Source organism: Diadema antillarum, unplaced genomic scaffold, assembly GCF_040938485.1.
Source record: "Diadema antillarum isolate AM-2024a unplaced genomic scaffold, OU_Dant_1.0 seq00001094_RagTag, whole genome shotgun sequence".
NCBI lineage: Eukaryota > Metazoa > Echinodermata > Echinoidea > Diadematoida > Diadematidae > Diadema > Diadema antillarum.
Genome location: NW_027271912.1, coordinates 56,875 through 119,149, shown reverse-complemented (window position 1 = coordinate 119,149; position 62,275 = coordinate 56,875). Strand labels below are relative to the sequence as shown.

The 62,275-nt window shown below is 41.8% G+C and overlaps 2 protein-coding genes across 2 annotated transcripts; one reads left to right on the top strand and one right to left on the bottom strand.

Moving 5' to 3' along the window:
- The first annotated feature begins 3,031 nt into the window (after positions 1-3,031).
- On the top strand, positions 3,032-29,065 carry LOC139743528 (tRNA wybutosine-synthesizing protein 2 homolog). Its single transcript, XM_071654008.1, has 6 exons — positions 3,032-3,120; positions 5,782-6,561; positions 23,073-23,222; positions 24,056-24,165; positions 25,517-25,674; positions 28,532-29,065. The coding sequence occupies exons 1-6, from the start codon at positions 3,032-3,034 to the stop codon at positions 29,063-29,065; spliced, it is 1,821 nt and encodes a 606-aa protein (XP_071510109.1).
- Positions 29,066-31,795: 2,730 nt separating this feature from the next.
- LOC139743527 (jerky protein homolog-like) lies at positions 31,796-37,555 on the bottom strand. The gene is made up of 2 exons (XM_071654007.1): positions 36,185-37,555; positions 31,796-31,894 (listed from the first exon to the last, which is right to left on the bottom strand). The coding sequence occupies exons 1-2, from the start codon at positions 37,553-37,555 to the stop codon at positions 31,796-31,798; spliced, it is 1,470 nt and encodes a 489-aa protein (XP_071510108.1).
- Positions 37,556-62,275: the final 24,720 nt, after the last annotated feature.

Here is a 62,275-nt window from a genome sequence, read left to right as displayed (position 1 = left end):
GTCTAAAATTTGAGTTTCTTCTCAGAATAATAGCTAAAGGGAATCCGGAAAACTACACTGTGGGATAAAAAACATCGGTGTTAGATTTAACACCATGGGTGTTAAATCTAACACCGATCAAACTTCAATAGAGGACCACACCCACAGGTGTAGAAAATGCACTGTGATGGTGTTGAAAAGTGTTCACCTGACACTTCGTGGTGTTAATTGACACTGTACCTTGTGTTATTTTGACACTGTCTGGTGTTAATTAAAAAATGACACCACATGGTGTTGATTTGATATTTGTTGGTGTTAATATCAATAGTTTAACACCCGTCCAGCTTCAATAAGAGACCACACCAGCTCGTGTTACTGTGGTGTAAACTTATTTTCACAATTTTTCAAAAATCTAGTATTTTAATGTAAAATTCTTGATCGTCTTGTTTAAATTAAAAATCAACAAGAAGTGCAGTTACTAAGAAACTCTTCAAAAAAAAAAGTTTTATATTGGAAATGACACCCGGAGGTGCTAATTTAACACCATAAATGAGCACCGAAAATTTAACACCAGCTCGGTGTTCACTATTTAACACCGGACTTTTTGCAGTGTACTTTTTACACAAGACCTAAAGTTAGCAGATCAAGACGCTCGCATAATGAAAGCAGTTCCAGATAAAGCATTACACATCCAAGCCACACCAACAGTCATTCCCGGAAGTAATCTCCGCCTGGAACAGGCTACCCCAGACTGCCGTTGATTCCACATCAAACCAAAACTTCAAAACTCACATTAGAGGACAAGTCCACCTTCATATACATAAGGATTGAGAGAATGCAGCAATATTAGTAGAACACATCAGTGAAAGTTTGAGGAAAATTTGACAATCCGTTCAAAAGTTACGAATATTCTAACTATCTGCGCAGTCACTCCTTGAAGAGAAGACTACTACAGTGTATGATGTCACATGCGTACAACTATATAAGGAAAATAAAAAGAGATTTTCACAAAACTTTACTTTTTGAATAAAGTGCACAGTTCTTCGACTTGCTACTGACGTAGTATATGTTAAAGGGTAATATTATTCCCCCTGCCTTCTTATGAAAGAGAGAAGTCGAGTGCTCTTTTGTTATGCAAGAAAAATGGAAATATGTTGAATTTTCTTTAGTCTTTCTTTACATCGTTGTACTCATGTGACATCACAAGCTATAGTAGTCTTTTCATCCAGCCGTGACTGAGCAGAAACTTCAAAAATTCATAACTTTTTAACGGATTGTCCGATTTTGCTCAAACTCTCACTGATGTGTTCTACTATAAATTGCTGCATTCACTCAACCCACATGTCTATGAAGGTGAACTTGTCCTTTAAAACCGCCGATTATTTTAACTCAATAAATAGATCCAATTAACCACCGTCCAGCTCTCGTCAACCTCCAGTTATATTCCCTAGAGGAATGGTGTTCCGGAGGTCTTTTTCTACAAGGTACAATGTACAAGGTTAGGGCCTTGGTTGTTCATAACTACAGTATATCAAAAGTGAACAGCCCAATCCTCATCTCCAGCAATACAATAATATTGTATTGCTGGAGATGAGGATTGGGTAAAGGGATGATTATAATCATCCCTTTTTAGCTTAAGACAAGTTTATGTTCAGTTCCGTTATTTCATAACACATACTACAGTTACTTAGGCCCTAGCTGCGCTGTTGTAATAAGGAGGTTCTAGAGAATGGAGTCACAACCGTCCTATTTCCTTTGCTAGATGTTCGAAGCCGCCGCTCAAACATATTTGAAGCATGTGGCAAACTGGATCTGCCGCTCAGATAGGAAGACAATTGACTCGTGTCTCATTGCATAATCACCAGCCACTTTCAAAGGAAGATAATATGTCTTTGTGATGGTAATTACTTTTCTCTATCCCTTCTTATAAAAGGTAGGTGGTACAGACACGGGGATGCGCGAAAAGAAATTGAGAAAAAAAAATGCTGATATAAAGATGAAAATTACTCGACTGGTTCGATGGGCATACACGGGCACTAATCTGATAGCCTATATCTATCAATAGAATTATACTTGAAGAATATTCCATATTAGTTTCGTTTGTGGAAGTTAAGCGGAAAAGTGATAAAAGCAGCTTTTCAGGACGGGTACAGTTTTAAACATTTTCACATGATACAGCTCTGATTTACACTTTTGCGCAAATTTCTGGACGGAATTGACTGTTGCTTTACATGCTTTATCATTACGTAAAATTTCATTTCATGTAATAAATAAATAAGCAAAATATGGCAAACATTATGATAACGTTCAACATGAATCCAGATTGCTCAGCAAGACGGCGGCTTGGAACATCGATCATCAAAGGCACAAGTGCACCTGTGGGATTCTTTTGTACATCAATCGAAATCTGACAACTGTTTGAATAATTGCAGCCAGTTGGAAATCCAATGTATTAAACCTCCTTGGTTGTACCGATCCGAGCAAAGCCAAGGGCAGGGTTGGGACAAACAGGGGAGGGGGAGGGGGGTCCGCAGAATCTGCAAAATGCATTTTCAGCAAATATTTTCGCGGGAAAGTAATAACACAGCTACTGTATCAGCTCCTTCCTTGTCCAACAAATCTGGAAGTACTGTAGTAGCCAATTTGTTGTGTCACGTGCCCGTTGTGACAGCCATGTGGGTTTGCCACGGCCAGCGCCAGCTGCTGCAGCAGCTGAGAGTGTAGCCGTACACTAATATTCACCTCCCTGCAGCTATCGACGCACGCACGCTCGTATTTTGGCTCAGCGTGTACGGCGGAGGAGGTGAGCTGAGGTCACGGCCTGGCGCTGGGGCGGCGCGGTTCGCTCGCTAGCATACGGCACTAGCTAGCATCCGTTCAGCTCACACGGCCGAGCGGTCCAGCCGGTACAGCACCACCCGGTACGCGGTGCATAGTGCAGCTGAGTAGGCGCCTTTCAGTGTTTGGGTTTGAATCTGCAAGGAAGGAAGCCCGTAATGTTTGGCTTCAATTCAATTTTTTTTTTTTCAATTCAATTTATTTCTTCGAAAAGATGGCTTCACCACTGACTGCAAACACAGACGGGAACGCAACCGAGATGCTAGCTCTTGTTGTCGATGTAAAGCAAGCTCAGAAAATTAGGTAAGATTGAGCTTCAGTTCATGGCATGTTTTCGTTGAATGTTTTTCTCAGCAATGCCCGAATCGGTATTCGATGCCTGGTGCGTGCACAGTACATAATGACAATGACATCAAATGTACAATCCCATTTTTGCATTGCATTGGTATTGCTTGCCTCTTGCCTTGGCATCCAGGTACTGGCGTAGCTCGTAGTCGTAGCTCGTAGCTCGTGTCTTTGTTTTCAATCCAATACATGTCATGAATGACATACAAAGTAGAGCAGCACACCTGGGCCCTGTTTCATAAAGCTGTTTGTAAAGTTACGAACAACTTACGAGCGACTGGTGATCAGTTCTGATATGTTAACGTTAGGCCTATCAGAATTTCAGTAATTCCAATTCAGCACAAGTACAATTAAATTTACCAGTCGCTCGTAAGTCGTTCGTAACTTTACGAACAGCTTTATGAAACACCCCCCTGGACCACGTAGGAGAGTCTATTATTATGTTGCCGGACACTTTTTATTTCTGTTTTTCTTTTGGTTGCGTCGGTGTGCTCATGTCAGAATTAAATTGTAAAGGACTATGTTTAATAGAATAGATCATGAGATGTAACGCTAGAAATCTAGGCCTACGCACATCATCATCAGGGATGCCAAATTTAAAAAAAAAATTATGAGTGAGATTTTCATGACTCGGCATCTCGGCATGCAAATGTGCGCGCGAGCGAGGGTCTGGGAGGGGTTTTTTCCCCCCTGTGGCCTCCCACGGTAGGGAGCTTTTTCAATTTTTAGCTCTTAATGGTGCGATCAGGTGCATACTGAGTATTTAAATGACTATTTTTTACTTATTTTGAAAGACAAAAGGGAAATATACCTTCAATTGCAGCTATCACTTTAATCTTTTGAGCTATACTCATTATTATACTAGGCCCAAGTTGCAGACTTCGCCCGATGTGTGAGAAAAATGGGTGTCATGCGTGAGATCGTGAGATGGCCCCTAAATGCTCGAGTCTCAAGCAGAATGCATGAGACGTGGTAGCTGTGTATCATTCATGGCACCACCAACGTTGACACGTTAAACAGGGCTGCCAACACTGGACACTATAGTTGAGAGTGAGACTCCCATAGGCCAATGCTATAATTTCTGAGTCAAAATGAGCGAGATCAATAGAAATGCTTGCAAATGAAATAAAGTTTTAGAGTGAGAAAGGACCAAAATGCGTGAGTCTCACGCTCAATGCGTGAGAGTTGGCAGCCCTGCATTAATTGTGATAATAGACTAAGTTTCCATTATTTCTTTGTTTTTTTTTTTTTTTCATTGCTGTCCTATTCTATTTCTATAGGCTATGGAAGATGGAGTAGGTCTAGAGTCGGTAGAGAGTGTGACTTACAATACTATAACTTATAAGTGCTACTTGTGTACACATCTTTCGTAGTGTCCTAGTTCAAACATTCAATTCAATTCAATCATAATTCTCATAATGGAACAGTTGATGTCGTTCACATCTTATTCATTTATCATGCACAAGAATAAGAATCACTCTTCATAGGCGTAGGCCTACCCCAGAGCTACCAAGTCTCACGCATTCTGCGTGAGACTCAAGCATTTAGGGGCCGTCTCACGATCTCACGCATGGCATCCATTTTTCTCACGCACCCCGCAAAATCGGTAACTTGGCCTATAATGAGCATAGCTCTTAAGATTAAAGTGATAGTTGCCATTGAAAGTATATTTTCCTTTTGTCTTTCAAAATAAGTAAAAAATAATCACTTAAGTATGCACCTGATCGCACCATTGAAAGCTAAAAATTGAAAAGGTTCCCTACCGTGGGAGGCTACAGGGGGAAAAACCCCTCCCACACCCTCGCTCGCGTGTACATGCGCTCGCCGAGATGCCGAGTCATGAAAATCTCACTCATAAAAAATTTGTGAACTTGGCATGCCTGGTACCCGCAATTCCTCTTACCCATTCTAACCGAGAGGAAAACGACAACAGCAACCAAAAAAAGGAAAGAAAAGGAAATGAGGCTCAAATTGTCACATTGACTCTGTACAGTATAAAAGGTGTAACAATACATGAACATTTCAAGCAATTTACGTGGTAAATTCTTGTGATAAATCAACATTTTCTCCCAAATCTGAGGTGAAATATGAATTTCTTTGCATAAAATGTATTGCACTCTGGCGTTTTCAGGCCCATGCAGTGCTCAGTTAAAGTAAAGACAGGTCTGCAAAGTCCCATGCTTAGAATGTCAGCGCAGATATTTAGGTGTCCAGAATTGGTGTCCGGTAATACAGATACAGTGTACCATCTCTGTGTATTGAAATCTAGAATTTGTGTACCGGTATGTCAAGACTGTCTGTAATCTGTATTTTGAATTACAATTGACGATGTCCCTTAAATGCTGGACTGTATACATGTAGTATATCTGCATAAAACATCTTTCTGGCAGGCGGGATGGGGTTGTTGGCCAAAAAATTAATGAAATGAAATGATTTTAATGCGGTAGGCCTATTTGATCAAACTTGGCTGCAAAACCAAAGTGGACCCTCGGGGCTGATTAAATAAAGGTTGAGAAGTGAGGATGTAGAATATTTTGTGGTCGAGGTGCGAGATACAGTCAGAATTGGGACATGCAGCTTTTTCAAAAAATTTCCTTGAGATATTGTGCTTCATTGCAGGATGCTGTTGGAGAAAGCAGCTCTTTGGGATGATGGCAGGAGGTTGGTGAAGCTGAAGAATTCGGAAGTGGCCATCCCTGTGAAGCCGACTTTGACTCAATTCTTGTGGAATGAATTCAGACAAGAGGACATTCAAGGTGCTCCAGAAACAGAAAGTCCTTCTTTCCAATCGAGAAAAGCAGATAGTAAAAAGGATCACATGGATAGGAAGGTTGTAGACAGAGGTAGCAAGTGTTTGAAACAGGAAAGTGATGTCTTACTTAAACAATCGTTTCATTACTCACTGACTGGTGCACGTCCATTATCATCTGAAAATACTGGTAAAGATCCCGTAGGGGCAGACCCGAAGAATGGTTCACTCACCATTCGGACAGATCAAGCAGTGAGTGGTTATAATCATGATTCAGAAAGCTCTGGCCAAAGCGAGAGTGGTAGCCAATCAATTTGCAGCAATTCATCACAAACAGCTTCATGTAGCAGTAGTATGAGAAAGGAGTATCACCACTCTGGAGTGAAGAGAGACTACATGGAACTGTGGAAAGGAGAGTTATTTGAATGTGAGTGCAAACTGGTGAGCATCAGTCTTCCGCCATCGAAGAAGACGCTGATACGAACGCCATTCTCCAAGCTGAGGGAGGAGATAGAGAAATCGCTGAAGGAAGCGGGGATCGAGTGGAGCGACTCTCTACTAGACAAGGATCTGCCTCGTAGCTGGGAGAGGCACGGCGATCTGGTGCTGCTACCACAAGCATGCTTTCAGGATAGCATCTGGAGTTCCGTGTGAGTATTGCGCAATGTGATGAAGGTACATTGTTGAATATTAAATGGGTTAGTCAAATACCGGTTAGTGATTGGCTAAACACAGTCACGTGATGGAGGCACATTGGTTATGTTCGCCCATGGGCAGAACATTTTTGTAATGTTCTCCCATGGGAAAACATTTTCACATAACAAATGAAAAACGATACCAAACGATTGATCAATCATATTTTTCATGCAATCGATAGGATAACCCATAACAGATGATGGTACTTGTATTTGACTAACCCATACAGTGCCGACCGCGGGAAACGTCACGCTTTTCCGAGATCTGGACGAGGCCACTGACGCGTATCCCCGCGGGTACCCGCGGGTATACGCGTTCACTGGACGAGTCCATCCGCCCGCACGGATAATCCATCCTCGGGAATATGCGTCTCGATTGACGCGGGTTGGACGAGGGTGGACGAGGGTGGACGAGGGTATTCAAGGGCACATTCCCGTTAAGCTTTATTTTGACCGCTCAATCAAAATACATTTCATGGAGTTCCGACTTTGCCCATTTTCATCAAATTCCGATTTCAGGGGCTTCTTTTCGATTTAATCACACTCTGATGTCCACTGCCTTGATTGTTCGCTACTTTCTAAAGAAGTACACCTGCGGAAGTTGTGCACATGCGTTCATCACTCAAGTATCAATAATTATTAGAACATATCGACATCGGTTACGATCATCTCGCTATTCACGACTTTTAACGACCTGCGCCACCAAAATTTCATTGCTGAAAATTCGGTGGCCCAATCGGGCTACAAAAAAAGTCGGATGTTTGCCTTTACTTTTGAAAATGAACAGCGGTAACAGTCGGCTCCGTAAGACGCAAAAATGAATGTCGCATGTTTACTTTTGATTTTAAAAATGAATCACGGTGACATTTGACTCCGTATGATACTGGAATAAATACCGAATGTTTGCTTTGGCGTTCGGAAGTGAATGATAATATTCAACTCCGTAAGACGATAAGATAAATGCCGGATGTTTGCTCTTACGTTCGAAAGTAAATAGCAATAACATTCAGCTCCGGAAGATGCTTGAGTAGGCTATATTATGTCGAATGATCCCTTTGACGTTCGGAAATGAATAACAAAAATATTCAACTCCGTACGATGATAAAATAAAAGACGGATATTTGCTTTTACTTTCGAAAATAAATAGCAATAACATTCGGCTTCGGAAAATGCTAACATAAATGTCAGATGATTGCTTTTACGTTCGGAAGTGAACAGCAGTAATATTCTGCTCCATACGATGCTAAAATAACTGTTGGATGTTTGCTTTTAGATTTCGAAATGAATAACAGTAACATTCAGGTGCGTTCGGTGGTAAAATTAATGTTCAATGATTGCTTTGATGTTCGGAAATGAATAACAATGACATTCAACTCCGTATATACGTTTATAAAATATACAATGTATATCTGATGTTTGCTTTTACGTTCGGAAGTAAATAGCAATAACATTCAGCTCCCGAAGATGCTAAAGTAAATGTCGAATGATCCCTTTGACGTTCGGAAATAAATAACAAAAATATTCAACTTCTTACGATAATAAAATGAATGACGGATGATTGCCTGTACTTTCGAAAGTAAATAGCAATAGCATTCGGCTCCGGAAGATGACAAAATAGATGTCAGATGATTGCTTTTACGTTCGGAAGTGAATAGCAGTAATATTCTGCTCCATACGATGCTAAAATAACTGTCGGATGTTCGCTTTTAAATTTCGAAATGAATAACAGTAACATTCACCTGCGTTCGATGGTTCGGAAATGAACACAATAATATTCAACTCCGTGTATACGATGATAACATAAATGTCTGATGTTTGCCTTTATGTTCAAGAGTAAATGGCAATAACATTCAGCTCCGGAAGATGCTGAAATAAATGTCGAATGTTTGCTGTGACGTTCGGAAATTAATAACAAAAATATTCAACTCCGTATATACGATGATAAAATAAATGTCTGATATTCGGTTTTACGTTCGAAATATAACAATAACAATCAGCTCCCTTCGACTTTCGGAAATGAATGATAATAATATTCAACTCCGTACGATGTTTAAATAAATGTCGGATGCTTGCTTATAATTTATATTGCGATGTACTTTCGCAAATAAATAGCAATAACATTCGGCTCCGGAAGATGCCAAAATGATTAATGTCACATGATTGCTTTTACGTTTGGAAGTGAATAGCAGTTACATTCTGCTCGGTACTATGCTAAAATAAATGTCGGATATTTGCTACATGTGTATTACATTTCGAAATGAATAGTAACATTCGGCTGCGTTTGATGGTAAAAAACAAAACAAAAACAAAACAAAACAAAACACACACACACAAAAAAAAAAACTGTCTGATGTCTGCCTTGACGTTCAAAATTCGGCCCCGTACGATATGATGAAATAATTGTCAGATGACTCATTTCACTTTCGCAAGTGGACAACAGTGGCATTCGGCTCCGTACGATGATAAGATAGATGTCGGATGTTTGCTTTTATACTTGGAAATGACTTACTGTTAAATTCTGCTCCGTATACGACAGAGCTGCCAACCTTTCGAAGCACAAATTAGTACTCAGCAGCTCCAAAATTCGTATTTTCCACCAGAATTGGTATTTTTTTTTTCAATCTCCCTCTTTTTGCTATGAGGCCTACAGGCTCTAAACATAACGTTATGACACATGCCGAAGCATCCAGCTGGTCACCAGCACGATAAAGATTCTAAACTACGCAATGTTCAGCGTTGATTGATTGCTTTCTCGCAATGTGTACAACAAGTTTGTACCTCCAAAATCTTTCTGGGCTGATTATGGAAGCTTCCATTTTCTAGCAGGGGACGGGGAATGCTTGATCTTCTCAAGAGAGCTTCTGTGTGAGCGGATGCAAAACTCTGTTCTGTGTTTCCAATTATGTACTATCAAAACATAATCATGCGTTGTTTTCAGGCTTTTTTCATTTTATTAGATTTTAAACATCAGTATTTTTCGAAGTATTCCAATTCCTTTTCCCCTGACTGGAATCGGAAAGTCTGCTATAACGATGATCGCAAAATGCCGCGCTGTGTGTGGAAGCGCCGATGTGGTGCAAACCACAGACCTGTGGTGCAAACACGTGGCTTCATTTTCAAGTTTAAATGAATGCGCCATGTGCTCCTGCCTATAAGATGTTACTGCAAGTTCGATGGATCGAATGCGCCATAGCTGAGCTGAGCTGAATGGCTTGTTTACGGTAAACATGCAATTTACGTTCGATATGAAGAAATCATTACGTCTTTCACGAGGGAAAAACACACAAAACAAACAAACAAACAAAATACACCCACGAACGAATGTTGATAGCCAAAACTTTGAAAAGTAATAAGCAGTTTTGATGCGCGTGAACTGAAATTAATTGTCATTACACGTTGTATTTTGCTGTCTAACCAGGTGATGACTGCATCTCATTGGACCTTCTCGTAGTGAATTTGTCTGGGCATACGAGACCTTTCATGTATTTCTGTGATTGCATTTTTAATTGACTAAATAATCAATCCTTTTGTTATTGTTCAGGGAACATTAGATATTCGATCAAGTACACTATAATCGACTCTTCGATGTTCCCTACAAAGGCTATAGACATAGAATCATGATATCTTTGGAATTATTCCTTTAATTCAACTAATGAGCTGGTTCTTCGATCGATATTTCCAGGATACTTACACGCTGTTTATTCCAATGCGCGCATTCTTTCGTCTGGCACGCACCTGGGTGTGGCACCTGCTTTTGTGGAAATTTCCACAAGGGAGAGGGGTGGGGTGTCAAGTTTCTTCGAGCCGAAGAGACTGCATACACAATCTCTTCGCTTTTATTTATTGTCATTCGTGTTTTCGCCTTATTCTTTGCTGATATTGAACATTTAGATTTAACTTTACGAAAGTTGCTATAGCACATGGTTCGTTTTGTTGTGAGGTGTACGTAATTTCTTTTTTTTTAATCATTCTTGAGAGGGGAAAGAAGAGTAAGGGGGAAAGAAGACTAGAGGGAAAGGGAAATAAAACAAACGTCACGTACGCTAAGCATTCACAGGAAGCCGTCTTTTTACACCAGTCACCAGCATAGTTATCATCACTATCAGACATCACTCAAGATCATTTTAGCCTTTTCCTATGATCAACATTAAGAAACACGTATAATCCCTCGAGATAAATACCTAGGAAACTCAATAATAAATACAAAGTATCAACACCTCCCAACAACACAAACATTTAGAAAAGACAACAAATAGCACATCGAAGCGGCTGGGATCAAACTCCGTCGCTTCGATTGCAGCGAAGCGGAGAAATTGCCGTTACGAAAATAACAGTGCGAGACACTAAGAGAATTACGTTTAAATACTTCAAAGTATAAAGGGAACAGATAAAGTGATATAAAATGTAAGAAATCGTACTAAACGAGGTGTGAGAAACGACGGAAATAAAGAAGTTTAGTAGACGAAGTTTAGTAGTAAGCTTAGGCTCTAGCAAAAGTTTTGCAGCACCGAAAGCTACGCGAAAATAAACACACATATAAAACTCGGTATTGCGACGAGATCCTATGGGATCAAGTCAATAAACGATACAAAACAAAGGAAATTGATTCATTTTGACGGGAAAATAGTTTGTTATAAGTATTCTGTTATATGAGATCTCCTTTAATAGGCCTAGAAATAATCGAGTTTCCACGATACTCTGGAAAGAAAGTTCGAACGCTTTTCACCTGCACATATACTGCAGAGGGCAGTGCACATCAGTCATCAATACACGAACAGAAACTCACCTCTACAACTTCCTCGCAGAAAATGATGCAATAGCGTTATAAAAAAACACACAACACTCTAAAAATCATTTCGTACTTGGGAGGCAAGGGACAAGAGGATGAAAAGAAGAGAAAAAGAAGCAGACATTGCACAACGGGACGCTTTCACCCCGCCTCATACGGTACTGTAGTGGCAGCTGGCTACAGTGTGTAGACACTCCCCAGCCGGCCGGCCACACATTGGGATACCACGGCGATCCATGTAAACATCCAGGGTCCGTAGGCGACAGGGATTCACGCGCGCGAAGTTCTGTTCGGTGTACACAGTACGCAAGCAGCGATATGCGTGTGCGCACATTTTTCTATTCAGCGCTTTCCACATTCGGTGCGTACGCGTTGCATGCTGAATACAGATAACATGGCACATGCGACGTGCGTTTGCTATATTTTTACCCATTATTTTTCCCCACTGTGAATTCGTACTTTCTAAGGACGTTTTCATATTGTCGTATTCCCTTCGATTTTTCGTATACGAATTTTTCGGAACGGTTGGCAGCTCTGGTACAATGCTAACATAAATAACAGATTATTGCTTTCACATTTGAAAATGATTAATGGTATACATAGGCTCAGTATGATGCTTAAATAAATAGAGGATGTTTGCTTCACATTCGGAAATCAATAAGGGTAACATTCAGCTCCATAAGATGCTAAAATGAATGTCGGTTGTTTGCTTTTATACAGTGTATTTGAAAATGATTAACGGTAATATTCGGCTCCGTAAGGTTCTAACATATTACTATAGTAAATGTTGGATGATTGCTTTTACAATCAGAAATGAATAGCGGTAACTTTCGGCTCTTTACAATGCTAAAACAAACAATCTGGAAATGCTCCCACTTTCTCATCCCAAAAGTAAGCTATGACCACCTAATAGCATAGGCATCAACTTTTATAATTATCTATAAGCCTATTTGCTAAATCTTAGAATTCAGAATAATGGTGATAAGATGATCTACTTTTGTATTCATTTATTTTAGACATGGGTACCTGTCACGTCAGTAATGCTTAATAATTGTTTTTAGTAGGACCGATTTAGTTTTTCCTATGTTTTTCTTGATTTTTTTGGCCACCAAAAAAAAAAAAATAGAAATCAATGATTTTGGTGGTCAAAAATAAAAATTAGTTTGGAGCCCTGCGATATCATTGGGCTCATCATTACTTAATCTTTCCCATGATACGCTAATATTTATATCATCAATCTGCCGACGTCATCCGACAATTCATGATTCAAACCTTTTTTTTTTTTTTTTCATCGTCCGTAACCCAACTTTGAACACAGACAGGGTATTCTTTCTCATTCTAGAGTAATGAAGGAGCGCACTTTCGGCTGTGATCTAAGTCCTATTATCATCATGAGTTCATGTCGCCGTTTAGTGATCTAAACTTCAGCTTTGCTGAACTGTTCAATGTCTTGAGCAGGAAGCGAAAACAATGGCTGGACTAAGGAACCTTCGTTTTCAAAAGGGGGAAATAGAAACAAAAAACACTGAAACCGAACAAGCCGGCCGAGCATTGTTTAGGTTAACCACGCGTGGTGATAATCGCGCCCATTGATCGCTCTGTCCAGCTGGCTTAACCCTATTCTAACTGGGAGGAGTTTTTACTGGGGGTGACCCCCCCCCCCCCCCCCCCCACCTTCAGATCTCGGCCACCGATCGCGCGATCGCTGCGAAATTTTTCCTGAAGATAGAGCTGGATGTCAACTACAAGATTACATGGTCATACAATAGAAATATATTGCCTTTCTATTTTTAATAAATTGATTATGCAAAGTTGTGCATGAAATCATATTTTCACCTATAACTCCGTAAAAAAGACTGAAGTATTGCTAAATTTTTGTGTCAAAATTCCTCAAGACATATAAACCAATTTTCATTTAAAAATAAAGCACAGTCAAAACCAATTTCTTTTGTTTTTTATTGTTTTGTTAATTTCTTATGTATTTTATTGTTTTTTCGACCTTGTGTTTTCTGTTGTTTTTCAAAATTTGTTGCAGGCACTTTTTCAGGCTTATCTACACTATATAGAATTGATTAATTTCAATGGTTCAAAGATGAAATACTATAATTTATATCAATTTAACCCCAAAAACACAATTTACATTCAATTTGCACACGATATCATGAATTTGAGCTGTTTTCCGGTTGACATGCATTTGCATAACATTACGTAACTTCAGAACGGTGTACTCAGACGTCGCAAATTTGGTCTCAAAATATGCGGAAGACTTCAATGAAAAAAGTTGTGAAACGACGCGGCAAAATCTTTGCGCGTTGCAGAATCGTGACGCGAAACGTGGGGGGGGGGGGTCAATTTGACCCATTTGACCCCCCCCCCCCCCCCCCCAGTTAGAATAGGGTTAAGAGTATGCATATTGACCAAAAATAGTCAGAGGGATGCTAATTTACTCTTACAAGCTATCGCTACTATTTAAGTTGAAAACTGGAACTTTCTGAAAGGTTAAAGATGATCGTAAAATCAGTTCTGGCTACAGGATTTTATAATAATTATAATAGCATACAACATGTACCAAGTTTTCATCGTTTACCTGTCTTATCACTCCAAAGCAGTTCAGCTTAACTGTTGGCTTATAGAAGTGATCATCAATCGGTAAGGATTAGTCAGATGAATTAATGAATTCACTTTATGCATCACGGCTAATCGAACTATTCAACATCGTTGAAGTAACCATACTTTTTTATTTTCATAGTTCAAACTATTTCTTAACATTTATATGCAAAACGAAAGAACTCTACACGTTTTTCAAAATGCTCAGATGTAATGAGTCAATTCCACAAGGATTGCATTACGGCAACCTTTACTGACCTAAACAAGTTTTCTATAGAGCTATCAGTTCTATCATAATGGCATTCTGATAACTTCGACTGCGTTTTGAACTCGTACCGAGCACAGCATTCAAAACAACGGGTTCCTCAGGTCCTCTTTAGGTACTGGTATACTTGCTAAAAGCATTCTCTTTAGCTTCCATTGACAACAACATGGGAGGAGAATGGAAGCGATCAACTTTCTCGGTAAATGAGGCTTTTCGTATATAGCACACATTGCGTGCCTCTTTCTTTTTTCTGTTTCTGTTGTTTCAAACTACACTGCAGCCGACACACAACACAAACACACCAAAGTTTACATTCAGGCAACCGTATTTTGGTATTGGTTAGAATCGAATTATATCTGTCTTGTGATTGGCTAATTATCTGTAGCACAAACAAAACAAAACAAAACAAAACAAAAACAAAAACAAACAAACACAAAAATGCTGAAAACTGCTTATCGAATATCAGTGGCGTGCCAAAGGAGTAAAATGGAGTCTATACTCTAAAGGGGCCTGAGCTTTTGATTCCAGAAGAATCTTCGTCAGAGGCAAAATGATAATCAGGCAGGGAAAGCAATCACATTACAAAGAAGTTCACACAACACGAACAGTCAGGGACAGGCTAGGGACACGGAACAAAGAAAACAAAAGGAGAGGATGGGAGGTCATGGGCAAGGAGGCCAACAGGTGAAGGGAGGGGGATTAAAGCAGGAGGGTGGATAGACAAAAGGCATAGGAGGGTCAGTGATAATCCTGAGTGCCATGGGGGTGCATCCATTTAAGAATGAATTTTCTCACACACCCAAGCTGTCGCCATTTATGTGTGTGCGATGAAGCGTTAACGCCGTCGCTAAGCAGGACTGTTGCATCATGGGGGGGGGGGGGGAAAGGGTTGTGAGCTTGAACATTATTATATAACCTGAACTTTAAGGGCGATTTTCTTTTTTTTTTTCTTTTATGACTTCTAGGGATGCGGAAAGGGGTTGTTTTATATATTATTTTAAAGATAAAACTATACAATGTATGTAGAATACATGTGTAGACATGCCTAAAATTTCGTTTACTGCGACATACGCATTTCGACCGAGCGCATCACGACCTGTATGGACTACGCACATGTATTCTTTTATCTTGCGCTCTGCTTTTGTGGGAATTTCTTCAAGCACAGGTGTCAGGTTTTCCTACGTTACGTCTGCGGTCATTAATTCCATATTTGTTAGTTTGTCTGCTTTCTTATTCTGTGTTTTATGCATTTTACTTGAACTTAAAGGTCTAGACATTTCGTTTGCTAAATGCACGCGAGTCACGTTGCATTGTATGATGTATTTTGTTTCGTTGACCATTCATGGGAAGCGTTTCTTTGAGCAAACTCTCCTTTCACACCAAAATCACTTATAGAAGGTAGTCATCCACATTAGTTATCAAAATAATAATTCCGTCATTTTCCTTTCGTTCAGAAACAGGAATCAGAATTCTCAACACGTCATCCACATTGGTTATCAAAACAATTCCGTCATTTTCCTTTTGTTCAGAAACAAAAATCTGTTATTCTCAACACGTTATTACAAAAATTACATCTCACAGCGATAATAGGGCCTACTAGAACCAACTCATCGCAGCAAAATGACACATTACGGTAACGAGGACATACACAATGCTTGAACAAATTACTTTGCTTCAAAATGTAGAAACAGATGAAGTGACATAATAAGAGAAAGGGCGCACCGAAAGAGGTACACTGTATCAAGATCAACTAAGATAAACTCTAACAAAAAAGAAGAAGAAGGAGGAAACTATTCCCCCCCCCACACACACACACACGCACACACATACACACAAACGAGTAGATACACAAAGGTCATATGTTTACCTTTGGGAGCAGTGATTTAAAAGATGTTTTAGATATCACATGTGATGCATAATAGGTCCGTTGTGCAAAGCATCCTACATAATTTTTTGTAATAAAGCCTAGAATATAAGGAGATATCAGTATTTCTCTTATAGATTGTAAAGAACCTTCGGAATTAGGACCTTTGTTTCATTTTCGGATTAACGAACCTTCGGCATAACGAACCTTATTTCATTTTTTGATAAATGAACCTTTGGAATAACAAGTTACAAACCTCATATTTTCGGATTAACGAACCTTCGGAATAGCGAACTGTAACCGTTCACATAGTGTACTGTATTTTCGATCATACGGATTCAATTTTTTTTTTTTCCAGCGGTTGTTTCTATCCCTATAACTCACATTTCAGAACTATGGGGGTTTTGTTTCATGTACGTGGTGAATTAATACGCCTTTAATGCAAGAGCAAAAACATGGGAAAGTTTGAATGCTTTTCACGTGCACATCGTCACATAAAGAGAATCAGGTGCTGACGGACCATAGAAGTGTCTCAAAATCAATACTGCCATGCAGCTTGCACCAAAATCACAAGAAATACTACATGAAGATTCTGATAGGTATTATCCCGTAACAGGGGCGGATCCTGGAATTCCGTAAAGTGGGGGCGCGTTTACAAAATTAAAGGGGGGCGCACGCACCCCTCCCCCATTTTTTTTTTTTTTTTTTTTTTACATTTCTTTTGTTTCAACAACAAAAAAAAAATAATAAAGGGGGGGGGGGCGGGCGCCGGTTGCGGTCCTCCCTGGATCCGCCCCTGCGTAACCAAGTAAGTTTGAGAGAGAAAAGTTTGAGCCAAAAACACAGCGTTGACAAGTACTACCACAAATTGCATTTTAAATATGGTATATAGTACACAGTACGAGAAAGTATACAGCACGAGATCTCTAGTTTGATTTTCATTTCGCTTCGAATAGTAGACGAGCAGTGACAATCCGTCAAAGTGCAAACTACAGCTAGGGCCTAGCGGCACAGTTTACAGGTCTACCTTCTGTTCACTGCATGGTACACATAAACAAGAACAAAAGCGTTTTCTTCTTTTGCATGTTAGCATGGGGACGATAGTGAATTAAGTTCACCAAGATTCAATGTTTGTAAACAAGAAAGCAGCGCGGAGCAAAGACCTCAGATCGTTGTTATAGCACACGTGCATCTATTGTGGTAACATTTTAATCAACGCACTAACACCATCTGAACATACTCAACGATCATGCCACACAATCACTGTGAAGGGGAAATGTTCAGCAACAACAAGAGCACGAGTATGTAGCCTACCATATACTGTACGCGCATTCATTCCGTGAGTGCCAAATACAAGCTAGAAACACACGCAATAAAGAAACATCGCAAGTTCATGAACTGAGGGACCTTTTTTTTTGTCTTATATCTTAACAAGATAAAGACGTTGTGATTTCGGGTGCTGTTCGTTATTCCGAAGGTTCGTTATTCCGAGGGTTCGTTTATCCGAAACACATAAATTCCCTAAACCATAGAGGTTCGTTAATCCGAAAACGAAAAAAGGTTCGTTAATTCGAACATTTGCGGCGTTATTTCGAAGGTTCGTTAATCCAAAAATGACATAGGGTTCGTCATTCCGAAGGTTCGTTAATCCGAAAATGAAATAGGGTTCGTTATCTCGAAGGTTCGTTGATCCGAAATGATATAGGATCCGAAATGATATAGGGTCCGTAACGAACCTTCGAAGTAAGTCGAGCTTTGTTTCATTTTCGGATTAACGAACCTTCGGAATAACGAACCTTATTTCATTTTCGGATTAACAAACCTTCGGACTAAAGAACCTTACTAACGAACCTTCGGAATAACGAGCTGTAACCGTGATTTCATAACCAATTTGTTTAATTGGACCTTTTAAAAGCTATGATTGTATCGAATCATTGAGAGCAATGAAATTTAACGGCCTTCTGTCCGCCGTATCAAAAGTGTGATGATAAAGGGGATGTGCGCATTGTCATTCGAAATACATGTAACTACATGTACATGTAACTCTACATTTAAGTAATTAGTCTGATTATTATATAGCAACTGATTTTGGGATTGATAGTCACTACTGACCGTTTTTATTCTCGTAAACGGCACCTGTCAATCTCACAGGCGTCAAGTCGAAGCACTCACACGTCATGAATTGACCATAACGTAAAAACGACAGAACTCTACACACGAGAGTTCTGTGATAAAAACACGCTGGGCACACAAGATGAGTATGTTGGAACCACATGGCGCACTCACTGCTGGCAGGGCAAGCACGTGCTTTGCTCATCGAACTGATCGTTTTTATAGCGATCATAATATCGCTGCACAGCAGAGATTCGTATTCCAATGCACAGTAGGCCTACTCTCTCTCTCTCTCTCTCTCAAAAAAAAAAAATGAAAACATTCACACTTGAAGGGGTGGATACATTTAAAACGGAGTCAATTGGAGTGAAATTGGAGTGAATTTTGAGTGAAAATGTTCATTACACTCGGAGTGACCTCCGGGATCACTCGAAGATTTTGGAGTGCTATTGATGTAGCGCGATTCCGCTGCTTAAATGCATTCAGTTTTGCTCATAATCATTAATTTCATCCTTCTTTTTTTTCTTGGAAAGCAAGCACTCCTTAAAGAGGGAAAACCCCGATTGGACAAATTGCGACGTAAACATGCATTGACATAGTTATGTGATACCTATAAACAATTTATCATGAAAGGAGAGAAGGGTACCTACAGTACATGTATCCAAGATAAACATTATGCATGCACGTGTAGTACCACTTCTCGGGGACTCGAGTGAAGTTAAACGCAGCTTTGTTGATTACATAATGCCACTCTGGTGGTTTCGCCATACCCTTCTCTCTCTCCTACGTTTTCTTTGTTTTCTCCCTCTCTTTGTCTTTTTCTTTTTTCCCTACAAATCGTGTACTTTAAGAATAGACAGACGGTGTTAAACTTCAACTCAAGTGGCTTCTTAAGATCTGCGCCTCTTTCATCCATCTTAGGGACTGTGACACTATTGTGAATGACACAATTAAAAGCATCACACAAGGACTTTCACGCCTCGTTAGACCTTTAAGACTCAGATCTTTTTCTTTCTTTTTATGTGTGTGTGTGTAGACGTGGACGCCATTGGGAAATATCAAGCTCGAGACAATAAGTGGCCACTTACAATATAATGACCGACCGATGTTGAAGGTAGATTTAATCAGTAACTAAGTCAGAAATTGGGGAACCAGTAAATAAATAGGCAGCGATCGACACTTCGACGGTTTGCCAATCTAATGTGCAGCGATCGACGTCGAGAGTGTCAATCAAATACGTTATTTACGGTCGACGTCGAAGGTTGACATAAATCAGTAAGCAGCGATCGATGTCGAAGGTTGATAATCGGATGGGTGCTGTTCGTAATATTCCGAAGGTTCGTAATTCCGAAGGGTCGTTAAATTCGAAACACACAAATTCCCTAAACCTACAGGTTCGTTAATTCGAACGTTTGTGGCGTTATTCCGAAGGTTCGTTATTCTGAAGATTCATGAATCCGAAAATGAAATTAACGGAACAATATACCTTCTGAATAACGAATCTTCGGACTAGAGAGCCTTCGGAATAACGAACATCGGAATAATAGCTACCGATGTGTAAGGTTGATGAAATTATTAAATAGCGACCAATGTCCAAAGTTGATTAGGTCATACCGTCCGACGTTAGTGATCGAGAAAACTATAAAGTAGCGGCTGATGTCGAAGGTTGATAAAATAAGGACAATTAAATCAAATAGGTATAGCGTCCATAATGTCGAGATCAAATAAAATTGAGCAGCAACGAAGTGTCGAAGGTTTATGCAATCAACTTGGTATCGCACGACGTCGAATGTTAAGCAAAATTATCTGATTTATCCGACATTTGTTTTAGCATTGTAAAGAGGCTAAAGTTACCGTTATTCATTTCTGATCGCAAAAGCAATCATCCAACATTTACTATTGACACCTTACGGAGCCGAATGTTACCGTTAATCATTTTCAAATGTTAAAGCAAACAACCGACATTCATTTTAGCATCTTACGGAGCTGAATGTTATCCTTTTTCATTTCCAAACGTGAAAGCAAACATCCGCTATTTATTTTAGCATCTAACTGAGCCGAGTGATACCGTTAATCATTTCCAAATGTAAAAGCAACAATCTGTTATTTATTTTAGCATCGTTCGGAGCAGAACATTACCGTTATTCATTTCCAAATTTAAAAGCAAACATCCGACAATCATTTTAGCATCGTACGGAGCCGAATGTTACTGTTTTTCATTTTGAACGTCAAGGCAGACATCAGACATTTACTTTACCATCAAACGCAGCTGAATGTTACTGTTCTTCATTTCGAAATGTAATAGCAAATATCCGACATTTATTTTATTATATGGAGCAGACTGTTACTGCTATTCACCTCCAAACGTAAAAAGCAATCATCTGCCATTTTCTGGGCATCTTCCGGAGCCAAATGTTATTGCTATTTACTTTCGAAAGTAAAAGCAAACACCCGACATCTGTTTAATCATCATACGGAGTTGAATATTAGTGTTATTAATTTCCGAACATCAAAGGGATCATTCGACATTTATTTTAGCATCTTCCGGAGCTGAATGTTATTGTTATTTACTTTTGAACGTAAAAGCAAACATCCGGCATTTATTTTTATCATCGTACAGAGTTGAATATCATTGTTATTCATTTCCGAACGTCAAAGCAAAGATCCGACATTTATTTTAGCATCTTCCGGAGATGAATGTTATTGCTATTTACTTCCGAAAGTAAAAGCAAACATCCGACATTTATTTAATCATCGTAAGGAGTATTATTGTTATTCATTTCCAAACGTCAAAGGGATCATTCGACATTTGCTTTAGCATATTCGGGAGCTGAATGTTATGGTTATTATTTTACTTTCGAACGTAAAAGCAAACATCCGGCAAATTACTGATACTTTTCAAAAGATTTTCGCGGATCGATTTCAGCTAATTTCCTTCATGTAGCCGATGGTTGACGGGAGAGTTTGATTTTCATATCATTAATTCCGCGCTGGAGCGCTCGGGCAAATGCGGGTGTTTAGACGAGCGTGAAAGTGCGGGCGACTTCCCTCGTCTGTACGCGTCCAAACGCCCGCGTATTACCTAGTACGCCCGGACGAAAGGGCTTCCCGCATTTGCCCTAGGGGTTTTCGTGACGTTTCCCGCGGTCGGCACTGTACATGTATACAAGTAATATAACAGATGATGACTTTTGTTGTCGCGAACATGTACCAAGCGTTCCACCCTCAGGGATTGAAATGCTATTTCGGGAAGCTATAAGTCCCTCGACTTTGTCTCGGGACTTAATATAACCTCCCTCAATAGCATTTCAAACCCTTCGGGTGGAACATTCAGTATGTTCCCTCCCCCGCCAGTCATCATCTACATAATGAAACATTTAATACATTGTACAGTCTACATTTTATCTCCAGGATAGCCTGGTACATCGAACATCAATTCCCTGATATTTGTGTTCTTGAATTCTCAAGATCCTAATTTAAATTCCAATAGTGCATGATTTGTCATGTCCAAAAACCTACTATTAAAACTTATGTATTTGACTACCAGCTAAAGATGCTTGAAATGAGGTGCAGTAGGCATTAACCCATTGAAGACGAGTCCCGAGAATACTTGGGCAAGTGTCTATGGAAAATGTGTGTTGTAGCAAAATCAGTCCATCCTCAATGGGTTAACCCGTTGAGGACAGTTTGATCTTGCTACAACACGCATTTCCCATAGATGCTTGCCCAAATATACTCGGGACTCATCCTCAACGAGTTGATACAAAAACAAACTCCCTCCCCCCCCCCCCCCCCCCCCAAAAAAAAAGAAAAGAAAAAAAAAAAAAAAGAAAAAGAAAAATTGAGTGAGAGTTATTAGACTTGAAAGCATTCTTTCACTTTGAATTACAAGTAGAGGTACCGTAGTCAGCATGTTAACTCTAATTTTTTTTTTTTTTCCCCAGGGTGGATACATCTTCTTTTTGGTTCAGCCAAACTCATAATTTTTCACAACTTTACTGTTTTCTTACGGTAGGCAAATTATTTGATGAATTATGACCTTATCATTTTGTCTTTGATTTTTAGTACACTGTATTTCAAGGCGCTGTTATGACTGTGTGGATTAAATCGTAGACTTAACAATCGAATCATAGATCCCCTATCAAGTACCTAGCTACTGTACATATACAGCTGTTGCCATCAAATTCTTACTGCGTTTTCATCAATAGGGAAATTGAAAGCTGTTGTTCTTGCAGTAACATGCATACAAGCATTTGTTACTTCCTTATTGTAAAGCAGTCTCATTTATAAAGAACATTATAGTTCGACCTCGATTATCCGGCCTCCTTTTATCCAGAAATGCCTGTTATCCAGATGCGTTCACGCAGTGAAGGACTTTTTTTTTCTTCATCCAAATATTGAGAAAAAACAGTGAAGAAAACTGTGAAGAAGGGACTACAATTTTGTGCAGGCTAGCATAGATTACACCACTGTTGCGGGTATGCTACCTGCCTAGATGCCAGTGCACTGGGACGGCAGCTTGGACGGCAGCTATATACATTAAAGTTGTGTCTCCCATATCCGGCCAATATTCGCTTATCCGGATGAGCACCGCTCCCAACATGGCCGGATAATCGAGGTCGAGCTGTAATTTCAAGCACATCAAAATTGGACACCTACACCCCTCCCATCAAAAAAAAAAAAAAAAAAAAAAAATATTGAGAAGAAAACTAAAAAAGTAAAGAAAAACAAAGCAATCCGGTTAGTACCAAACAAAGTGCAATATATCCAATTGAACAAAGGAATCAGACTTAGTACAAGGCAACCTAATGTTCTGTTATGTGTTACAGTCAAGGAATATGGTCCCACGTTGCTAAGGCTTTGGACTGTCAGAGGTTGGCCAAGAGAGGGCGCATACGACCGGACGACTTCAGATCTCCAAGGACGGATTTGCTGCTTGGTTCTGATCCTTATGTAGAGCACAGGGACAATGGCATTATGTGAGTATGTGTATAATACTGCTAAATGGTCATTAGATGAACTGGTTGTAGACTGAATGGGATTAGACAAAGTGGGTTGAGAATATAAGTGACTATTAGAAGAAATGGGAGTAGCTCAAGTGATAGATCACCCCAAACACTTCCAATAGACAACTGCTGGGGATGGCCTTCAATGTGCTAATAGGGACCTTTCGATTTCATGACCTGGATGTGGATGGTGAGGTAACCCGTTGAGGATGAGTGCTGAGTATACTGGGGCAGGTGTCTATTGGAAGTGCGTGTTGTATCAAAATCAGTCCATCCTCACCGAGTTTATTAAAAGGAACTGTGCATGCTCCTGGTTTTCCAGCACGTTCAATGCCAGAATTAAAAACATGTCTTCTAGGGATTTCACACCCTCCTAGGTTTAGGATTGGAACGACGTCGTCGCCTGGCGCTCCAATGGCTAGCTAGAGGGGACGGGGCCACGAGGTCATAGCAGTACGTCGTGAACAGCGTGCTCTGAAAATAGAAATGGGTGATGGCACTGTGGACGTAACAAGTGGACTGCAGTCATTTGAAACTGCTCTAGTACAAGTACAGTGTCCTTGTCCACACAATTGAAAAGCTCCAAATGTCACATTTTTCTCCTGGAAGATTAAGGTGAGATATTAAACAAGGTTATTCTCTGTGATAATATCCACAGTGTAATTGGCAGGCTGTAGAGATTTGATGTGTGTATTCTGGTTACCATTATTTCACTGCCTTGTAATGCAGTGAAGTGAGGTTTACCATGGAAAAAAAAAGAATCTCCAGATGTTTAGGGTAATAAAATATTGAACTTACCATTACAGGTACACTTTTGACATCAGGTACAGCATGTTCTCCGCTGGAAACATCACAGAGAAACTGCGGGTTGCCAGCCTGGATTGTGCCGGTGAAACTGTTGTTGATCTCTATGCAGGTAAAATGGTAAACACTGCGGCAGAGGAAGCTAAATTACTGTATATTTCCTTCACTTTCTTGGAGAGGTCATGATTTGAAAAAGATTTTCTTGAAATCTTGTGTATTTTTTTTTTGGCATATTTACTTCACCAGTCTGTGTGCTACTCTGACAGTCTTGATTAATTTACTGTAAAACTAAAAATGTTTGCAAGAAGTGTAATTTTGCAAAATTTGCAAGAAATGAGAGATTCACAAAATTGAAATGCATGCAAAGGTTCTACTGTGCGCTACTGGGTTGAATGTCAGTGATAATTTGTGAAAATCTTTTGCTGCAGAAAAGGTAGTTGCTCCAATTCACACAAATTTTATGCTGCAAAATTATCTTGCCTTCCAGGTTAATCTTTTCTATAACAAGGCACCAGCAAGCACATTCTGTTTCATCAGGATTCGGTTTGTTTTCTTGTGAACTTAAAATAATTACGGTAAATCAAACTCGCTCGTAACAATATGTGACTTGCTACATCAAAAGGATCCTGAAGTCGTTGACGGATGAGCCGAGAAAATCGAGTTTGAAGTCAGATCATCAAAATCTGTCAAAACCTTCGGATTTCTGTTTTCGACATAGTTTTGTGGTCTAATGTATCTTCTATTATCTGCCGAAATTTCGAAGCTAAATAAGTAAAGGAAAGGCAAAAAAATAGCATTTTTCTGGGCCATGATTTTCTGCCTTTCAACTGAACAGAAACGTGTCCAAAGATTTGGATTTTATAGCGCCGCAGCTAGACTCCGCCCCGGGCAACAGGAGAGTGATCTCATTGGTCAGTGCGTGGCATCCTGGTTACTGATTGGTCGTGCATAGACCACTGGCTCTAAGCTTTAGAAATGAACATCGCGGAGGATGCTAGGAGTGTACCTTCTATTGTCAAACTGTGAAAACTGTCTTGCTTCCCCTTGATCATGATAGTGTCGGAAGGAAAACTTGGGAGGCGGTTTTCTCGAAACGCTGATTTCTTAAACCCCTTGATATGTGCTAATAAAATCATCCATATCTCCGCAACCGAATATTTATGAGTCATGGTACAAATGTATATGACATTAAAGTGGTGGAGTAAAGGAATACTTTCATGTCATTTTCAGAAAATTGTATTCCCCCAACTGTCGGATCCTTTTGTTGCAGCGGGTCACATATATCAGAGTAGATTTAAATGTGGGTCATTTAAACGTTTATTAGATGGCCATTGCTGTGACACTGTATGTTGCATGTTAATCCTGAGTATTAAGTGTTTTGAAGGGTAAGACGAAACGTGTGCGGCTCATTTTTTATTTTGTCATATTTTCCTGATCCTTCTGAAATCTTCCTACGCTTTCAGGCATAGGCTACTTCACACTACCCTACCTGGTCCATGGCAAGGCAGACTTTGTCTATGCGTGTGAATGGAACCCCCACGCGGTGACAGCCCTATCAAGAAACCTGAAGCTGAACGGGGTAGCAGCAAGGTGTCGGGTTCTGGAGGGTGACAATAGAAAGGTATATGTAATACAACCGATTCCAATCAAAACAAAGTCTTGGGGAACTTGCAGGTTTCTTTTCATTTAATATATCGAATATTTGTTTTAAAACCCGTTGAGGACGGACTGATTTTGCTACAACACACATTCCCCATAGAGCCCTGCCTGAGTATACTCGGAACTAATCCTCAACGAGTTAACTGAACAAATAAAGTACAGTTTGTGTATGTAAGATTGATGGGTAAGAAAGAAGGACCTGAATTTTTACTTCATTGTAAAGGAATTTTGTAAGACTGTGTTTGTTAAAAAGAAAATGCACAGTATCTATGGGGACCATAGGTTAGCCTTACATTTTCTGCTTATTCTTGTCATCCTTCATTTTGTTTTTCATCCAGGGATGCTAAGGTATACCCTATTCTAACTTGGGGGGGGGGGGGTCAATTTGACCCCCCCCCCCCCAACGTTTCGCGCCACGATTTTGCAACGCGCAGAGATTTTGCCGCGTCGTTTCAGGACTTTTTTCATTGAAGTCTCCCGCATATTTTGAGACGAAATTTGCGATGTCCGGGTACACCGTTCTGAAGTTACGTAATGTTTTGCATAATATGCATGTCAACCAAAAAACAGCTCAAATTCATGATATCATATGCAAATCCAATGCAAATTGTGTTTTTGGTTAAATTGATATATAGATTATTTCAACTTTTAACCATTGAAATTAATCAATTCTAGTGTAGATAAGCCTGAAAAAGTGCCTGCAACAAATTTTGGCAAAAAAAAAAAGAAAACAAAAGGTCGAAAAAACGATAAAATACATAGGAAAATAACAAAACAATAAAAAACAAAAGAAATTGATTTCGATTGTGCTATTTTTTTACACAAAAATTGTTGATGTATCTTGAGGAATTTTGACACAAAAATTTAGCAATCCTCCAGTCTTGTTAATGGAGTTATAGGGGAAAATATGATTTCATGCTTAAATTTGCATAATTAATTTATCGAAAATAGAAAGGCAATATTTTTCTTTTATTTTTCTTGTAGTTGACATCCAGCTCTATCTTCAGGCAAAATTTTGCGGTGATCACGTGATCGGCGGCCTAAATCTGAAGGGGGGGGGGGGTCAAATTGACCCCCCCTCAGTAAAAACTTGGTCTCAAATAGCCCAGTTAGAATAGGGTTAAACTGATTTCTGTCCCTCCGTTCTGTGGTGCTTGCTTCTCCTAAATGAAATTTAAGTGCCATGTACTTGCATGTGGGCCAATCTATAACCAAAGATACAATGGGTGACAAGATAATGAATATTAGAATTGATTGAAGATGAGATAAACCATTGAGGAAATTAGTTTTCAAATTGTAAAAATCAGCCCAGGCCCTGTCGGATTGTGAAATCCCAAAAGACTTAGTGAACTACATGTACTTCAAGAGGTCCTGCTTGAGATTGACGGAAGGCCAATTTGCAAACCAATAGAGAACAAACAGGTTTGTAGGTAATCCCGGTAATCCACGTATGTGAAAGCAGTCTACATGTATCACCTTTCCACAGTCAACTACGTTTGCCATCAAACAAGGAAAATATTAGTTGGGTGTGAGGTACTGTATGAATAGTGTGTTTACCGACGGGCTCATAGACTTTTGTTACACAGAACGAGACACTTGAATGGGGTCAATGACATTCAAAATCTAATGAGCTCAGTCTCAATCACTATGGTACATTTTCATACGAGATTTATTGAAAAATGTAAAGCACACACTACGTTTGAAGAAAGGTAATCAATACTGTGATACATGCTGTTTTCCTAGGGAAAAAGAAACAATATTGTTAACCTGTTGAGGACGGACTGATTTTGCTACAACACACATTTTCCATAGACACCTACCCGAGTATATACTCGGGACTCGTCCTCAACGGGTTTTTTAAAAAAGATACACTAGTCTTTCTATCAACGCCATTTTTTCTGGCCAGTATGACACAAACATGAACTTAGGCCCAGAATGAAGGCACTCTTTCCCATATTTTGAGAACACCAGGTTCCTGTAAGGAACAGGTTAACTTGAATTCAATTCTGTGACACGCTATGTCTATTTTTGGCATGGGCAGCGCCATTACTGCGGTGTCCCGGCCGACCCCACCTCCCACTCCCCCACCTCTCTCCCTACATTAGCACGCGCACGGAATGAAAAGCTGATGCATGGTTGCTTTAGCCGATGGGCGTCTCGTACCGAGTGCGCGAATGCTTGCTTAGTCGCGAACCTTTGCTACAAGTGCGCGATAAACATGTTTCCCGGGGGATGGGGGAGAGGAAGGGGGGTCGGCTGGGACACAGCAAAAATGAGCTAATTGCTGCGCCCAGTGCCACAAATTGTCTGCTCTCCTCAAACGAACCCGAATCGGTCTATACTAGTGCACTGTGCACAAATTGCTTTGTGCCATTTGCAGGGAGTATACAGCACATGTTCAGTGTAGTGTACATAACATGAAAGAAACAAATGGAGTGTGTCACTGGTACATGTTTATGAATTTTACGGTTTACGGTTTTTGGGTGTTGTGGGCGGGGAGGGGTTGATTCACCCCCCCCCCCCCCCCCCCCCGAGTTCTCGGCCGTCGATCGCACAATCGCCATGAAATTTAGCACATGCATTACCTGTGGTGTAATCTACCAAGCTATACAAAAAGAAATGGAAATTTTTGTCATAATGATTAATTATGCTATTAAATATAATGTATGCATAAAATCATACATTTTGTTCTGAATCAGAAATTAAAGCTCCCCCCCCCCCCCCTTTCCGGCCTTTTTAGGGTTAAAATGTAGAAAATATAGTAGGTTGATGGACCTTGAATATAACACCAAACTGGCGTAATATTTTTTACTGTACAGGTTTGTCCAAGAGGTGTTGCAGACCGTGTAAACCTTGGGTTGATTCCATCATCAGAGGAGGGGTGGCCAGTGGCGTGTGCTGCACTAAAACCCATGTCAGGAGGCATGCTGCACATCCATGGAAATGTCACCTCCCACCCCCAGAACAAATGGTCCAATCCATGTGGGGATATGGAGCTAGACAGTAAGTATAGACTTCAGTCCAGTGTGGCTGATGCCTGTACAGGCAAGGATACCACAGACATCGATTGTGATGCAGAGGAAAAGCCTGGTGAGAGAGACTATGCATCAGATTCTGTGACATCACAAGATGAACACAGGGGGGAGGAGGATTGTTCTCCCTCACACACAACACCCAAGGAGGAGGAGTGGCTGAGATGGGCGGAGGACACGGCTGCAAAGATCAAGCACCACCTCCAGGATGCCCACCATGGGGTGTGGTGCGTGGAGAAGGTGCACATTGAAAACGTTAAATCCTACGCACCCCACATTCATCACCTCGTGTTAGATTTGCATTGCTATCCAGAGAGGTGACCCAACTTTTACAATTTGTTCTCTGTCATTGTTATGTTATTCCATGATAAAGAGCACTGATGTGAAGTAGCTCTCTAAGTGATACAAGTACTGCATATGAAGCTGTTTCGCGAGGGTTTACACGCGAAAATAACCCCATACGCTGTGGTACTAGCACATTTATGATAACGTCTGTGTCAAGTCGTTAAAAAAGAAAAACATTTTGAGAAAATGTGTGTGATCTCATTCGCTAAAATATCTTGCGAAAATAATAGCATGTACAGTATACTATGTGGGCCTTTTAACTGCTAGAGAATGAAGTCCCTTTACAGAGTTGTGGCCTTTCAAACATTAACTTGTTACAACGATTTGCAGGTATGTTTACAAGCAACACTCTTTCAGGTACTATGATGTAAACCCCCTGTGTGCTGAATTATTCTGAGACAGCAACACATGAGCCCATTTGAAAAACATTCTCTTTTTCAAAGCCATTAAAAAAAAAAAAATGAAGAAGTTGCCAAAACGTCAATGAGCAAAATTGGAGAGAAAATTCCAAGCTTTGTTGTGGTATAAATTTTATGACAAAGCTATGATCATTTCATTTCTCTTGAATATGTCTATGTGTAGTAGCGAAGTAATTGTCCACGTCTGGGAGGCATGCCTTTTATAGACACAATCACGATTGACAATAAGAAAAAAACTGTTATAGAATGCTGTTACTCAATTACAAGGCTACATCAGCTACACACATGAGGAAAAGATTCGCATGTAAGGCTGTCATTATACCCTGCCATTTTGTGAATTTATTGATCGATTAAGTCAGGGTTTGTGCGTTTGAGCAAAATATTTGAACGTTGCACGCTGTCAACTGAGTTGGGTGTGCTTTTGTGGCATTAAAAAAAAAAGAAAAAAAAGAGCTTCATACTCATAGTGATATACATTGTACCAAGGGCTCCCTTTCAATTGTAAAGTTCCTTCAGTGGAGCTGTAGCCTTTCTATCATACATCAATGTAACTGTAATTGCGATGAGTTGGAAACATAAATTCAAGATACATCTTAACGTTCAGGTGTGAATGTGCCTCTGAATATGGTCACCTTGAACCCGGCAGTGCAGCTGCCAGAGGTTGAATTTTTCCTTACAATTTTCAGTGACAAGTTTTCTATGTCTGACGGTGAGACTCAGACCTTGATAGTTTCACTTTAGGTTGATGGGGAGAAGTAATACTTTGCCCCATCAACCTTCCTTGGTTTTGCTTCATACACGTACATTCTGTAGGTGGCCAATTAATTAGTTATGCTGTGCTCTTCAAAACTCAAACACTGTAGGTGTGTTTGGAAGCGATTTACCTGCATGTTGACACTATAGGTGTGCTTGGAAGCGATTATACCTGCATGTTGGGACCTGTGCTTTATCTGACACACCTCGGTGATTTCACTGAAAATCGCGGATGACCCCTTGGGGCTCGCTGCCTTGGGGCTCGCCGTGGCTACTACAGTGGTAGCAGTAGCTGCATGCTCCAGCGCTGAAAATATCCCCTTTGACTACTACTATTGTTTGACTTTACTAGTATTATTGTTCAAACTTACTAATAATATTGTTCAGAGTTTAATTGGCAGGGCCGGAAGGCCCTGTGGTATTCGTTTTGTCTTTCATAGGTGGGACTTTTTCCTTGAAGAAAACGAAAATTGCTGTGCAAAATCTGTGAATATGCCAGTGGAAGAAAATAGCGTCTGAGGCCGGCTGCCAGCGATCACGAATGAACTGACGTGTGCGAACTGAACGGGTTTCTTACTTTATTTCATAAGGATACGCAGTGAAATAAAAAACGTACTTTCTGTGGATGTGATTGAGGTGATGAGGCATAGACTTTTCCAGTGTGTACCTGATCCAGTGAGGGAGGCTATTCCAAAGCATGGGTCCAGAGATGTAGAGGCTGTAATTCCCCAAGCTGTGTGGCCGAGAAATATCCACAGTTGAACTTGATTTGCTAATCGCAGACTACAAGCTTGATTATTTATCCAGAGGAGCTCCGAGATGTAGGATTGAGATGAGATGTACGTATCGAGTGCTTTATTAGATATAAGACGTCCTCGTGTGAAGATAACCCTTTTGTTCTTATTCAGCTCTTTAACCTTTTTTTTAGTTATTTCTAAACCATGAACAGTTAAAGGACATTTCTTTTCCTTGTATTGAACTCATGTCATGAAACATTCTTTTCTAAAAGGTGTTCAGTCCACTAGTTCTATGCCTTTGTGTAGAATGGGGTGTCAGAAATGAGAGGAAGAAACATTGGATGAACTTTGAATCCAAATAAAGAATACATAAGAAGAAAACTTTATACAGTGAGCACAAATCAGGTTGGCAAACAAGGCATTCGAGGCTAAAGGCGTTATTTCTGATGTACAAATGTAAAATGGAATGAGATGGAAAGATTTGCACATTTGATTGTACATCTTATTATTATAGGGCCTCGATTATCTCATTGTGTGTTGCATGTCCGTTTTCTTTTTTTTTTTTTTGGCGGAATCTCCCAACCTCTCCTCCCCTCTCTCCAACCAATCATTATTAGGGGCTTGGTAGTAATACTGTAGTCATGAGGCACCTCTTGAGACACCCTTTTCTTTAGGGGGTAATTCAAAGTTTTCAGGATGCGTCTTACTCTGATCATTGAGTGCTACGTGTAGTTCCTCTATGAGCACATGTACGTATTTTAAGAGTAATGTTGGCATCTTCACCCTCTATCTCATGGTTACTTGGGGCTTTGTAGTCTGGAAGTACCACTTCCACCATTTTTCTTTAGGGGATAATTCGACGTCTTCAGGATGTGTCTCAGTCTGACCATCGGTTCCTGATGCATAATACAGCAGCTGATGTACTCTAGTATGGGGACTGTTGTATATCCCCCACCTTGACTGTTTGGTCAGTGCTTCTGATAATTGGGTCCAAAAATCAATATACCTATTGATTTTTATCAACATTTGTGTTCACAGCCTACTCCTGACAATTTTGGTGCCATGTGCAAATCTTCTGCATACCATTATTAAGTTAGGATGTAGCCTACTACTTTATATTAAAAGACATGACAAGGTGTATTATACAGATGAATCTTTAACTTGTCAAGTTTGGTCTACTATACCATGAGGTGTGCACCTGTTGCCTAGTTTTTCACAATGTAATCAGTTCATACCGTATCTGCGATCATAGGTAGATTTTCTGTTGCATGTTTTGTCTTCACATACATTTTTGTTGGTCATGCTGGAATGCTGTACTTAAGCTTGCTTTTTTAAGTCCCAAGAAATAATATTTCTTAATCCCTGTACTTGTTCAGATGAGTGAAGTAGGAATTTGTGATCTCCGACACTGAATGACCAGTTTATTCTTCATGCCACACACGCGGTGCATGGGATGGAGCATCTTTTCCTGGTGAAGCAAATGTTATGAAGATATGACAAAATTTTCTTGAGGAAAAAATAACCTGTTGTCGACAATTTTGGAAGGAGGAGGGTTTTCTGCATGTCGACAAAACACACATGAAAGGTTTTGCCATTGGACATGATATTTATGCGTTCAGCTCCTCTTTCTCTTTTTTGAAGGGCAATATGTGTTGTATGGTTATTGCATGTATCACACTTGCTGGGTGTACAATCGTGGTCCATTCTAGATGCATTATTTTGTGTACTGATCGTGTTGATTAAGAGTAATGTTGTCATCTTCACTCGCTATAACTCATTCCTATCATGAGGCGCTAGGTCACAGAAGTTAGTACAGGCACTACTTGGGCATCTTCATGACGGGGTCAAACTAAATCTTCATGATGTGTCCTACTCCGGTCACAGGGAGCTAGTTCCTCTGCCTCCACATGTGTATTAACAGTACTGTTGTCATCTTTTCTTCCTCACTCATGATTGGTAACTTGGTATGATTCTAATCCTGCAATCATGAAGTTAAATGTGAGTTCCTCTTGATGTCGATGGTTGCAGCCCTACACAAGACAGCAGAGAACAAACCTGTTTCTGTTCTGCCCGATGCAGCTGTCAGAGTAAAGGCTGGCCATTCCTGCCTCAGTGCACATTGATGCTGTAGAACTCTTTTCATTCTAAGTGACTCCTACCTTCGTCAACTAGAAAGTTTACATGAAAATGAATAAAAAAGGCATAAATTCCAGTGACAATGAAAATACTAATGAGAATAATTATATGAATAATGACAATAATAATAATGACAATGATAATAATAATAAAGATAATGATAATAATGAGGATAATAATGATAATTATGACAATAATGATAATTAGTGATAGTAATAATCGTCATAAAAATGATAATGATAATAACTATAATATAAGTAAATAACAGGTTCCATTTGGCCCACATTTCTGGTCATCATCAACGGGAGCAATATTCTCATCTTCATCCCGTTCTTCCCATGGGATGCTGAATGTTATTGTTATTCATTTCAAAATTTATAAGCAAACATCTGACAGTTGTTTTTATAGCAGACTGCATTTATACAATGCCTACCTAAGAATTACTTACAGCATTATGAAAACATTAAAGAAATTACCATCGACCCTTACATGTAATAGTATGCCAAGAGAGTATAGGGGAGAGCGGGGCAATAACGGACAAATTTTTAAAATTCCCATTCTGAGCCAACAAAAGGGCCCTCACTCTTTATTCTTTTGTGGGATATACATATTAGGTATACGCATGGTGTGACATGTACAACCGATGAAACTGCTCATTTAATTTTGAGTTACCTTTGTTGAAAGAAATTGCCATTGTCCGCTATTACCCCATCCTCTTTGGGGAATAACGGACAGCTATGAGGGGAATAGCGGACACAAAGGGGAATAACGGACGCTTACCCTTGTATTGTTTTTAGCTGTTGATAACTGCATTTAATCCACATCTGAACTCAAAAATGGTAAAATACAAGTACTATTCTAATGTGTGTAACTTATATCTAAGAAACCCAACCACAGTGGCGTAGCTAGGAATTCCATAGGGGAGGGGGTGGCATATTATTTATGAACTGGCAAAATTACCGACTAAGTAGAACGTAACACGGCTGCAGGTCTTAAATTATTTTTTCCGACGTAATGATCAATAATGGGGTGGGAGAAAAAGGGACACGCCTCCCCCCCCCTCTTTCTACGCCACTGCCACCCCCCCCCCCCCCCCCCACTCCTCCATCTCCAAGTCTCTGACTCATTCTTTTAGTTTGTGTAATGGTCAAGACGGGCATTTTTTTTTTTCATCTCAAAATCATTTTAAATTCAAACTACATTATTTTGTACACTTAATTATGAGACGACTCCTAAAATTTTTTAATTTCAGTACACCTACAGGCTACAGTCATTTCAAGATGATAGAAATTCTGAAAATGGGTCGGGAACACTATATGCAAATATTTCGCTTGTTTTAAACATTATGAACTATTCGGCCGTAGTTGTAAAATTCCACACTTTTCTACACTATTTTACTCTTATTCATATTTCAAGTGTAAGCAACTGATATAAAATTGCTGAACTACATTACGAATAGTATCGGAAAGGTAAAATACAACTTTAAACAACCCAACACAATAACAAATTCAACTTCATACCCCTAATTTGGGGATGTAACCACCCACCCCCTCCTACCTCGAATTTGTGGATAGGATAAATGATAAGTTTGAAAATGACAACAATTATTTTAAAAGCATAAATTTTAAGGCTTGTTAAAGGTAGTGGATCTCATTTGCAAGCCAGCTCTAAACATCTTGAAATTTGGCATGAATGAAGAAAGTACTATTCTGATAAAATGTATGAATTTTCAAAGTTGTAGGTTGTAAAACATTTAAATGCGATATAAAAATCTGAAGTAGTTTTTTACTGATTTTAACACACGCGCAATGGGAGACAATTAAAGTATAACTCATACTGATTAAAAAATCACATTTATTGATAATAATTCAACTTAGAGTTAGTTTCCAGTTCTGATTTTCTCAGGTGAGTTTCTAAATGGTGTTTGCTTCTTCCTACCAGGATATTTATTCAGTATCATTTTTTGGGGGGCTGCAAATGAGATCCACTACCTTTAATGACGAATAGGCCTAACAGTCAAACTGATTATTAAAAAAATATGTCTAATTATGCATGCAGTTCATAAATAATGAATGAGAGGTGAGCACATAATTAGTTATTTGCCTCGAAATACAACTGAAATTATGAAATCATATCGTTCTGTACTGGACATACTCAATCAATGTTCACATTGCATCTCAGCAGAGCCGGAAAGTAATTAGATTTACTTATTTTGATCTAAATTTCTTCCGAAACAGTACCGAGTGGATTGATCAGCGACATAAGTCACAAACATATCCACCAGAACCTGCACCTGACCCGTAGTCTGTACAATGCTCATGGGCCCAATTGTTGCAGCGGACACATCGAATCCAATCCTCCGTAGGGGGGTCAAGATACTCCTCTTTGCAGAAGATGCAGAACCATCTTTTTGCTGGTTTCATGTTCTTCTTTCCAGCTTTTTTGACGCTCGCCTTTTGTTTCTTCACAGTTTGTTTGTTTGTCTGGTGGCGTATCTTTCCTTTTTGTTTGTTTGACTTAGCCTGATTTTGTTTCTTTTGTTGTACTTTGTCCTTTCTTGATTGTTTTGCCATGAGAACTATTTTAACTGGCGTGGATGTGATGATTTCGGATTGTCCCGCCTTACGCTTTCTTGGCCTACTCGATGGTTTCCCTTGCCCTTTAGGCAAAGGAAAGAGCTCGTAAAAGGATTGACTATCATCACTGGTATCCATGCTGACTTCAGCTGTACCTTCGCCTACAGAACAATCTGATTCTGTATCCTCTTCATTCTGGTGGAGATCAGGTGGGGTAGCATTGAGGTTTGCAGCTTCATTTGCATGCAGATTCATCCTTGAGGGAGCTTCGTCTGTCCCTGAAGGAGTCATGATTGGAGCAGTATCGTCTGTCCCTGAAGGAGTCGTGACTGGAGCAGTTTCGCCTGTCCCTGAAGGAGTCGTGACTGGAGCAGTTTCGTCTGTCCCTGAAGGAGTCGTGACTGGAGCAGTTGTGTCTGTCCCTGAAGGAGTCGTGACTGCAGCAGCTTCGTCTGTTCCCGAAGGAGTTGTAACCGGAGCAGCTTTGTCTGTCCCTGAAGGAGTCGTGACTGGAGTAACGTCATTTGTCCCGGAAGGAGCTGTGACCGGAGTAACGTCATTCGTCCCGGAAGGAGCTGTGACCTGAGGAGCCGTATTCACGGGCAGAGGTTCTGGAGGCATAAGTGTATCTGCCGGTGCATACTCTTCATCATCAAAGACATCAGGGTTTATTGGCCATATGCCAGTGCATCGGAATCCAGAGACTGCTTTGTCTACAGTCGCAATCTTGGAGTATGCCTTGTTGAATATGTTTGCAACATCGTAAGGAGTGATCCTGCGTTTGAATGTTTTTACGAAGTTGGAGCTCTGTCTGGCAAACGCATTTTTTAGGGGGCCATATACTGTTCGATCAAGGGGCTGCAGTTTGTGTGATGTGTGTGGAGGTATCGAGACCATCACGACACCATTGTCGCGGCAGGTTTTCCATGCACCCAGTGTAGCATGAGAAGTATGGTTGTCGAGGATGAGGAGGACTTTATTCTCTGGAGTAGCACCAACAAACGAAATGAAATGTTTCAACCAATCGACAAATAGCTCACTGTTGATCCAACCCGATTCAGAGGCCTTCCCTGTAGATCCCGGAGGACATCCATTCATGAGTGCTTCAGTGTAATTCTTCCTCGGAAATATCAACATGGGTGGAACATATGTGCCACATGCACTGATGCAGCCAACCGCCGTTATAGTTTGCCCCTTTTCTGCACTGGTCAGCTTTCCGACTTGTTTTTGTCCCTTTCCAGCCACAACTTTGTCAGATTTTGCTATGTTGGGCGATGTTGACAGTCCAGTCTCATCGACATTATAGATCCGCGAAGGGCTGATGTTGTTCTCACTCAGAACAGAGTTGACATTGTCAAAAAACCTCCCAACTGCTGTTTTATTGAACCCAATTGCCCTGGCAAAACTAGTGGCTTCTGGGGTTCTCAAAGCAAGCTGTGCGTTTCGACGAAGGAACCCCGCAAACCAATCCTTCCCAGCCAACTTCGTCACAGGATTGAAAGGGTGTTTGATTTTGTTTCTTTCGGCGTATTCATACGCCATGTGTCGTATTTGCTCGGGACAGAGTCCAAAGAATGAACGGCAAACCTCCATTGCATAATTTGCAAGCTCTGCTTCTTGTTCGGCCGTAAAAACGCTGTACTTTCCGAGGTGACATTCATCTTGCTGTCGTCTTGCATGCTTGTTTTTCCCACTTTTTGCATCATGGAGTGTGGACTTTGGGATGCCCGATCGCTCAGCCACTCGGCGCACGGATTCTCCTAGTTCGATTTGCCGTAATGCGGCTCGAAGATCCTGGGACGTCCACGACTTTCTCTTCCCTGTGGCTTTATACTTTCTCACCATCTGAAAAACAGTAATAGGTATTTTAATCATCACATGAAATGATTTGATTGAGAAAACTTCAAGAGAAAAAAATTAGGGGGTAATAGCGGACATATTGGGGTAATAACGGACATATGTCCGTCATTGCCCCAAGTGACGTTCGACTAATAATCCCTGGCTACACTAAAACAATCACGGAAATATTTGCTCACATCTCATTGACAACAATCCCAATCCACACCAAATCTTTCGAACATAGGGTCATCACTCATTATCGATAACAATATATACTTATGATCAATTATATAATGCTTAATATCTTATTTTGATGGGTTTACTTACCGTTAATTGTGATAATTTCGCCAATAAAGGACGAGTGGAGCTGACACTTTGCACATGTCTACGTTATTCGTCTAGCGAAATATGGGCGGAGTCTGGATCACGCCACCTACCGGCAAGATGGTGAAGTACTAGTGTCCGTTATTACCCCACGTCCGTTATTGCCCCGCTCTCCCCTATCTTTGCCGATTCTATCTGGAATGTGTGGTGGCTCCTAAAAGAGCCTTTTTTACATGTTCAACTCTACGAATTGAACATGATGGAGACGGGGATGCTCATGGTGAGCGTCACCCCGGTGTTGCAGAAGGTTAGGTCCGCCACTCCACGGCGGACCCTGACGAGGAACGTCCGTTCCTCCTGCGGTGGTGGTGGCGATGGTGGTGGCTTCATATCTTCGCGCAGCGGCGGCGGCAATGGGGGCTGCGATCCTCGTGTAGAGTGTTCATCTTTTACAGCGACGTTCATTTTCGTAGGGAAAGGAATGATGTTTGAACCTGCCAGTGCCACCTCTATTTATAGCCCTTCTCGAACTAACTGGAAATAAGTCTGGACGAGAGGAACGCGGTAAAGGCAGGAAACGAAAAGGCGCAAAACAAAAAAAAAAAAACCTTCCCCTCCTTCATCCTGTTGGGGCTGAGGTCCACTAGAGCGCATAATGAAAACATTAAAGAAACTACCATCGACCCTTACACGTAATAGTCTGCTAAGAGATTATATCTTTGTCGATTCTTTCTTGAAAGTGTGGTGGCTCTTAAAAGAGCTTTTTTTTTGGCACGTTCAACTCTACGATTGAACGTGATTGACACAGGGGTGCTCATGGTCAGCGTCACCCCTCCAGATATGGTTACTTCAGCCACCCCCCGGTGGACCGTCACGAAGAATGACCGCCGTTCTTCCTCGGGTGGCGGTGGCGGTGGTGGTGTCGGCATCTCCCGCGCCGGCGGAGGCGGCGATCCTCGCTTAGGGTGTTCCTCCTTTATGGCCACGTTCATTTTGTAGGGAAAGGAATGATGTTTAAACCTGCCAGTGCCGCCTCTATTTATAGCCCTTCTCGAACTAACTGGAAATAAGTCTGGACGAGAGGAACGCGGTAAAGGCAGGAAACGAAAAGGCGCCAAACAAAAACAAACCTTCCCCTCCTTAATCCTGTAGGGGCTGACGTCCACTAGAGCGCATAATGAAAACATTAAAGAAACTACCATCGACCCTTACACGTAATAGTGTGCTAAAGAGAGTACTGTATATCTTTGTCGATTCTTTCTTGAAAGTGTGGTGGCTCTTAAAAGAGCTTTTTTTTTGGCACGTTCAACTCTACGATTGAACGTGATTGACACAGGGGTGCTCATGGTGAGCGTCACCCCTCCAGATATGGTTACTTCAGCCACCCCCCGGTGGACCGTCACGAAGAATGACCGCCGTTCTTCCTCGGGTGGCGGTGGCGGTGGTGGTGTCGGCATCTCCCGCGCCGGCGGAGGCGGCGATCCTCGCTTAGGGTGTTCCTCCTTTATGGCCACGTTCATTTTGTAGGGAAAGGAATGATGTTTAAACCTGCCAGTGCCGCCTCTATTTATAGCCCTTCTCGAACTAACTGGAAATAAGTCTGGACGAGAGGAACGCGGTAAAGGCAGGAAACGAAAAGGCGCCAAACAAAAAAAAAAAACCTTCCCCTCCTTCATCCTGTAGGGGCTGACGTCCACTAGAGCGCATAATGAAAACATTAAAGAAACTACCATCGAGCCTTACACGTAATAGTCTGCTAAAGAGAGTACTGTATATCTTTGTCGATTCTTTCTTGAAAGTGTGGTAGCTCTTAAAAGAGCCTTTTTTGGGCACGTTCAACTCTACGAATTGAACGTGATTGAGATGGGGGTGCTCATGGTGAGCGTCACCCCTCCAGATATGGTTACTTCAGTCACCCCCCGGTGGACCGTCACGAAGAATGACCGCCGTTCTTCCTCGGGTGGCGGCATCTCCCGCGCCGGTGTAGGCGGCGATCCTCGTTTAGGGTGTTCCTCCTTTATGGCCACGTTCATTTTTTAGGGAAAGGAATGATGTTTAAACCTGCCAGTGCCGCCTCTATTTATAGCCCTCTTGAAATAACTGGAAATAAGTCTCGACGAGAGCATCGCGGTAAAGGCAGGAAAGGAAAAGGCGCAAAAAAAAAAAAAAAAAAAAACCTTCCCCTCCATCCTGAAGGGGCTGACGTCCACTAGAGCGCATAATGAAAACATTAAAGAAACTACCATCGAGCCTTACACGTAATAGTCTGCTAAAGAGAGTACTGTATATCTTTGTAGATTCTTTCTTGAAAGTGTGGTAGCTCTTAAAAGAGCCTTTTTTTTGGCACGTTCAACTCTACGAATTGAACGTGATTGACACGGGGATGCTCATGGTGAGCGTCACCCCTCCAGAAACTGTTACTTCAGTCACCCCCCGGTGGACCGTCACGAAGAATGACCGCCGTTCTTCCTCGGGTGGCGGCATCTCCCGCGCCGGTGAAGGCGGCGATCCTCGTTTAGGGTGTTCCTCCTTTATGGCCACGTTCATTTTGTAGGGAAAGGAATGATGTTTAAACCTGCCAGTGCCGCCTCTATTTATAGCCCTTCTCGAACTAACTGGAAATAAGTCTGGACGAGAGCATCGCGGTAAAGGCAGGAAACGAAAAGGCGCCAAACAAAAAAAAAAAACCTTCCCCTCCATCCTGAAGGGGCTGACGTCCACTAGAGCGCATAATGAAAACATTAAAGAAACTACCATCGAGCCTTACACGTAATAGTCTGCTAAAGAGAGTACTGTATATCTTTGTCGATTCTTTCTTGAAAGTGTGGTAGCTCTTAAAAGAGCCTTTTTTTGGGCACGTTCAACTCTACGAATTGAACGTGATTGAGATGGGGGTGCTCATGGTGAGCGTCACCCCTCCAGATATGGTTACTTCAGTCACCCCCCGGTGGACCGTCACGAAGAATGACCGCCGTTCTTCCTCGGGTGGCGGCATCTCCCGCGCCGGTGAAGGCGGCGATCCTCGTTTAGGGTGTTCCTCCTATATGGCCACGTTCATTTTGTAGGGAAAGGAATGATGTTTAAACCTGCCAGTGCCGCCTCTATTTATAGCCCTTCTTGAACTAACTGGAAATAAGTCTGGACGAGAGGAACGCGGTAAAGGCAGGAAACGAAAAGGCGCCAAACAAAAAAAAAAAACCTTCCCCTCCTTCATCCTGTAGGGGCTGACGTCCACTAAAGCGCATAATGAAAACATTAAAGAAACTATACCATCGACCCTTACACGTAATAGTCTGCTAAAGAGAGTACTGTATATCTTTGTCGATTCTTTCTTGAAAGTGTGGTGGCTCTTAAAAGAGCTTTTTTTTTTGGCACGTTCAACTCTACGAATTTAACGTGATTGACACGGGGGTGCTCATGATGAGCGTCACCCCTCCAGATATGGTTACTTCAGCCACCCCCCAGTGGACCGTCACGAAGAATGACCGCCGTTCTTCCTCGGGTGGTGGTGGCGGTGGTGGTGTCGGCATCTCCCGCGCCGGCGGAGGCGGCGATCCTCGCTTAGGGTGTTCCTCCTTTATGGCCACGTTCATTTTGTAGGGAAAGGAATGATGTTTAAACCTGCCAGTGACGCCTCTATTTATAGCCCTTCTCGAACTAACTGGAAATAAGTCTGGACGAGAGGAACGCGGTAAAGGCAGAAAACGAAAAGGCGCCAAACAAAAAAAAAAACCTTCCCCTCCTTCATCCTGTAGGGGCTGACGTCCACTAGAGCGCATAATGAAAACATTAAAGAAACTACCATCGACCCTTACACGTAATAGTCTGCTAAGAGATTATATCTTTTTCGATTCTTTCTTGAAAGTGTGGTGGCTCTTAAAAGAGCTTTCTTTTGGCACGTTCAACTCTACGAATTGAACGTGATTGACACAGGGGTGCTCATGGTGAGCGTCACCCCTCCAGATATGGTTACATCAGCCACCCCCTGGTGGACCGTCACGAAGAATGACCGCCGTTCTTCCTCGGGTGGCGGTGGTGGTGACGGCATCTCCCGCGCCGGCGGAGGCGGCGATCCTCGCTTAGGGTGTTCCTCCTTTATGGCCACGTTCATTTTGTAGGGAAAGGAATGATGGTTAAACCTGCCAGTGCCGCCTCTATTTATAGCCCTCTTGAAATAACTGGAAATAAGTCTCGACGAGAGGATCGCGGTAAAGGCAGGAAAGGAAAAGGCGCCAAACAGAAAAAAAAACCTTCCCCTCCTTCATCCTGTAGGGTCTGAGGTCCACTAGAGCGCATAATGAAAACATTAAAGAAACTACCATCGACCCTTACACGTAATAGTCTGTTAAGAGATTATATCTTTGTCGATTCTTTCTTGAAATTGTGGTAGCTCTTAAAAGAGCCTTTTTTGGGCACGTTCAACTCTACGAATTGAACGTGATTGACACGGTGATGCTCAGAGCGTCACCCCTCCAGAAACTGTTACTTCAGTCACCCCCCGGTGAACCGTCACGAAGAATGACCGCTGTTCTTCCTCGGGTGGCGGCATCTCCCGCGCCGGTGGAGGCGGCGATCCTCGTTTAGGGTGTTCCTCCTTTATGGCGACGTTCATTTTGTAGGGAAAGGAATGATGTTTAAACCTGCCAGTGCCGCCTCTATTTATAGCCCTCTTGAAATAACTGGAAATAAGTCTCAACGAGAGCATCGCGGTAAAGGCAGGAAAGGAAAAGGCGCCAAACAAACAAAAAAAAAAAACCTTCCCCTCCTTCATCCTGTAGGGGCTGAGGTCCACTAGAGCGCATATTGAAAACATTAAAGAAACTACCATCGACCCTTACACGTAATAGTCTGCTAAGAGATTATATCTTTGTCGATTCTTTCTTGAAAGTGTGGTAGCTCTTAAAAGAGCTTTTTTTTGGGCACGTTCAACTCTACGAATTGAACGTGATTGACACGGGGTGCTCATGGTGAGCGTCACCCCTCCAGAAATGGTTACTTCAGTCACCCCCCGGTGGACCGTCACGAAGAATGACCGCCGTTCTTCCTCGGGTGGCGGCATCTCCCGCGCCGGTGAAGGCGGCGATCCTCGTTTAGGGTGTTCCTCCTATATGGCCACGTTCATTTTGTAGGGAAAGGAATTATGTTTAAACCTGCCAGTGCCGCCTCTATTTATAGCCCTTCTCGAACTAACTGGAAATAAGTCTGGACGAGAGGAACGCGGTAAAGGCAGGAAACGAAAAGGCGCCAAACAAAAACAAACCTTCCCCTCCTTAATCCTGTAGGGGCTGACGTCCACTAGAGCGCATAATGAAAACATTAAAGAAACTACCATCGACCCTTACACGTAATAGTGTGCTAAAGAGAGTACTGTATATCTTTGTCGATTCTTTCTTGAAAGTGTGGTAGCTCTTAAAAGAGCCTTTTTTGGGCACGTTCAACTCTACGAATTGAACGTGATTGACACGGGGGTGCTCATGGTGAGCGTCACCCCTCCAGATATGGTTACTTCAGCCACCCCCCGGTGGACTGTCACGAAGAATGACCGCCGTTCTTCCTCGGGTGGCGGTGGCGGTGGCGGTGGTGGTGTCGGCATCTCCCGCGCCGGCGGAGGCGGCGATCCTCGCTTAGGGTGTTCCTCCTTTATGGCCACGTTCATTTTGTAGGGAAAGGAATGATGGTTAAACCTGCCAGTGCCGCCTCTATTTATAGCCCTCTTGAAATAACTGGAAATAAGTCTCGACGAGAGGATCGCGGTAAAGGCAGGAAAGGAAAAGGCGCCAAACAGAAAAAAAACCTTCCCCTCCTTCATCCTGTAGGGTCTGAGGTCCACTAGAGCGCATAATGAAAACATTAAAGAAACTACCATCGACCCTTACACGTAATAGTCTGTTAAGAGATTATATCTTTGTCGATTCTTTCTTGAAATTGTGGTAGCTCTTAAAAGAGCCTTTTTTGGGCACGTTCAACTCTACGAATTGAACGTGATTGACACGGTGATGCTCAGAGCGTCACCCCTCCAGAAACTGTTACTTCAGTCACCCCCCGGTGAACCGTCACGAAGAATGACCGCTGTTCTTCCTCGGGTGGCGGCATCTCCCGCGCCGGTGGAGGCGGCGATCCTCGTTTAGGGTGTTCCTCCTTTATGGCGACGTTCATTTTGTAGGGAAAGGAATGATGTTTAAACCTGCCAGTGCCGCCTCTATTTATAGCCCTCTTGAAATAACTGGAAATAAGTCTCAACGAGAGCATCGCGGTAAAGGCAGGAAAGGAAAAGGCGCCAAACAAACAAAAAAAAAAACCTTCCCCTCCTTCATCCTGTAGGGGCTGAGGTCCACTAGAGCGCATATTGAAAACATTAAAGAAACTACCATCGACCCTTACACGTAATAGTCTGCTAAGAGATTATATCTTTGTCGATTCTTTCTTGAAAGTGTGGTAGCTCTTAAAAGAGCTTTTTTTTGGGCACGTTCAACTCTACGAATTGAACGTGATTGACACGGGGTGCTCATGGTGAGCGTCACCCCTCCAGAAATGGTTACTTCAGTCACCCCCCGGTGGACCGTCACGAAGAATGACCGCCGTTCTTCCTCGGGTGGCGGCATCTCCCGCGCCGGTGAAGGCGGCGATCCTCGTTTAGGGTGTTCCTCCTATATGGCCACGTTCATTTTGTAGGGAAAGGAATTATGTTTAAACCTGCCAGTGCCGCCTCTATTTATAGCCCTTCTCGAACTAACTGGAAATAAGTCTGGACGAGAGGAACGCGGTAAAGGCAGGAAACGAAAAGGCGCCAAACAAAAACAAACCTTCCCCTCCTTAATCCTGTAGGGGCTGACGTCCACTAGAGCGCATAATGAAAACATTACAGAAACTACCATCGACCCTTACACGTAATAGTGTGCTAAAGAGAGTACTGTATATCTTTGTCGATTCTTTCTTGAAAGTGTGGTAGCTCTTAAAAGAGCCTTTTTTGGGCACGTTCAACTCTACGAATTGAACGTGATTGACACGGGGGTGCTCATGGTGAGCGTCACCCCTCCAGATATGGTTACTTCAGCCACCCCCCGGTGGACTGTCACGAAGAATGACCGCCGTTCTTCCTCGGGTGGCGGTGGCGGTGGCGGTGGTGGTGTCGGCATCTCCCGCGCCGGCGGAGGCGGCGATCCTCGCTTAGGGTGTTCCTCCTTTATGGCCACGTTCATTTTGTAGGGAAAGGAATGATGTTTAAACCTGCCAGTGCCGCCTCTATTTATAGCCCTCTTGAAATAACTGGAAATAAGTCTCGACGAGAGGATCGCGGTAAAGGCAGGAAAGGAAAAGGCGCCAAACAGAAAAAAAAAAAAAAACCTTCCCCTCCTTCATCCTGTAGGGGCTGAGGTCCACTAGAGCGCATAATGAAAACATTAAAGAAACTACCATCGACCCTTACACGTAATAGTCTGCTAAGAGATTATATCTTTGTCGATTCTTTCTTGAAAGTGTGGTAGCTCTTAAAAGAGCTTTTTTTTTGGCATGTTCAACTCTACGAATTGAACGTGATTGACACGGGGGTGCTCATGGTGAGCGTCACCCCTCCAGAAATGGTTACTTCAATCACCCCCCGGTGGACCGTCACGAAGAATGACCGCCGTTCTTCCTCGGGTGGCGGCATCTCCCGCGCCGGTGGAGGCGGCGATCCTCGTTTAGGGTGTTCCTCCTGTATGGCCACGTTCATTTTGTAGGGAAAGGAATGATGTTTAAACCTGCCAGTGCCGCCTCTATTTATAGCCCTCTTGAAATAACTGGAAATAAGTCTCAACGAGAGCGTCGCGGTAAAGGCAGGAAAGGAAAAGGCGCCAAACAAAAAAAAAAAAAAAACCCCTTCCCCTCCTTCATCCTGTAGGGGCTGACGTCCACTAGAGCGCATAATGAAAACATTAAAGAAACTACCATCGACCCTTACACGTAATAGTCTGCTAAGAGATTATATCTTTGTCGATTCTTTCTTGAAAGTGTGGTAGCTCTTAAAAGAGCTTTTTTTTGGCACGTTCAACTCTACGAATTGAACGTGATTGACACGGGGGTGCTCATGGTGAGCGTCACCCCTCCAGAAATGGTTACTTCAGTCACCCCCCGGTGGACCGTCACGAAGAATGACCGCCGTTCTTCCTCGGGTGGCGGCATCTCCCGCGCCGGTGAAGGCGGCGATCCTCGGTTAGGGTGTTCCTCCTTTATGGCCACGTTCATTTTGTAGGGAAAGGAATGATGTTTAAACCTGCCAGTGCCGCCTCTATTTATAGCCCTCTTGAAATAACTGGAAATAAGTCTCGACGAGAGCATCGCGGTAAAGGCAGGAAAGGAAAAGGCGCCAAAAAAAAAAAAAAAAAAAAAAAAACTTTCCCCTCCTTCATCCTAAAGGGGCTGAAAACATTAAAGAAACTACCATCGAGCCTTACACGTAATAGTCTGCTAAAGAGAGTACTGTATATCTTTGTAGATTCTTTCTTGAAAGTGTGGTAGCTCTTAAAAGAGCCTTTTTTTTGGCACGTTCAACTCTACGAATTGAACGTGATTGAGATGGGGGTGCTCATGGTGAGCGTCACCCCTCCAGCCATCGTTAATTCCGCCACGCCACGGTGGACCGTGACGAGGAATGTCCGTCTTTCTTCCTCAGGTGGCGGTGGCGGTGGTGGTGTCGGCATCTCCCGTCCCGGCGCCGGTGGAGGCGGCGATCCTCGTTTAGGGTGTTCCTCCTTTATGGCCACGTTCATTTTGTAAGGGATGGAATTATGTTTGAACTTGCCAGTGCCGCCTCTATTTATAGCCCTTCTGGAACTAACTGGAAATAAGTCTGGACGAGAGGGACGCGGTAAAGGCAGGAAACGAAAAGGCGCCAAAAAAGAAAAAGAAAAAAAAAACCTTCCCCTCCATCATGTAGGGGCTGACGTCCACTAGAGCGCATAATGAAAACATTAAAAAAAACTGCCAGCGACCCTCAGACGTAATAGTCTGCTAAGAAGTATATCTTTGTCGATTCTTTCTTGAATATGTGGTGACTCTTAATAAAAGAGCCTTTTTTTTTTGCACGTTCAACTCTACGAATTGAAGGTGATTGAGACGGGGGTGCTCATGGTGAGCGTCACCCCGGTATTGCATATGGTTAGGTCCGCCACTCCACGGCGGACCCTGACGAGGAACGTCCGTTCCTCCTGCGGTGGTGTTGGCGGTGGTGGTGATGGCATATCCTCCCTCGGCGGCGGCGGGGGCGGCGATCCTCGTGTAGACTGTTCTTCTTTTACAGCGACGTTCATTTTCGTAGGGAAAGGAATGATGTTTAAACCTGCCAGTGGCGCCTCTATCTATAACCCTTCTCGAACATGGAAATAAGTCTGGACGAGAGGAACGCGGTAAAGGCAGTAAACGAAAAGACGCAACTAAAAAAAAAAAAAAAAAACACGTCCCCTCCTACATCGTGTAAGGGCTGACGTCCACTAGGGCTCAGACAAGCTTCGGAAGGGTGGCGGATGCGAATTCTGTCATGTAGGAAACTCAGCGTGTCGATCAATATCAAATTGTTGCATTCCAGTTTGAGAGTTTTTGCCCAATTTTCTGTTGCTCTCTGCGCTATGCCGTATTCCAGCAGATACTCTTCAATCAACAGTCCATCGAATCCTTATGGATTTCAGGAAATTTGGCCAGTGGCAAGGCTAGAAAACTGAGGGAATCGATTAGTGTAACGTTTTTGTATTCGAGCTTTAACATTTTTACTCCGTTTTTCATCACGTTAGGCACTATACCCTGTTCTTTAAAGATTCAATCTTCTTCCCTCGCAGATGTTACACAACTTGTTTTCGGCTTCCCAAAACAGAGCACAAACCCGGTATGCAATACACAAATTTGGCACGTGCTTGTATATGATGCCTGGTTTGTTTTCAGCAATGGCCTCATCTTGCCGACATTCATAGTCATAGAATATGTATGACAGGATGGATTCCCGGCACTTTTCATCCACGATTTACAACTTTTAGTCCGAGTTACTATGGCGGTTGACGGATTGGATACTGACTCTAACTTAACCAACAGCTCTCGGAGCATTTCATGTCTTTTTTTCCAGTTAAGCATTGTTTTGGGAGCTCCTCATATGGCGTATCTTCCCTGGGCGTCTGACAATCTCCGTCATTCTTCAAGTATCCGACAAATTTGTCAACCGCGTTTATCAGACTTTGAAGATCTTGTTGGACAAGTGGAAGCATGTAGCACAAGTGCTGTTCATTTCTATGTACTTAAGCCCGACATTGGCGGCAGTATCGCATACTGCAGACATGTTTTTTCTTCGTGCCATCCCTGGTGCGATCAATTGTGACGTCACAATCCTTGCACCTGTATACTCTGGCGCAAACACTCACGCCCTCTTGAGGCATTGTTTCCTTTCCCCACGCGTTTATGGTTCTCGAAACAAGTTGGATTCTTAAAGTATCTGCGACAGTCGGGACAATGCACCCATTCGGTTATTTCGCAAGGTCCAATGCGACAACAGGCACAACCCGGTTCAGAGCACGCATGAGGCTTTTTGACGGAATATCCCTTCAGGCAGTTACCGCAAAACCCGTTCTGCTCCAAGAAGGCTGGCATTGAAGCGATCATCGTGTACAGTGTTTGTCGTAATGATACAGAAACAATTGTCTAGTTTTATGCGGACCGGCATAGAGTATTTCGTTGAATGTGTCCCTGGAGTATACGACTATTTGATAGTCGGGCAAGACAGCCTGAAATAATTTCAACTCGTCAATGCCGCAAGCCTTCTCCATGGAAACCCCGGAAATATCGTGGAGACGGGTGGCCGCTTCTTTCTGAGTCTTCTCTACGTTAATCATGCTTTTGTAATACTGCGCTGCCTCTGTGTCATTCAACTTCTTGGCGTGGGCCAGGGCCACCGCTAAAGCGAGGGCACAGCACATACTGTCTCGGTTCTTGATACGTACAAAGCAATTTTGAACCAATTTTGAAAGTCAGTTCTTGGAACGTTCCGATTCCCCTTTCCAGCAGGCATGGATATGTGGAGAAACGATGACTCAAATCCATTTTCTTTGGTGAGAAATCCGGCGTTGGATAGAAGTATGCCCTCTCCGGCTAGCATGACTTGTTCAATTGAAAACTAATAATTTCTCATGACTGGTATCCAAATCGGGGCTCTCAACCCATCGCCACCGATGGTCATACCAATTCTGTCGTGCGGTTGAACTCCATCGCGCATCAGTGTAAAAATGCTGTCAAACAAGGCATGAACCACTTCGTAGGCATCGTGATCACGTAATAGGCTATATAAGGGGTACACGAGTATCTGATAAGTCTATAGCTTCGGATCTAAATCGTTCAACTTTACGTGGCTTGTGAGCAGCGACACGATAAAATGTATGCACGTTTACTTCGTCCAATGGGATCCTCTCATGACGATTAGCCTCATCCAAAGCCGCTAAATTCAGATCAAACATGTTTCCATCAATGTCATTATCTCGCTGGTCAAAGGTGCCATCGAGAGCGTCTAGATTACTATCAAACATGTCTTCGCGTACCTCCTCATTTGAAGACTCCTCTTCTCGCCGGTTGCTATCGAGTTCTTCCCTGTTGGTGTCAAACATGATATCATCTGTATCATCACAGCTGGACCCACTCTCTCTGCTATCCAGTCTTCCCTCCACCTCTTCTGCTCTGGCTTGCCGCTGTCTCTCCCTCGCTCTTCGCCTTCTTTCCCGAAGGAGACAAAATAACGACTCCTCTTTACTCCACTGATTCATCTTTGAGCTTTTGCAGGCAACTATTGCGTCTCTTTTCTTCCCACGTCTCCCACACTCTTTCCCAGTGTCTCCAAAATTCCGAACCTCCGTAAGGTTCTCTCCACAGAGCAAATAATACCATTGTGATGTCCTCCACTCCACGGCGGACCCTGATGAGGAACGTGCGCTCCTCTGGCGGCGGTGGTGGCGGTAGTGGTGGCATCGATGCAGTCCTTGGAGGCGGCGGCGGGGACGGTGATCCTTTTTCTTGCTTCACGTTCACGTTCCTTTTTGAAGATTCGTAGGGAAAGGAATGATGTTCAAGTCTGCCAGTGCCGCCTCTATTTATAGCCCTTCTCGAACGTGGAAATAAGTCTGGACAAGAGGAACGTGGTAAAGGCAGTAAACGAAAAAGCGCCAAAAAAAAAAAATACTTCCCCTCCTTCATCCTGTAGGGGCTGACGTCCACTAGGGCTCAGACAAGCTTCGGAAGGGTTACGGATGCGAATTCTGTCATGTAGGAAAGTCAGCGTGTCGATCAATATCACGTTGTTGTATTCCAGTTTGAGAGTTTTTTGCCCCATTTTCTGTTGCTTCGGCGCTATGCAGTATTCCAGCACATACTCTGCGATCAACAGTCCATCGTATCCTTGTGAATTTTGAGCGATTGCACGCATTCCGGTGTGGATTTCCTTGAAAAATAGCCACTGGCAAAATTCGTTTCGACAAAAGTCCCCTCTGAAGACCCATCGTCTCTTCTTGCAGATTATACACTTCCTGCTTTCATCTTCCTAAGACAGCTTGTAAACTCGGTACGCAGTGTGCAATTTTGGCACATGCATTCATACGACATACCTTTGTTTAATCTTTCTCGTATATTTGGTGGTTCATAAAAGAGCCTTTTTGCACGTTCAACCCTACGAGTTGAACGTGATGGAGACGGGGGTGCTCAGGGTGAGCGTGATCCCCGACTCGTACATTGTTGTGTCCGCCACTCCACGGCGGATCCTGATGAGGAACGAGCGCCCCTCCGGCGGCGGTGGTGGCGATGGTGGTGGCGGCGGTGCAGTCATTGGAGGCGGCGGCGGGTGCGGCGATCCTCCCATAAATTGCTCTTCCTTGATAGGGATGTTCATCTTCTTCATATTCCATTTCATTTCATTTCATTTATTTTCACGTCCTGATGAAAAGCATTTACAAAAAATACAGGAACGATAAATACGCAGTAGGACATTGCAACAATACAAGAACTAGACGAGCCACTCAGTGGCCCACAGGCGAACTGTTGGCCAATTTTCAAAACTTTGAGAGCTGTCACGCAATTATGATGTTCTCCCTTGCAGTACATGTCAACAACATCCTTACTCCCATTTGCAAGACACTACCCCTGAAAAACGAACTGCCATCCCTCTTCGTTCTCTCTTCCAAGTTGCGTTTGGCGCTATGCCGTACTCCAGCAGATACTCTTCGATCAACAGTCCATCGTATCCTTGTGGATTTTGAGCGATTGCACGCCTTCCGGTGTGGATTTCATTGGAAAAGAGCCACTGGCAAAATGTGTTTCGTCAAAAGTCGCCTTTGAAGACCCATTATCTCTTTTTGCGGATTATACACTGTCTGCTTTCATCTTCCTAACACAGTGTGTAAACTCGGTACGCAGTGTGCAAATTTGGCACATACTTGTATATTATGCCTAATTTGTTTTCGACGATAGTTTCGTTTTGCCAATGTTGAAATTCGTAAAGCACGTACGTGGGGATGGATTCTCTGCGCTTTTTCATGAATGATTTACAAGTTTTAGCTCGTGATACTATGGAGTTTGTAGGATTTGAGATTGACTCCAAGCGCGTCAACATTTCTCTGCATTTCATGTCTTTTTTTTTTCCAGGAAAGTATGTTCTTTTGTAGCTCCTCCTATTGCATGCATCTTCGCTGTTCCGTTCGGATACTCTCTTTCATACACTTACCCTCTTCGAGGAATGGGTTCGTTTCATCGGACGTTTATGATTCTCGAAACAGGTTTTATTCTTAAAATATCTGCAGTAGGGAGACGATTATGGTTCTGTTCTGAAGGATAATCTTCAAGTTGCGATATGAAGTGGCCGCATGTGTTTGCCAGCGGGGCATTTGTGGTGGCTGTGATGGCAGCAGCGTTGCTTTGGCTAGAAAGACATTTTCCTGGTTATGCGTGGTAGTAAAACAAAACCTATCACCGCCCCTCACACGTCATGGGCTGCAAAGAGAGTATACCTTTGTTCTTTCTTTCTTGTATGTTTGGTGGTTCGTAAAAGAGCCTTTGCCTGACCGAGGAGCGGGAAGTGCCTCGATTAATAGTCAACCTTAAGGATTGATCGTGATACAAAGGGGACCCTGAAGGGTGAAAACCACCCCAGAATCTGGTAGGGAGACGATTGTCATCCTGTTCCCAAGTGTGATCTTCAAGTTGCGACTTGGAGCGACTGCATGTGTTGGCCGGGATAGTGGTTGTTGCGGTCTGGCTCCCATCTGCAGGAACTGTACTCTTCTTATGCGTTCTAAACGGCGAACCATACATTGTATCCTGGGATGTTCTTTTTGTACACTCTTGATCGATAGATAGAAATAATGCTTTTATCTCGTTGAAGGGGCAAAACCTTAATGCCGCGTGTTCAAACTGATACAAGACCGTCAATACACAAACTTCACATTTGACCTTGCTAACCCGTTTTACCTACCTGGAGTTCTCACACAAAGTTATTACATGTACGTGCAAATTCTTGCTTAAGTACATTCATAAATGTATGACGTAATTATATATATATATATATATATATATATATTGTATTATGTGACCTAGTCTTCTCTTCCACGCCCCACCCCCGATTTAATCTTAAAATCTCGAACAACTCCCAAGGTTTGGGGTTCATTTCAAGATTTTTATTTTTTTTTTTTTACATTTTAAGTTGATTATTTTTCTCACACATTTTGCATCAAGTACAAGAATGCTACAATAATATAATGCTAAGCATACTTTTATAGGAGGGTACCTGCCTGTAAAAATAACATCCGTAAAATAAAACGTGATGAAATTGTGTGAAAACTTGAATAAAAGTGTAACGCAGATCCTTAGGTATTTTCAATTCCATGCAACGCTTAAAACAGTGAAAAATATTATAACACAATAAGAATGAAATCAAATATTTCAATTTCGGTTCACTAAAGTTACCATCACTTTATAGTTCACTTTCCGAAGAGTAATGACCTACATGCAATGTGACTGGTAGTTAAGATCTAGCACAAAGTTCAACTTGAAGACAAGATCAGCTGCAGCTAAAAGGCTTGGACAAAACGATGCCTTCTAAATCCTGATTATGTATTGCATTTATTTCTGAACAGGGCCTCATTCGAGTCCTTGATTAAATGGGATAACGGCTGTGACTGTGGTTGTTGTTTTTTTTTTTTGTTAACCGCATTTGAACTGTAAAGCCTCCGTATTTCTCGTTTCTACGTAAAGAAAGAAGCAAAGAATACAATTATGAAAATGTGGAAGAAAGCTGTAGCGACATTACGACTTTTTCATATTTATGAATTTGATGTAATGATAAAATTATCTCAATAACTCTATGGTGTTGAGAGAGGATGTAACGATGAAGGTCAAAGTTTAAAGATGACCTCTTCTTGAACAGAATGTCATAATGGTAATAGAGACAAGTTGTGAAGGGCATGGGGAAAGAAACAATTCTTATCACATTACAACCACCACTGTACTAAAATATCTCAGACATTTTTTCCCCAAATTTGTTGTTTCTTTCTTTCTTTCTTTTTTCAAAGATTGAGGCAACTCCCCAAATACAAAGCAAAGTATCCCTGGACCACAACAGCTATATGATAGTACTTTATGAAGATAAGGAATTATGCACCATAAGTGACGTCAAATTATGTTAATTTACTTGAGTTATTAAGGGAGACAAACACCAATACATGTACTATACCATCATCTCTTTCAGCTGTAACTGACTTGCAATGCAACACACGGGGTAGTGTCAATGAGGTGCTGTTTATGAAAGGGCGAATCATGCTCAACTTGCTTTGATGTTGAGTTCGATTTCTATCGTGAAACAATGAGATGGCCCTCAAATGTTAAAAGTCTTTGATTCAGAACATATGTTCTGAATCAAAGACTAAAATATATATTTATTGAAACGTCATTATTTATTGTGAAGTGTCAAATGTTTCACATTGGTGATGACATTGTAAGATCAAACGTACATAATAAATCCTGGATATTGCTCTAAGAATCTGTTCTTGTGCGTTATTGTTTTGTATATTCGTGTTTGTTGTTCATGTGCTATATGTGTACACATCAGCGTTCAACGCTATATACATGTAGCAAACTCGCGCACACACACACACTCACGCCCACATACATTGTGTATACAATCACACGCAAGCTTACTTGCATTGTACAGGCAGACAAACAGACATCAATTATTGAGTGTAATCGCACAGATAATGTGTTCATGATGTACGACAGTGTACATGATTGCAAGTGCAGTGGACTCCAGATATAATGAAGTCCTCGGAACAGGCAGTTTTCTTTCGTTATATTGAACTTTTGTTTTTGTATAATAGTGCATGAGGCTGAATGCACTATAACAGTATAAGCACCGACGAATTCTGAATTTGCCCCGAAGGCCAGTTATATTCAATGAGGCCGCGGACCGAATTGAGTATAACTGCCCGAGGGCAAATTCAGAATTTGAAGGTGCTTGGTACTTGTTATAGTGCCATACGAAAGCCTAGATCACTTAGATTCTACAGACTACACGTACGTGCATGACGTGTCTAGACAATACCAGTTTCTTTGAACTTGTGACCTGTGTAGACAAAATCCAGAAAATGCAAATTCAACTATCGAGTCTAGGGTCTATATCTAGATGTATCATAGATCTAACAGTACAAGTAACAGTACGATTGGTTAGGACCAACGTTAGATCAAACGTTACGAGTGACAGAGCTAGTTAACATTAAGTGACTTTAGACCGAATAGATCTAATAATTGTTACAGTGTAGGTCTAACCTTCTTCTTCTTCCATATGTAGTGTATCCTTCAGGGTCTGAAGATTAATCACACTGCAGAGTAGTGCGCGCTCATCTATCAAACTGTGAGCACAGATGGGCTCTCAGTGCACATAATTTACAGTGAGGTGCAGTTAAAAAAAAGCATTTTGTAGGTATGATTCCTACAGTTTGACTTCGCGTAATGCCTTTTGGAAGGCATCGAGTGATGGGAAGTCAGCTGGGTCCTCCTTGAGTGCATTCCATTCCCTGCATGTGCTTGGGAAGGAGGAAGCCAGAACCTGGGAAGTACAGACTGGAGTCCAGAAACGGCATGTGTGGCCCCTGGTGACTGAAGACAATGGTGTGAGATGGTTGTCCCATTTTATGTCAACCAGGTCAAAGCGGATTCTGTACAGCATTGCTAAACGGATCTGTTGACGCCTACATTGGAGTGTGGGCTACTCCAGTTTCCTCAGCATTGTTGAAACACTTGCTCTTGGGTTGTAGTTGCCAGTCACATACCTCGCACTGTTTCGTTGAATCTGTTCAATCCTGTTGATGTTTCTTTGGGTGTGGGGATCCCATGAAGCAGCTGCATACTCTACAATGGGTCTGACATATGTCTTGTAGGTCATCTCCTTGATCTTCTTAGAGCAATGATTGAAGTTGCGTTGGAGGAAAGCACGGGTGGAATTTGCTTTCTTGCTTGTGATGTCAACATGTGTGTTGAAGCTGAGCTTGTTGTCAACGTGAAGGCCCAGGTATCTGGCAGATGAAACTTCCTCCAGGAAGGTTTGCTGTATGTAGTACGGGAAAGAAAAGAGTTTGCGCTTTTTGGTGACTCTAATCACCTGGCACTTTGCCGGATGGAATTGCATGCACCAGGTACGCTCCCACTTTTGTAAGGAATCCAGATCTCCCTGTAGTAGTGTAGCATCATCTTTAGAGGATATCCTTTTGTACAATACACAGTCATCTGCGAAAAGGTGGGTTTTGGAGGTCTTGATGCAGTCTGGTAAGTCGTTGATGAAGATCAAGAACAGTAAAGGACCTAGGACACTGCCTTGGGGGACTCCAGATTCCACATTAACCCGAGAGCTGACCTTTCCATCTACAAGGACTTGCTGTGAGCGGCCACTGAGGAATTCTTCAACCCACTTCAGTGTGTGACCCCGAATTCCATAATGCTGCATCTTATGAAGGAGCAACCTGTGGGATACCTTGTCGAAGGCTTTAGCAAAGTCTAGAAGGATAAGGTCTGTCTGGCTCTTGTCTTCTATGCCTCTAGTGAGATCATTGATTGTCAAAGTGAGTTGAGTGTCACAGGACCGTCGCTTGCGAAAACCATGTTGGGCATCGCTAATAATCCTGTGCTTGTCCAGGTGAGTAATGATGGCACTGTGGACTACATGTTCACATAGCTTACACAGTATGTCGGTCAGTGATATCCGTCTGTAGTTAGCTAGTGATGACCTGTTCACCCTTTTAAAGATAGGGGAGATGAGTGCTTTCTTCCATGACGATGGAACAGACCCTTGGTCGAGTGACGCGTGATAGAGGAGGGTAATGGCTGGGGCTATTTCTTCAGCAAGTTTCTTCAGGAGCTTAGCAGGGACACCATCTGGTCCTGAAGCTTTGTATGGGTTTAGGTTCTTCAGCAGCTTGACAATTCCATTGGTGTTGACGGAGATGGCATTCATTGCTGGATGAGGGGATGGTCCCAGATCGGGTAAGGTTGATGTAGAGTCACGAGTAAAGACCGAAGCAAACTGGCGATTCAGCAGGTCCGCCTTAGTCTTGGGGTCAGTGAACAGTTGTTGACCTTCTTTCAGAGGAGCAACACCTGTTTGGTCACAGCGTTTTGCTTTGATGATGGCACCAAGTCTTTTGCTTGCACCAGGTTCACTAGAGTAATGGATGTAACACGTTAGAGTGACGCCCTACTTTAATACTGCACTGGGTCCAGGACCAGAACTAGATGGTGTATTGTAGGATTAGGGATCAACTGGATTTAAAAACAAGGCTCGTGCCAGGCATTGTAGTCACCATTGCTGAAAATGTGAATGCCGAGAGTGTGTTGTAGAAGTTCATACCGTAGCGTGATCAAAGAGCGCTTAGCGTACATACCGTACACATGCGTACGCTGCCCATCTACGGGGCACTTCCGCGTAGAATGTACGGAGAAAGCAGCACAGATCTTGGGTTGACTTGCTTACTATCCATCGGATTGATTCCCTTTTCGCAACAGTGGGAGTCTAAAATTCGTAGGGCGTATTTGATGACATCCTTTGTTTTCTTTGTGTCCCTATCTATAGATCAGTCTCTGCAAAAGTAGTGAACCTGCTGTTGTTTCAGCTTCCGTGCTGAAAGTCTAGTCCCACACAGATATGTTGCTGGCATAGCCAGTGAGAATCGAGAATAACGATAATATCGAGCAAAGCATATTGCGGTTGTGGCGCAATCACGTCGATAAAATGCGGGATTCAAGTACTCGATCATTAAAATGAGGGAGCAAAAACCGATAGTCACATCGATAGTGGGTTATCGTTTGCAATCGTTATATATTGCGTGCACTATAACTTTTGTCATGCACTGCCGGCCTCTATCATAAGTATGTTTGCTATTTTGTATAACAATACAAGCACCGACAAATTCTGAATTTGCCCCGAAGGCCAGTTATATTCAATGAGGCCGCAGACCCAGTTGAATATAATTGCTGAGGGCAAATTCAGAATTTGGAGGTGCTTGGTACTCAGTCAGTCCGCAGCGCGAGCGAAAACGCACGTATTTATTCAAGTCGTATGCACGGTTGAGCGGTGCTTGCATACGTAATGAGCAGATACATGGTCATTAATAAATCCGTGTAGAACGAGTATTTCTCGTCAGTTTTCGACACTTTTAGTATCGACTGAAAGAGAAAACATTAGCAAATATGCTCATGATCAAAATAAACGGAAAAGAAGAATATAGAATATCAAAATCCCTCTCGAAGTTCGGTATTGTATTCAAAAATATTCCTTCACGTTTGACGCAAAAAAACTAACCTGAAATCGTTCATGCCCCTCTAAAATATGGTGAAGACTATGTCCGCTAAAGTATATAGTATCAAGATAGGGGCACGTTTTCCCCATCTTCATTTCAATACGGGTCAGGAACTAGCAAAATTCAGAGACATGTCTAGCGTCGAGTTTAAAAAGATTATCCTCGCATTCGCACCGGAATTCCGGGTCTGTGAATGGTCGAAATCTGTCGCAAGACGCGGCGTGTCGCATTGCGTAGTATCCATTGGCTGCTGACTCAATGCTGTGAGTTCAAAAACTATGTATCAGATAAAAGTGTCATTGATATGAGTAATAGCTGAATAGTGTACAATTGAGTTGGAGGTAATTTGAAAATGAAAGCCTTTATTAGTTTCATGAAATCCATGATTTTTTTAAATGTTAGGTTCCAGATTGTGATCGAATTTTCACTCTCTATACAAACCTTGAACTTTACACAGGAACCAATGATGTGTATGTGAGTGTGCACTTACAATGACCCTGAACAATGGACCTGGCTGCCACCTGTCCCGCCCGAGCTCTGCTGCAAGGCACATGAATGCTTAATCAATTATTCATGTGGATTGCCCTGAGCACTGCTAGTCTGAATTCTTGACACAGGGTGAAATGCATGCACATGAAAGAAGTAAGCACAGGTTTTCATGTGCTTGCACACACCACATTTCAGAGTGAACAAAGACTAGCTGCGATAGTGGAATTCCTCATGAAACATTCCAATCCTGGCCATTGTCCACGACCATTGTCTGGGTATCAACAACACATTCCACGCGTGTTCATTCACCAGTGTTCACTACCCCACTTCCAGTAAGAAAACATAATTTGCCTTGTTTTCAACAGGAAAATTCACAACCTTAAAAATGGTGCCCCTCTTCGTTTTTTAACTGATCATACTCGCTCAAGTTTCACGATTGTGAAATCGAAGAAATTACGGAGATCTATTTTCAATACCAGTCAGGAACTAGCAAAGCATCAAACTATCATCTAAAAGCTTCTTTAACATTGGCAAAATAATCGTTCACTTTGATGCTAAAATGGACAACTATATTGACATCAAAAGTAGGGAAATTAGGTATCAAATTAATGAGCATAATCAGCTCTATAACTTACTTAACCATCCTGGGTTAAACAATGCACTGCGAAAGCTATGAAAGCTGTTGTTGCGACCTCTGCAAAAACTATCGCAAAGTATCGCGAAATCTCGTCAGTCTCACGGGCACAAACTGCGTAAACGTGATTCTGAATAAAATCGTCGTTCGTGCCTCATTATCGCACACACTGCGGACTGACTGGTACTTATTATAGTGCAATAAGATGTCATGCACTATGTGTTACACTGTAAATGTGACCCTGCACCTCAAAACAAACAAAAAGTCGCCAGGCATAAATTTTTAGTTGAGACCATATTTTGAAAGAGCAGACTTTAAGCTTTAAAATGATGTTTAACTCAAATCAAGTGGACTCTCCTAACCTATCTAAATATTGGAAAGGAAGCACAAACTCAGGAAAAGTGTGAACTGAGAAAAGAGGCCCTGAAGTACAGTGTCTATTCAAGCGCTTAATCTTTACCATACCGTGCTGGCTGTGCGATGAATGGGACTAAAAAACAGGAAGTAAACCAGCAGAGTAACAACAATGAAGGGATTATCAGATTAAACTGAAATTAAAATGCCTCATTATCACATTCTGTCCACAATTAATGCCACCTTTCAAATCAGTAGCACCATTCTTTCAAAAGTTATTAGAGTTGAAAGTGAAGAGTGTGGACAAGGTTTTTCAGAAATGAAAAAGGGATTCTAAAGACACACCTAATCACACTATTCTACCAAAAAAAATGTTCCAGATAAACTACTTAAACAAAACACTTTCCTGCCCGTTTTATGATACCAAATTTTAGCATAATGTAAAAGAAGTCCCGCTCTTTCAGAAAATAATATGAAAGAGTCAAGTTCGCCTAGGTTGACCCATTTCACTTATTTTCAGTCCTCGCGCAAAATCAGTGTGTGCGACTTTATGTTCGTTTTGAGGTGCACAGTCACATTTTGTCTTCATTTTGTTGTTATTCTGTCTTTACTTTATGTCAACTTGTTATGGTCAATAAACATGATCGAGGTTCAGTATCTGGTGGACGACCAAAGTGCTTGCACCACCGCCTGGTGCCGTGTCCTCATGCTCTTGATTAGCTTTGTGATTCGCTGCTCAGGAATGGCGTTCCACTCGTCAACCAGCATCTGATGGAGTCCTGCCAATGTTGTTGCATTTGTGACCCTCTTTTTCCCCACAGCTCGGTCAAGTTGATTCCAAAAATGTTCTATAGGGTTGAGGTTGGGGCTGCATGCAGGCCAGCTAGTCCATTCAAGTGATGCCCTCTCTCTCTCTCTCTCGAGAAAGATGCGCACAAGACTCGCTCTCTGTGGTCTTGCGTTGTCATCTTTTTGAAGCATCTCAGCTTCAATCTGCCCTATGGCGCGGGCTTTTTGAACATTGCTTACACGTGGCATGATGTACAACCATAAAACTTGATGAGCTATCAAAATTAGCTGGCATGGCACCACTGAAAATGTTAGTGTGACGTGATGTCTATTGAAATTTGCCTTCATAGCTGACCAGTTGAGAACAAAAGACAAAAGAACATGTTCTCTATTTACTCTTTACGACCATTCTCTTTTATAGGGAACATTCTTGTTCATTTTGCAACTTTTCAATGCAGACCTTATCAGACAGTTTTGAGTACAGCCCTTTACTTGATAGCATAATCATAATGAGTAGGATGTCATTTTAAAGAAAATTCAATAGTCTTTCCATTGATATCAAGCATGTAATGTATAATGCTTACAAACTGGAGAAATTTGCAACTGAAGTCAGATTTCCAAACTTTTTTTATACGTGTGATATGTAATGTAATTGTGCGTGCATATTTTTGAAACGGGTTGTATATACTTGGGCTATTATAAACTTACACAGCTTTGGTTTAGACTTTGCAATACATTAAATTGGATGTATTCAAGATATAATTCATATCGGGCTGGTCAATGACATTTTAAATGATTTTGGTTGGCTCACGGGGGGTACCACTGCTATCACCTCTTTCAACTGTAACTCCATATTGTGTTAATCCTGCCAATACAACACGTAACAGTATCAATGTGGAGCTGTTGATTATTAAAAGGTTCAATCATGCAACAAGTGATTTGATGTTACTTTTTGATGTTATTTTATATCTTGAAAATATGGGATGGCCGTCGAATAAAGTCTTCGAATCTAGTTATTGATACTGTCAGGTTGTAGAGTATTGACTGTTTCATGATTGTGATAACATTGTGATAAACAAATTAAAGTTCTGGATACTGATCTATGAATTCATTTCCTTGTCCGTTATTCTGCTTATTGTAACGGAATGTCCCCCCAAAACGGGCACAATTTTGTGATTTTGTGTACATTTCCTATGGAAAACAGGTGCTCTGTCATGAAGGTCATGAAAACCTGATTATTTTTACAATTAATCACTTTCATTGATTAGTTTTGTGCTAATAATTGTAGAAAAGTGGTCAGTGACAATTTCCAGTGGAAAAACAAAGAAAAAACAAAAGTTAAAAAAGTTGGAAAACTGAGAAATACATAAGAAATTATGAAAAACAATAGAATACATTAAATTTCACCTAGAACAGCCACTTTTTGTTCCTGTTAACATCTTGATTATGTTTTGGTATGTCATGAAGATCCTGAAAATGTAAGTTTCGAGGAGTCCGGGGGGGGGGGGGGGGTGCACGGTGACCCAAGTATTAGTATACTCATCTAGAACCTAAACATATTCTTCTTTACTACACGTAAACACAGTAAATAGTGTATTTATAACATTATTTGTGTTTGGTCAAATACGACATTCTTTGAATTCTTATTGTTCACTGTCATGAGCTTTACCAACCGTACTTTTAATTCTTGGTTCTTGGATAGGGGATCCTGTGTCATTATACACAAATGTAGTAAATCATTAACTAATGTTATGAATACACTACACGTACAATAAAGTGGAACAGCTCTTTTATGCACCATTATATCCAATAATCCAAAACCATAATAAGCGTTCGAGCATGTCTATTTCACCTCGGCCTTCAGGCTCGATGGAATGCAACTTCACTAGGGCTGATTATGCATATGAAGACTGCGCGCAAAACGAGTTAACTGCGTTCTTTAGCTGCTAAATAGCACAGAAAATGACAAAAAATCACAGGTAATTTTGAATGTAAACTTCAAGAATACCTCCCCTTTTTTTGTGACAAGTTAGGTATCATTTCTGTCTTATGGTGGACAAATATTCAGAATTTGGCGCTTCATTCGTCTTGAGATTTAACTCTTTTTTTTTTCGTGCAATAAACTAGTACAGTTGTATATTGCTTTCAAACTGACGTAGTATTGACATTATATACATACATGTTTATATGATGTACATAATAAATATATAATATATATACATATCGTCGGCGTTTTCACGAACCGACGCTATTTCGTTTTTGAGCGAAAATGCAGTTCTGAGAAAATCGCGTTTAAAGATCTCA

What these genes read in the sequence shown, in the direction of transcription:
- LOC139743528 (XM_071654008.1), top strand. Translation starts at nt 3,032, where the DNA reads ATGGCTTCACCACTGACTGCAAACACAGACGGGAACGCAACCGAGATG. An exon ending in CACAGGGACAATGGCATTAT is followed by an intron (nt 23,223 to 24,055) that starts GTGAGTATGTGT and finishes TTACCATTACAG; the next exon opens with GTACACTTTTGACATCAGGT. An exon ending in TGGAGGGTGACAATAGAAAG is followed by an intron (nt 25,675 to 28,531) that starts GTATATGTAATA and finishes TTTACTGTACAG; the next exon opens with GTTTGTCCAAGAGGTGTTGC.
- LOC139743527 (XM_071654007.1), bottom strand. Translation starts at nt 37,555, where the DNA reads ATGGTGAGAAAGTATAAAGCCACAGGGAAGAGAAAGTCGTGGACGTCC. An exon ending in GGACAGACAAAGCTGCTCCG is followed by an intron (nt 31,895 to 36,184) that starts GTTACAACTCCT and finishes ATTATGCATCAG; the next exon opens with GAACCGATGGTCAGACTGAG.